This window comes from Dendrobates tinctorius, unplaced genomic scaffold (genome assembly GCF_039654945.1).
Source record: "Dendrobates tinctorius isolate UK_male_01 unplaced genomic scaffold, ASM3965494v1 ptg000157l, whole genome shotgun sequence".
In the NCBI taxonomy this organism is placed as follows: domain Eukaryota; kingdom Metazoa; phylum Chordata; class Amphibia; order Anura; family Dendrobatidae; genus Dendrobates; species Dendrobates tinctorius.
In genome coordinates this window covers 7971795-8043883 of record NW_027361824.1, presented here as the reverse complement: position 1 = coordinate 8043883, position 72089 = coordinate 7971795, and the positions used below count along the sequence as shown (strand labels likewise).

The window sequence follows — 72089 nt, the reverse complement described above, 5'->3', positions numbered from 1 at the left end:
TGTCCCAGGCCAAAGGTGTAAATAGAGAACAGCAGGGGCCCAAGGACTGAACCTTGTGGGACTCCGACAGATAGGGGGCGAGGTGAGGAGGTGGTGTGTGAGTGGGAGACGCTGAATGTCCGGTCTGTTAGGTATGATGAGATCCAGGATAGGGCCAAGTCTGTGATGCCGAGGGATGAGAGGGTCTATAATAATAGGGAATGGTCCACTGTGTCAAAGGCAGCCGACAGGTCCAGGAGGAGGAGGACAGAGTAGTGTCGCTTGCTCTTGGTGGTTAAGAGGTCATTGGTGACCTTAGTAAGGGCAGTTTCAGTGGAGTGGTGTGACCGGAAGCCAGATTGTAAGCGGTCGAAGAGGGAGCAAGAAGAGAGATGGGAGGACAGTTCAAGGTAGACGTGTTGTTCCAGTAGCTTGGAGGCGTAGGGGAGAAGTGATATAGGGCGATAGCTAGATACAGAGGATGGGTCAAGAGAGGGCTTTTTGAGGATAGGTGTGATGGAGGCATGTTTAAAGCTTGAGGGGAAAACACCAGTTGTTAGTGATAGGTTGAAGAGATGGGTTAGGGTTGGGATGAAGACTGTGGTGAGGTTTGGTATGAAGTGGGATGGGATCGGGTCGAGTGCACAGGTGGTGAGATGTGATCTTGAGAGTAGAGTGGAGAGTCGATCTTCTGTAATGGTGGAGAAGTTAGTTTTGAAGGTGGAGGGCTGGGAAGTCAGGAGGAAGGGCTCTGGGGGTTGTTGACCAAAACTGTCCCTGATGTTATCAATTTTCTGCTTGAAAAATGAGGCAAAGTCTTCAGCTGAGATGAGTGGGGAGGGAGGAGGTGCTGGGGGGCGGAGGAGAGAATTGAAGGTGTTGAATAACTGTTTAGGGTTGTGAGACAGGGAGGATATGAGAGATGAGAAGTAGGTTTGTTTAGCTGTGGCGAGTGTGGTCTTGAAAGTAGTGAGGGACTGTTTGAATGTGATGAAGTGCTCATTGGAGTGGGATCTTTTCCATCTGCGCTCAGCAGCCCTGGAAGCTCGCCTCAGCTCTTTGGTCAGGCTGGTGTGCCAGGGCTGTCTGTTGATTTTGCGAGTTTTGGTATGTGTAAGTGGGGCAGCAGATTCCAAAGCTACAGCTATTGTGGTGTTATATAGAGCACCAGTGTCATCTGCATTGTGCAAGGAACTTATATCTGTGAGAGAGAGGAGGGATTCAGAGAATGAGTGTAGGTCAAGGTGTTTAAGATTTCTGCGAGGGTGTGAAAGTTTGTGGGGTGGGGATTGTAGACATGGAGTGAAGAGGGAAGAGAATGTGAGCAGGTTGTGGTCAGAGAGAGGAAGAGGTGAGTTAGAGAGGTTAGATAGGGAGCAGAGGCGGGTGAAGATGAGGTCCAGTGTGTGGCCATCTTTGTGGGTGGCTGTAGAAGACCATTGAGTGAGGCCGAAGGAGGAAGTGAGAGATAGAAGTTTAGTGGCAGCTGAGAGGGAAGTGTCAATGGGGATGTTGAAGTCGCCCATGATGATAGTAGGGATGTCCGCGGAAAGGAAATGAAGTAACCAGGTGGTGAAGTGGTCAAAGGTGGTGGTGGCTGGCCCTGGGGGGCGGTAGATGACAGCCAGTTGGAGGTTGGAGGGGGAGTAGATGCGCACAGAGTGCACCTCAAAGGAAGGGAGGGTAACAGAGGGTGGCAGTGGGATTGGGGTGAAGGAGCAGGTATCTGACAGGAGAAAACCAACTCCTCCGCCATGTTTGCTGCTGGGGCGGGGGGTGTGAGAAAGGTGGAATCCACCATATGAGAGTGCAGCAGGAGAGGCTGTGTCAGAAGGGGTGAGCCAGGTTTCGGTGATGGCGAGGAAGGAAAGTTTGGTAGTAACAAAAAGATCATGGATGTAGGAAAGCTTGTTGCAGACAGAGCGAGCGTTCCACAGAGCTCCTGTTAGTGGGACTGGGGAAGCGGGGGCTGGGTGAATGGGTATAAGGTTGGAGAGGTTACGGAAGGTTGTGATAGCGCGTGGATGGGAGGTAGAAATGACTGTGGGAATGTGGTGAGGAGGACCAGGATTTGGGGAGATATCACCAGCAGTGAGAAGGAGCAGAGAAAGTGTTAGCAGGTGGGAGCAGGAGAGGGCATGAGGGGGCTGTCTGTGTTTGGAGACAGAGGATTGTATGTTAAGGAACATCATGAACAATAAAACATAACCTTTAATGATTCTTTAAAAACCATACATCAAATCAAAACAAACATGTGCCAAAGTGCAATTGTGCAGTGTTCTATTAAAAACAAACCGTTTTGTACTAAATAAGGTACCATATGGCCCTGGACATTAACGTATTTTTTGTCCAGGTGTTTCAAAACCTGGAATCTCCGACCATATGAGCCTTGTATATTTGTAATTGTGTGCCGACCAGGCCTTTATGTCATCAGAATTAATATTACTTAATAGACATATATCCAGCCCGTATATAAATTAGCACAGCATATGTACAGCATCGGTCAAATGCATAAGCATAAAATCACCTCATTAGCAAATTGTATCCATTTATGATACCACTATAGAAACTGAGACCGCTGTACTTATCTTTAAACGCTTCTATAAAGAACGGATGATCAGGTAAGGTCCATCTGAAAACCCAAAATCGTGACCCGATCTCCAGACTTGTCACCCAACGCGTTTCGTCAATGCCTGACTCATCAGGGGTATTGTGACACCTTCTTCTGGCGCATAGCACGCCCGTTGTGAGATAGCTGCCTTTTATAAATCGCGGCATACCGCGGCTTGTTGCCGTTTCCGGTTGCCCCGTACAGTACTTCCGGTTTGCGCATGACGCCGGCATCTGCTCAGGCAACTTGCCCCACTTCCTGGGTTTTCCTAAACAGGCGCCGCGCGTCATGTTGAGACAGGAACCGACCATACCCTGCCCCACTTCCTGGGCGTAACCGGGCATGTCAGTCTGCATATCAAGATATTGCGTGATTGGTCTAGGCAGTCACCTGACCATCACGTATCAATAGGAGCCGCTCACTTTATTTTATTGCATCAATCTAATAGTGCGGCTTCATTTAATCAATCATAAATGTTGAATGCGTCCCCCTATCATTATTTATACGGGACCCGAATTATTAAGTCATTTTATGATTGCATAGGTGTTATGAATCAGTACAAAACGCCAACACCCATATTATGGACATTGTCAGGGATTATCTTGTGAATGAAAACAAATTCTTTACACCCCGTCATAGGAAAAGAAGCAGAAAAAAGAGTCAGGATACCAACTGCAAAATATGTGTGATGTGGAAATTATTCAATTAATTTTGTTGCATGCATATGAAGGGGATACCACCAACCTCCATATATCTGTAGGAATTATAGAAAGGGTGCCCGCTAAATCTGGCCCTATAGGTCCCTAACTAGCTGTTCCCTACCTCACGCGGAGGTTGGCACCCTAAATTCCTGCGCAAATGGCGCCCCCACTCCTCGTCGGCTCTCCCTGAACTAAAAAGCCCTATTAAAACTCCCTACAAGAAGGAAGAAAAGGATAGTGTCTCATTCAGTCCTTTGGGATATACAGATTGTAATGAGAAAATCCAATAGGTTTCTCTTTGGAGTATGCGTTTATCCCAATCACCTCCTCTTGGATTTTGGGGGACCTTTTCTATGCCCATGAAACTGACTGCCTTCACGTCACCCTTATGTCTTTGATTGACATGGGTGGCTACCGGTGTATCACGTTTATGAATTATATCTCTATGGTGTTCGCCTACCCTAACCCTCAGCTCCCTCTTGGTCTTGCCGATGTATTCAAGGCCACATCTGCAGGTGATCTTATATACCACTCCTATTGATCTACAATTAATGAATTGACCAATAGGGTAGATCTTTCCTGTGACATTGCTCTGAAATTCTTTGCTCTGTTGAATAGAGGTACAATATTTACAGCTACCACATCTGTAACAGCCTTTCGGCTGTGTACCTAGCCATGTTGAGCTGTATGAGGTTTTCTGGGTATAATGGCTGCGGACCAACCTATCCCTTAAGGAGCGGCCCCTTCTAAATGTAATTTGTGGATTGTCCGAGATCAAGCCTCCAAGATCCTTGTCCATACATAGTATTGGCCAATGTCGGTTCATAATGGCTCTCAGCTCATTTGCCCCATTGGAAAAAGTGGTGATGAACCTTATGATATTGTCTTCATTGGTTTGCTGTTTGGGTATAAGTAGTTCTTTTCTTTCCTTCTCTACCGTAGACTTATAGGCCCCTTTAAGAATGTCATCTGGGTATCCTCGTTCATGAAAACGAGATCTAAGGTCATCTGCTTGTCTCTTAAAGTCTCTCTGATCAGTACAATTCCTTTTCATGCGTAGGCACTGGCCTTTAGGAATACCTTTTTTCAAGGGGACTGGGTGACTGGATTCCCATCTTAGAAGGGAATTCGTAGAGGTAGGTTTCCTGTATGTTTCTGTGACTATACGGTCATTTTCTCCCCTCTTAATGACTATGTCCAGGAAGGGTAGTCTGTTGGCACTAACCTCACATGTGAAGCTAAGACCAATATCATTTATATTAAGATCTTTCACAAAAGTTCTAAAACTGTTCTCATCACCTCTCCAAATAACAAATACGTCGTCGATGTAGCGGAGCCATAGCACTATTTTGTCCTCCGCCACATCGACCTGCTCACCAAAAACGACATTTTCCTCCCACCAGCCCAGGAGCAGATTTGCATACGATGGCGCACAAGGGTTGCCCATCGCAGTGCCCCTGAGCTGATGGAAGAACCTGCCATCAAAGAGAAAAATTTTTTTCGTGAGACAGAATTCCAAGGCCTGCATAACGAACAGGTTATGTCTCGTACATTGGACGCCTCTTGTCTTAAGGAAATAGTCCGCAGCCATTAGACCTTTATCATGGGGAATGGATGAATACAAGGCTTCTACATCTATTGAACCCAATATCATATCGGTGTCCAATTCGATGTGGTCAAGTTTCAATAAAAGGTCGGTGGTATCCCTTGTATAGGAACTAAGTGATATAACAAATGGTCTTAAAATTTTGTCTACATAGATACCCAGATTTTGGGTTAGACTTCCTATACCCGATATAATCGGTCGGCCTTTCAAAGGCGAAAGGCCTTTATGAACCTTAGGCAGAGCATAGAATGTTGCCACAGTCGGGTGTTGTGGAATCAAAAAATCTTTCTCATTTTTATCAATGAGTTTTGCTTGAAAGGCCCCATTCACCAACTTCTTAAGATCATTTAAAAAAGTGTTTGTGGGGTTATGTTCCATTCTTTCATACCCCATAGATCTATCTAACAGTGAGTAGCACATGGTTTTATACTGTGCTACATCCATCAACACTATATTCCCCCCTTTATCTGCGGGTTTCACTATTAGAGTATTGTCTCTCTCCAGCTCCAGAAGCCCATCCATCTCAGACTTGGTGAGGTTATGGAATCGTCTTTTTTTCCAATTACCCAGTTCCTTGATATCTCTAGATACCAAGTTGGCAAATATATCAAGGGCCCCTATATCATTGCTAATAGGTGGCATTTGTTTACTCTTATTTTTTAATTGTGTGAATGGTCCCTCACCCAAATCATTGGGATTCATATCCCCCAAATTGAACAAAAATCTCACATCATTAAGTAAATCTCCCTCTATACCCAATTCTGCGCAGCTTTTTTTATCCATATTTATAAAGTGTTTTTTCCACTTAAGTTTACGGATAAAGAGCTGTAAATCCTTAATCGTTTCAAAACATTCAAAATCAGATGTTGGGACAAAAGACATCCCCTTACTGAGAACCGCCATCTGTTCTTTACTGAGGGATTTCGAGGAAAGGTTAATTATATGATTGTCTATACGGGGTTCCTGCCGTTGAACCTGTTTCTTAATGGGTAGCTTGTGTCTAAAAAATGATCCCTCTGTGGGGAACCTCGACCAGATCCTCTCCCCGCACGTAGACCCCCCTTCCCCTTACTCTCCCTCTTCCGGGTTTGTATCTCGTTTCTGAATCAGAAAACTCAGCCTCTGAAGATGATATATCAGTCTCCTGCGGTCTATTAGTTTTTCCGTAATATACTGAATATGCTTTATTATCCCTGAATTCTTGTAAATCCCGAATAAAATATTTATGTTTCCTTTCTTTAAGATGATATTGAAATTTTTCTATAATGTTTTGTAGACTAGATTCTTTCACCGTAAACTCGGCCTCTGCAGAAAATTTCTTAGTGACCTCTATCTGATCTCTCAGACGTTCGTTAATATTACTTAACATACACTTCTCCTCCTCAAGGAGTATTTTCATAAGTTTCAACGAACTATCAGTTGCTTCTTTCTCTAATTTGGCCAATAGTGTTGTATTCTTATATCTATAACCAAAGTTAATTGATATTCTAAGATGGCGGGGAACTATTCCTGCTTTTATATAACTTTCCAAGCTCTGTACCTCCCACCACGAAGTAACTTGTTCTTTATAAACCTTGGTCAACTCTTTAAAAGCAGCACTGAAAGAGGGTATATAGTTTTTTTGTGTAAAGGTACCATCTGAAAATTCGTCTTTCGCTTCATTAATCCACTGATTGGTGTCTATTCCTGTAACAAGGAATCCTGCCATGTCCAACCAATACAAATTATATAGCGGGGGTGTCTCAAACCAATGTCAGATATTTAGAGGTAGCAAATTGGTATATCATGAACAATAAAACATAACCTTTAATGATTCTTTAAAAACCATACATCAAATCAAAACAAACATGTGCCAAAGTGCAATTGTGCAGTGTTCTATTAAAAACAAACCGTTTTGTACTAAATAAGGTACCATATGGCCCTGGACATTAACGTATTTCTTGTCCAGGTGTTTCAAAACCTGGAATCTCCGACCATATGAGCCTTGTATATTTGTAATTGTGTGCCGACCAGGCCTTTATGTCATCAGAATTAATATTACTTAATAGACATATATCCAGCCCGTATATAAATTAGCACAGCATATGTACAGCATCGGTCAAATGCATAAGCATAAAATCACCTCATTAGCAAATTGTATCCATTTATGATACCACTATAGAAACTGAGACCGCTGTACTTATCTTTAAACGCTTCTATAAAGAACGGATGATCAGGTAAGGTCCATCTGAAAACCCAAAATCGTGACCCGATCTCCAGACTTGTCACCCAACGCGTTTCGTCAATGCCTGACTCATCAGGGGTATTGTGACACCTTCTTCTGGCGCATAGCACGCCCGTTGTGAGATAGCTGCCTTTTATAAATCGCGGCATACCGCGGCTTGTTGCCGTTTCCGGTTGCCCCGTACAGTACTTCCGGTTTGCGCATGACGCCGGCATCTGCTCAGGCAACTTGCCCCACTTCCTGGGTTTTCCTAAACAGGCGCCGCGCGTCATGTTGAGACAGGAACCGACCATACCCTGCCCCACTTCCTGGGCGTAACCGGGCATGTCAGTCTGCATATCAAGATATTGCGTGATTGGTCTAGGCAGTCACCTGACCATCACGTATCAATAGGAGCCGCTCACTTTATTTCATTGCATCAATCTAATAGTGCGGCTTCATTTAATCAATCATAAATGTTGAATGCGTCCCCCTATCATCCCCCTGACATTCTTAAAGGGGCCTATAAGTCTACGGTAGAGAAGGAAAGAAAAGAACTACTTATACCCAAACAGCAAACCAATGAAGACAATATCATAAGGTTCATCACCACTTTTTCCAATGGGGCAAATGAGCTGAGAGCCATTATGAACCGACATTGGCCAATACTATGTATGGACAAGGATCTTGGAGGCTTGATCTCGGACAATCCACAAATTACATTTAGAAGGGGCCGCTCCTTAAGGGATAGGTTGGTCCGCAGCCATTATACCCAGAAAACCTCATACAGCTCAACATGGCTAGGTACACAGCCGAAAGGCTGTTACAGATGTGGTAGCTGTAAATATTGTACCTCTATTCAACAGAGTAAAGAATTTCAGAGCAATGTCACAGGAAAGATCTACCCTATTGGTCAATTCATTAATTGTAGATCAATAGGAGTGGTATATAAAATCACCTGTAGCTGTGGCCTTGAATACATCGGCAAGACCAAGAGGGAGCTGAGGGTTAGGGTAGGCGAACACCATAGAGATATAATTCATAAACGTGATACACCGGTAGCCACCCATGTCAACCAAAGACATAAGGGTGACGTGAAGGCGGTCAGTTTCATGGGCATAGAAAAGGTCCCCCAAAATCCAAGAGGAGGTGATTGGGATAAACGCATACTCCAAAGAGAAACCTATTGGATTTTCTCATTACAATCTGTATATCCCAAAGGACTGAATGAGACACTATCCTTTTCTTCCTTCTTGTAGGGAGTTTTAATAGGGCTTTTTAGTTCAGGGAGAGCCGACGAGGAGTGGGGGCGCCATTTGCGCAGGAATTTAGGGTGCCAACCTCCGCGTGAGGTAGGGAACAGCTAGTTAGGGACCTATAGGGCCAGATTTAGCGGGCACCCTTTCTATAATTCCTACAGATATATGGAGGTTGGTGGTATCCCCTTCATATGCATGCAACAAAATTAATTGAATAATTTCCACATCACACATATTTTGCAGTTGGTATCCTGACTCTTTTTTCTGCTTCTTTTCCTATGACGGGGTGTAAAGAATTTGTTTTCATTCACAAGATAATCCCTGACAATGTCCATAATATGGGTGTTGGCGTTTTGTACTGATTCATAACACCTATGCAATCATAAAATGACTTAATAATTTGGGTCCCGTATAAATAATGATAGGGGGACGCATTCAACATTTATGATTAAGTAAATGAAGCCGCACTATTAGATTGATGCAATAAAATAAAGTGAGCGGCTCCTACTGATACGTGATGGTCAGGTGACTGCCTAGACCAATCACGCAATATCTTGATATGCAGACTGACATGCCCGGTTACGCCCAGGAAGTGGGGCAGGGTATGGTCGGTTCCTGTCTCAACATGACGCGCGGCGCCTGTTTAGGAAAACCCAGGAAGTGGGGCAAGTTGCCTGAGCAGATGCCGGCGTCATGCGCAAACCGGAAGTACTGTACGGGGCAACCGGAAACGGCAACAAGCCGCGGTATGCCGCGATTTATAAAAGGCAGCTATCTCACAACGGGCGTGCTATGCGCCAGAAGAAGGTGTCACAATACCCCTGATGAGTCAGGCATTGACGAAACGCGTTGGGTGACAAGTCTGGAGATCGGGTCACGATTTTGGGTTTTCAGATGGACCTTACCTGATCATCCGTTCTTTATAGAAGCGTTTAAAGATAAGTACAGCGGTCTCAGTTTCTATAGTGGTATCATAAATGGATACAATTTGCTGATGAGGTGATTTTATGCTTATGCATTTGACCGATGCTGTACATATGCTGTGCTAATTTATATACGGGCTGGATATATGTCTATTAAGTAATATTAATTCTGATGACATAAAGGCCTGGTCGGCACACAATTACAAATATACAAGGCTCATATGGTCGGAGATTCCAGGTTTTGAAACACCTGGACAAGAAATACGTTAATGTCTAGGGCCATATGGTACCTTATTTAGTACAAAACGGTTTGTTTTTAATAGAACACTGCACAATTGCACTTTGGCACATGTTTGTTTTGATTTGATGTATGGTTTTTAAAGAATCATTAAAGGTTATGTTTTATTGTTCATGATATACCAATTTGCTACCTCTAAATATCTGACATTGGTTTGAGACACCCCCGCTATATAAAATGTTAAGGAACAGTTTTGAGGCGGAGGTGAGGTGGATGGGGAGGACTGAAGAAGAGACGAACAGTTCCTTACTAGGAGTAGGGATTAGGGGAATTAGCAGAAAGTGAAGGATTATTGGGGTGAAAATGAAAACAAACAGAAACATTGTTACAGTGACTGTACAGTTACCTTCTGGTTCAATTCTGGTTTTAATTCCTAAATTAATCTTCACACTTCTAGAACACACTTATAGGAAATCACACTGCAGACTGGTCTTTATGTATGGCTGTATTATACGGATGCTGTGTGGCTGTATTATACGGATGCTGTGTGGCTGTATTATACAGATGCTGTATGGCTGTATTATACGGATGCTGTATGGCTGTATTATACGGATGCTGTGTGGCTGTATTATACGGATGCTGTGTGGCTGTATTATACGGATGCTGTGTGGCTGTATTATACGGATGCTGTGTGGCTGTATTATACGGATGCTGTATGGCTGTATTATACAGATGCTGTGTGGCTGTATTATACGGATACTGTATGGCTGTATTATACGGATACTGTGTGGCTGTATTATACGGATGCTGTGTGGCTGTATTATACGGATGCTGTGTGGCTGTATTATACGGATGCTGTGTGGCTGTATTATACGGATGCTGTGTGGCTGTATTATACGGATGCTGTATGGCTGTATTATACAGATGCTGTGTGGCTGTATTATACGGATACTGTATGGCTGTATTATACGGGTACTGTATGGCTGTATTATACGGATGCTGTATGGCTGTATTATACGGATTCTGTATGGCTGTATTATACAGATGCTGTATGGATGTATTATATGGATACTGTGTGGCTGTATTATACAGATACTGTATGGCTGTATTATACGGATACTGTATGTCTCTATTATACGGATGCTGTATTATACGGATGATGTATGGCTGTATTATACGGATACTGTATGGCTGTATTATATGGGTACTGTGTGGCTGTATTATACGGATGCTGTGTGGCTGTATTATACGGATGCTGTGTGGCTGTATTATATGGATACTGTATGGCTGTATTATACGGATTCTGTATGGCTGTATTATACGGATACTGTATGGCTGTATTATACGGGTACTGTATGGCTGTATTATACGGATGCTGTATGGCTGTATTATACGGATTCTGTATGGCTGTATTATACGGATGCTGTATGGATGTATTATATGGATGCTGTATGGCTTTATTATACGGATACTGTATGGCTGTATTATACGGATACTGTATGTCTCTATTATACGGATGCTGTATTATACGGATGATGTATGGCTGTATTATACGGATACTGTATGGCTGTATTATACGGGTACTGTGTGGCTGTATTATACGGATGCTGTGTGGCTGTATTATACGGATGCTGTGCGGCTGTATTATACGGATGCTGTGCAGCTGTATTATACGGATGCTGTGTGGCTGTATTATACGGGTGCTGTGTGGCTGTATTATACAGATGCTGTGTGGCTGTATTATACGGATACTGTGTGGCTGTATTATACAGGTACTGTGTGGCTGTATTATACGGATGCTGTGTGGCTGTATTATACGGATGCTGTGTGGCTGTATTATACGGATACTGTGTGGCTGTATTATACGGATGCTGTGTGGCTGTATTATACGGATGCTGTGTGGCTGTATTATACGGATGCTGTGTGGCTGCATTATACGGATGCTGTGTGGCTGCATTATACGGATGCTGTGTGGCTGTATTATACGGATGCTGTGTGGCTGTATTATACGGATACTGTGTGGCTGTATTATACGGATGCTGTGTGGCTGTATTATACGGATGCTGTGTGGCTGTATTATACGGATGCTGTGTGGCTGTATTATACGGATGCTGTGTGGCTGTATTATACGGATGCTGTGTGGCTGTATTATACGGATGCTGTGTGGCTGTATTATACGGATGCTGTATGGCTGTATTATACGGATACTGTGTGGCTGTATTATACGGATACTGTGTGGCTGTATTATACGGATGCTGTGTGGCTGTATTATACGGATGCTGTGTGGCTGTATAATACGGATGCTGTGTGGCTGTATTATACGGATGCTGTGTGGCTGTATTATACGGATACTGTGTGGCTGTATTATACGGATGCTGTGTGGCTGTATTATACGGATGCTGTGTGGCTGTATTATACGGATGCTGTGTGGCTGTATTATACGGATACTGTGTGGCTGTATTATACGGATACTGTGTGGCTGTATTATACGGATACTGTGTGGCTGTATTATACGGATACTGTGTGGCTGTATTATACGGATACTGTGTGGCTGTATTATACGGATGCTGTGTGGCTGTATTATACGGATGCTGTGTGGCTGTATTATACGGATGCTGTGTGGCTGTATTATACGGATGCTGTGTGGCTGTATTATACGGATACTGTGTGGCTGTATTATACGGATGCTGTGTGGCTGTATTATACGGATGCTGTGTGGCTGTATTATACGGATGCTGTGTGGCTGTATTATACGGATGCTGTGTGGCTGTATTATACGGATACTGTGTGGCTGTATTATACGGATGCTGTGTGGCTGTATTATACGGATGCTGTGTGGCTGTATTATACGGATACTGTGTGGCTGTATTATACGGATACTGTATGGCTGTATTATACGGATGCTGTATAGCTGTATTATACGGATACTGTGTGGCTGTATTATACAGATGCTGTGTGGCTGTATTATACGGATGCTGTGTGGCTGTATTATACGGATGCTGTGTGGCTGTATTATACGGATACTGTGTGGCTGTATTATACGGATACTGTGTGGCTGTATTATACGGATGCTGTGTGGCTGTATTATACGGATGCTGTGTGGCTGTATTATACGGATACTGTGTGGCTGTATTATACGGATGCTGTATAGCTGTATTATACGGATACTGTGTGGCTGTATTATACGGATGCTGTGTGGCTGTATTATACGGATGCTGTATGGCTGTATTATACGGATGCTGTGTGGCTGTATTATGCGGATACTGTGTGGCTGTATTATACGGATGCTGTGTGGCTGTATTATACGGATACTGTGTGGCTGTATTATACGGATGCTGTGTGGCTGTATTATACGGATGCTGTGTGGCTGTATTATACGGATGCTGTGTGGCTGTATTATACGGATGCTGTGTGGCTGTATTATACGGATGCTGTGTGGCTGTATTATACGGATGCTGTGTGGCTGTATTATACGGATGCTGTGTGGCTGTATTATACGGATGCTGTGTGGCTGTATTATACGGATGCTGTGTGGCTGTATTATACGGATGCTGTGTGGCTGTATTATACGGATGCTGTGTGGCTGTATTATACGGATGCTGTGTGGCTGTATTATACGGATGCTGTGTGGCTGTATTATACGGATGCTGTGTGGCTGTATTATACGGATGCTGTGTGGCTGTATTATACGGATACTGTGTGGCTGTATTATACGGATGCTGTGTGGCTGTATTATACGGATACTGTGTGGCTGTATTATACGGATGCTGTGTGGCTGTATTATACGGATGCTGTGTGGCTGTATTATACGGATGCTGTGTGGCTGTATTATACGGATACTGTGTGGCTGTATTATACGGATGCTGTGTGGCTGTATTATACGGATGCTGTGTGGCTGTATTATACGGATGCTGTGTGGCTGTATTATACGGATGCTGTGTGGCTGTATTATACGGATACTGTGTGGCTGTATTATACGGATGCTGTGTGGCTGTATTATACGGATGCTGTGTGGCTGTATTATACGGATGCTGTGTGGCTGTATTATACGGATGCTGTGTGGCTGTATTATACGGATGCTGTGTGGCTGTATTATACGGATGCTGTGTGGCTGTATTATACGGATGCTGTGTGGCTGTATTATACGGATACTGTGTGGCTGTATTATACGGATACTGTGTGGCTGTATTATACGGATGCTGTGTGGCTGTATTATACGGATGCTGTGTGGCTGTATTATACGGATGCTGTGTGGCTGTATTATACGGATGCTGTGTGGCTGTATTATACGGATGCTGTGTGGCTGTATTATACGGATACTGTGTGGCTGTATTATACGGATCCTGTGTGGCTGTATTATACGGATGCTGTGTGGCTGTATTATACGGATGCTGTGTGGCTGTATTATACGGATACTGTGTGGCTGTATTATACGGATACTGTGTGGCTGTATTTTACGGATACTGTGTGGCTGTATTATACGGATGCTGTGTGGCTGTATTATACGGATGCTGTATTATACAGATGCTGTATGGCTGTATTATACGGGTGCTGTGTGGCTGTATTATACGGGTGCTGTGTGGCTGTATTATACGGGTGCTGTGTGGCTGTATTATACGGGTGCTGTGTGGCTGTATTATACGGATGCTGTGTGGCTGTATTATACGGATGCTGTGTGGCTGTATTATACGGATGCTGTGTGGCTGTATTATACGGATGCTGTGTGGCTATATTATACGGATGCTGTGTGGCTGTATTATACGGGTGCTGTATTATACGGATGCTGTGTGGCTGTATTATACGGATGCTGTATTATACGGATGCTGTGTGGCTGTATTATACGGATGCTGTGCGGCTGTATTATACGGATGCTGTGTGGCTGTATTATACGGATGCTGTATTATACAGATGCTGTATGGCTGTATTATACGGGTGCTGTGTGGCTGTATTATACGGGTGCTGTGTGGCTGTATTATACGGATACTGTGTGGCTGTATTATACGGATGCTGTATTATACAGATGCTGTATGGCTGTATTATACGGGTGCTGTGTGGCTGTATTATACGGATGCTGTATTATACAGATGCTGTATGGCTGTATTATACGGGTGCTGTGTGGCTGTATTATACGGATACTGTGTGGCTGTATTATACGGATGCTGTATTATACAGATGCTGTATGGCTGTATTATACGGGTGCTGTGTGGCTGTATTATACGGATACTGTGTGGCTGTATTATACGGATGCTGTATTATACAGATGCTGTATGGCTGTATTATACGGGTGCTGTGTGGCTGTATTATACGGGTGCTGTGTGGCTGTATTATACGGGTGCTGTGTGGCTGTATTATACGGGTGCTGTGTGGCTGTATTATACGGGTGCTGTGTGGCTGTATTATACAGATGCTGTATGGCTGTATTATACGGGTGCTGTGTGGCTGTATTATACGGACACTGTGTGGCTGTATTATACGGATGCTGTATTATACAGATGCTGTATGGCTGTATTTTACGGATACTGTGTGGCTGTATTATACGGATACTGTGTGGCTGTATTATACGGATGCTGTATTATACAGATGCTGTATGGCTGTATTATACGGGTGCTGTGTGGCTGTATTATACGGGTGCTGTGTGGCTGTATTATACGGGTGCTGTGTGGCTGTATTATACGGGTGCTGTGTGGCTGTATTATACGGATGCTGTGTGGCTGTATTATACGGATGCTGTGTGGCTGTATTATACGGATGCTGTGTGGCTGTATTATACGGATGCTGTGTGGCTATATTATACGGATGCTGTGTGGCTGTATTATACGGGTGCTGTATTATACGGATGCTGTGTGGCTGTATTATACGGATGCTGTATTATACGGATGCTGTGTGGCTGTATTATACGGATGCTGTGCGGCTGTATTATACGGATGCTGTGTGGCTGTATTATACGGATGCTGTGTGGCTGTATTATACGGATGCTGTGTGGCTGTATTATACGGATGCTGTATTATACAGATGCTGTATGGCTGTATTATACGGGTGCTGTATTATACGGATGCTGTGTGGCTGTATTATACGGATGCTGTGTGGCTGTATTATACGGATGCTGTGTGGCTGTATTATACGGATGCTGTGTGGCTGTATTATACGGATGCTGTATGGCTGTATTATACGGATGCTGTGTGGCTGTATTATACGGATGCTGTGTGGCTGTATTATACGGATGCTGTGTGGCTGTATTATACGGATGCTGTATGGCTGTATTATACGGATGCTGTATGGCTGTATTATACGGATGCTGTATGGCTGTATTATACGGATGCTGTGTGGCTGTATTATACGGATGCTGTATGGCTGTATTATACGGATGCTGTATGGCTGTATTATACGGATGCTGTGTGGCTGTATTATACGGATGCTGTGTGGCTGTATTATACGGATGCTGTATGGCTGTATTATACGGATGCTGTATGGCTGTATTATACGGATACTGTGTGGCTGTATTATACGGATGCTGTATGGCTGTATTATACGGGTGCTGTATTATACGGATGCTGTGTGGCTGTATTATACGGATGCTGTGTGGCTGTATTATACGGATGCTGTGTGGCTGTATTATACGGATGCTGTGTGGCTGTATTATACGGATGCTGTGTGGCTGTATTATACGGATGCTGTGTGGCTGTATTATACGGATGCTGTATGGCTGTATTATACGGGTGCTGTATTATACGGATGCTGTGTGGCTGTATTATACGGATGCTGTGTGGCTGTATTATACGGATGCTGTGTGGCTGTATTATACGGATGCTGTGTGGCTGTATTATACGGATGCTGTGTGGCTGTATTATACGGATGCTGTGTGGCTGTATTATACGGATGCTGTGTGGCTGTATTATACGGATGCTGTGTGGCTGTATTATACGGATGCTGTATGGCTGTATTATACGGGTGCTGTATTATACGGATGCTGTGTGGCTGTATTATACGGATGCTGTATGGCTGTATTATACGGATGCTGTATGGCTGTATTATACGGATGCTGTGTGGCTGTATTATACGGATGCTGTATGGCTGTATTATACGGATGCTGTGTGGCTGTATTATACGGGTGCTGTATTATACGGATGCTGTGTGGCTGTATTATACGGATGCTGTATGGCTGTATTATACGGGTGCTGTATTATACGGATGCTGTGTGGCTGTATTATACGGATGCTGTATGGCTGTATTATACGGATGCTGTATGGCTGTATTATACGGATGCTGTGTGGCTGTATTATACGGATGCTGTGTGGCTGTATTATACGGATGCTGTGTGGCTGTATTATACGGGTGCTGTATTATACGGATGCTGTGTGGCTGTATTATACGGATGCTGTATGGCTGTATTATACGGATGCTGTATGGCTGTATTATACGGATGCTGTGTGGCTGTATTATACGGATGCTGTATGGCTGTATTATACGGATGCTGTATGGCTGTATTATACGGATGCTGTGTGGCTGTATTATACAGATGCTGTGTGGCTGTATTATACGGATGCTGTATGGCTGTATTATACGGATGCTGTGTGGCTGTATTATACGGATGCTGTGTGGCTGTATTATACGGATACTGTGTGGCTGTATTATACGGATGCTGTGTGGCTGTATTATACGGATGCTGTGTGGCTGTATTATACGGATGCTGTGTGGCTGTATTATACGGATACTGTGTGGCTGTATTATACGGATGCTGTATTATACAGATGCTGTATGGCTGTATTATACGGATACTGTGTGGCTGTATTATACAGATGCTGTATGGCTGTATTATACGGGGGCTGTATTATACGGATGCTGTGTGGCTGTATTATACGGATGCTGTGTGGCTGTATTATACAGATGCTGTATGGCTGTATTATACGGGGGCTGTATTATACGGATGCTGTGTGGCTGTATTATACGGATGCTGTATGGCTGTATTATACGGATACTGTGTGGCTGTATTATACGGATGCTGTATTATACAGATGCTGTATGGCTGTATTATACGGATACTGTGTGGCTGTATTATACGGATGCTGTATGGCTGTATTATACGGGTGCTGTATTATACGGATGCTGTGTGGCTGTATTATACGGATGCTGTATGGCTGTATTATACGGATACTGTGTGGCTGTATTCTTTGATTGCTGTATTTCACCTTCAGTGGTCTCTTTACTGTTTGCCGCGTTATTGACCCTTTTTCCATCCATTTATTCTGCTCATTTATAGTACAGGGAACGGCACATTGTCAGCGCCGGGGTCCGCGAGTCTGGAGTCGACCCTGCTCCATGCGGGCCAGGTGGCGGCTGTGCTGTGGAGCGGGCGCCTGCCTCTAGCAGCAGGGGGACCGGCTCCGATCACGGCTGATTACATGGGGCCGTCAGTCGCTGAGAAAGACATTGATATGGGAGCCTGCCGGAGAGCGATGGCGGCCGCTCACGTCCCTGATGGAGACTTAGAGAAAACAAAAAAATATTACAGATATTAAAGGTTTAGAATCGATCATGTTTCCCCAATTTAAAATAAATAATAAAAAAAATAGAAGATGAAATCCCATCTGGTGTCGTCACATCCAGAAAAGTCCGATAAGAAAAGAGAGAAATAGAAATAACCCAGAAAGAAAATTCTCCATAAAATAAAAAAAAGGAACAGAAATAAACGCCAAACCAAAAACGGGACAAAGTGTGACAATCGCCCGTCCTGCCCCCGCACAGGGGCGCTCCGGGGTCACAAGATGGAGACGGAAGAATCAGTTTTATTTTTAAATTTTAGATTTTTTTTTTAGATGGCTCCTGGAGGAGCGGGAGCAGACAGCAGCCCCCATATAACAATCCCTCCACTGATAAAACGCAGACTCTTCTCGTTGCCTGGCAACGGCTACATCTTGGTGACAACAGGGGAAATACAGGCTCATCCTTCCTCGCCACAAGTTCCGCGCATGCGCCAAAAGCGTGGGCTCTCACGCGACGCTTGCGCACAGACAGTCCAGAAAGCGTGATCAGCTCGTGCACCGCTGTTGCTAGAGCAGATGTTCACTCGCGCATGCGTACTTGATGTGTGTTCGGGCTAGCGTGAGGATCGAGCTGAGCGCATGCTCAGTGGAGGTCGGTGGATGCGTGAGAGCCGGGCTCGGCGCATGCGCGGGGTTGCTCTCTGCCTGTGGCGCACTAGTCCGCTGCTTGCTCTGGGTTGAGCGGGAGTAGCGGGACCGAGGATGATGGAGGAGCCGAGCGGGGACGTCAACTCCAACCTGCTCATCCCCAGCTCCACCGGCGACGCCGAGCTGGACGCGGCAGTGTGGCGGTGGCTGCAGTGGGATAAGGTGACACACGGGTTTACATGAGTGGGGGGCGCGCCCGGGGGACTACAACTCCCAGCGCTCCAGCAGCCCGAGGATGGGAGGACATGCTGGGAGTTGTAGTGTGTATAGATGTGTACGTGAGAGAACCTGTGTAATGTGTCAGTGGTGTGTGTATATATATATGTGTCAGTATATAGGGAGGTGTACGTGTGTAATGTGAGTGGTGTATATATGTGTCAGGATATAGAGGTCATACATGGAGTATATAGGGAGGTGTACGTGTATATTCCTGTATACAATGTACCGTGTATATGGTGGGGTCACATGATATAGGGCTGTAATGCATGTAATATATATTAGTGTGTGTACTCAGGGGGGTGTCTTATTATACACCAGTGTGCAGGTGGTACTTGATGGCGAGGTCTTATTATACACCTGTGTGGAGGCTGGGCTCGGGGGTGGGGTCTTATTATACACCTGTGTGGAGGCTGGGCTCGGGGGTGGGGTCTTATACACCTGTGTGGAGGCTGGGCTCGGGGGTGGGGTCTTATTATACACCTGTGTGGAGGCTGGGCTCGGGGGTGGGGTCTTATACACCTGTGTGGAGGCCGTACTCAGGGTGGGGTCTTATTATACACCTGTGTGGAGGCCGTACTCAGGGTTGGGTCTTATACACCTGTGTGGAGGCTGTGCTCGGGGGGTGGGGTCTTATACACCTGTGTGGAGGCTGTGCTCGGGGGGTGGGGTCTTATACACCTGTGTGGAGGCTGTGCTCGGGGGGTGGGGTCTTATACACCTGTGTGGAGGCTGTGCTCGGGGCTCGGGTCTTATACACCTGTGTGGAGGCTGTGCTCGGGGCTTGGGTCTTATACACCTGTGTGGAGGCTGTGCTCGGGGGGTGGGGTCTTACACACCTGTGTGGAGGCTGTGCTCGGGGGGTGGGGTCTTACACACCTGTGTGGAGGCTGTGCTCGGGGGGTGGGGTCTTATTCACCTGTTTGGAGGCTGTGCTCGGGGGGTGGGGTCTTATACACCTGTGTGGAGGCTGTGCTCGGGGGGTGGGGTCTTATTCACCTGTTTGGAGGCTGTGCTCGGGGGGTGGGGTCTTATACACCTGTGTGGAGGCTGTGCTCGGGGGTGGGGTCTTATACACCTGTGTGGAGGCTGTGCTCGGGGCTCGGGTCTTATACACCTGTGTGGAGGCTGTGCTCGGGGGGTGGGGTCTTATACACCTGTGTGGAGGCTGTGCTCGGGGGGTGGGGTCTTATACACCTGTGTGGAGGCTGTGCTCGGGGCTCGGGTCTTATACACCTGTGTGGAGGCTGTGCTCAGGGGGTGGGGTCTTACACACCTGTGTGGAGGCTGTGCTCGGGGGGTGGGGTCTTATTCACCTGTTTGGAGGCTGTGCTCGGGGGGTGGGGTCTTATACACCTGTGTGGAGGCTGTGCTCGGGGGTGGGGTCTTATACACCTGTGTGGAGGCCGGACTCAGGGTTGGGTCTTATACACCTGTGTGGAGGCTGTGCTCGGGGCTCGGGTCTTATTCACCTGTTTGGAGGCTGTGCTCGGGGGGTGGGGTCTTATACACCTGTGTGGAGGCTGTGCTCGGGGGGTGGGGTCTTATACACCTGTGTGGAGGCTGTGCTCGGGGCTCGGGTCTTATACACCTGTGTGGAGGCTGTGCTCGGGGGGTGGGGTCTTACACACCTGTGTGGAGGCTGTGCTCGGGGGGTGGGGTCTTATTCACCTGTTTGGAGGCTGTGCTCGGGGGGTGGGGTCTTATACACCTGTTTGGAGGCTGTGCTCGGGGGGTGGGGTCTTATACACCTGTGTGGAGGCTGTGCTCGGGGGTGGGGTCTTATACACCTGTGTGGAGGCCGGACTCAGGGTTGGGTCTTATACACCTGTGTGGAGGCTGTGCTCGGGGGGTGGGGTCTTATACACCTGTGTGGAGGCTGGGCTCGGGGGGTGGGGTCTTATACACCTGTGTGGAGGCTGGGCTCGGGGGGTGGGGTCTTATACACCTGTGTGGAGGCTGGGCTCGGGGTGGGGTCTTATACACCTGTGTGGAGGCTGGGCTCGGGGGGTGGGGTCTTATACACCTGTGTGGAGGCTGGGCTCGGGGGGTGGGGTCTTATTCACCTGTTTGGAGGCTGTGCTCGGGGGGTGGGGTTTTATACACCTGTTTGGAGGCTGTGCTCGGGGGGTGGGGTTTTATACACCTGTTTGGAGGCTGTGCTCGGGGGGTGGGGTTTTATACACCTGTGTGGAGGCTGGGCTCGGGGGTGGGGTTTTATACACCTGTGTGGAGGCTGTGCTCGGGGGTGGGGTTTTATACACCTGTGTGGAGGCCGTACTCAGGGTTGGGTTTTATACACCTGTGTGGAGGCCGTACTCAGGGTTGGGTCTTATACACCTGTGTGGAGGCCGGACTCAGGGTTGGGTCTTATACGCCTGTGTGGAGGCTGGGCTCGGGGGTGGGGTCTTATACACCTGTGTGGAGGCTGGGCTCGGGTCTTATACACCTGTGTGGAGGCTGGGCTCGGGGGGGGTGGGGTCTTATTCACCTGTTTGGAGGCTGGGCTCGGGGGGTGGGGTCTTATTCACCTGTTTGGAGGCTGTGCTCGGGGGGTGGGGTCTTATACACCTGTGTGGAGGCTGGGCTCGGGGGGTGGGGTCTTATACACCTGTGTGGAGGCTGGGCTCGGGGTGGGGTCTTATACACCTGTGTGGAGGCTGGGCTCGGGGGGTGGGGTCTTATTCACCTGTTTGGAGGCTGGGCTCGGGGGGTGGGGTCTTATTCACCTGTTTGGAGGCTGTGCTCGGGGGGTGGGGTCTTATACACCTGTGTGGAGGCTGGGCTTGGGGGGTGGGGTCTTATAAACCTGTGTGGAAGCTGGGCTCGGGGGTGGGGTCTTATTCACCTGTGTGGAGGCTGTGCTCGGGGGGGGGGGTGGGGTCTTATTCACCTGTGGAGGCTGTGCTCAGGGGTGGGGTCATATGTTTGTATTGAGGCTATACTCTGGGTTTGTCCACCTGTATGGAGGCTGAAATTGGGGTTGTCATCTTCTTATACATCTGTCCTGACGCTCTAGTGTTTTTTTTTTTTTTTTGTATGTCTGGCGGCTGTCCTCATGGGTGAGGTCTTGTTATATACATGTACGGAGGGGGGTCCTGTTGTTAATCTGGGTGTATTCTGTACTCGGAGGAAGGGTCTACATAGAATCCTAGACTGTTAGGATTGGAAGGGACCTCCTGGGTCATCTGGAGTCAATAAACTATCTAAGACAGATGTCTGTCCAGCCTCTGTTTGAAGACTTCCATTGAAGGAGAACTCACCACTTCTCGTGGCCGCCTGTTCCACTCATTGATCACTCTAACTGTCAAAAAGTTTTTTCTAATATCTAATCTGTGTCTCCTCCGCTTCAGTTTCATCCCATTGCTTCTAGTCTTTCCTTGTGCAAATGAGAATAAAGATGATCCTTCTACAATGTGACAGCACTTTAGATATTTGTAGACAGTTGCAACCCCTGGTGGAAGTTGTAGAAAATGGTCCATGACAAGGCTCCAACCTGCAAAGCGGATCTGGCAACAGCAGAGACGGTTGGAGTCAGATTGATGATGAGCGCTGTGTGACACTCATTACGTCCACGCCTCGGAGCCTGCAAGCTGTTAGAAAGGACAGAGGTGCTGCAACAAAGTACTAGTGATGTGTTGGAGGGTTTTTTGTTGGTTTGTTTTTTATGATTCCATTATTTTTTTTCCTACAGAATTGAGTGATTCCATAATTTTTCCCCTCTGCTTGGTTAAAAAAGTCACCATTACTGACTACCACATTTTTTGTTCTTGATTTCTTTTAGTGTTTCTTAAAGCCAGAAAGTTGCCATATGAATTGACTTTAGTTTTGTGCCATGTCTGTGATCTTCTTTTTTTTTTCTACAAAATTAAACAACTGAATGAACATCCTCCAAGGCCGGTGATTCCATAATTTTTGCCAGGGGTTGTATTAAGTCTCAGTCTTCTTTCTTACAAGCTAAACATTCCCAAATCCTGTAGCCGTTCCTCATAGGACATACTTTGCAGTCCACTCACCATTCTGGTTGCTCTTCTCTGAACTTGCTCCATTTTTTCAATGTCATTTTTTTAGACTGTGGAGCCCAAAAATGGACCCCGTAATCCAGATAGTGTGACGCTGCATGACACTGTTGACTAATGTTCAGTGTGATCTATTAGTATACCCAAGTCTTTTTCACATGTGCTGTTGCTTAGCCATGTTCCTCCCATTCTCTATATGCTTTTTTCATTTTTATTGCCCAGATGTAGTACTTTGCATTTTTCCCTGTTAAAAACCATTCTGTTAGTTGCTGCCCACTTCTCCAGTTTATTTAAATCTTTTTGAATCCTCTCTCTCTCTTCTCTAGTATTAGCTATCCCTCCTAGCTTTGTGTCATCAGCAAATTTAATCAGTTTACCCTCAATTCCTTCATCTAAATGATAAAAATGTTGAACAACACTGGGGCCAGGGCAGAGCCTTGTGGTTCCCACTTGAAAAACTCTTCCCATTGAATGTGCAACGATTTATTACCACTCTGAGTTTGATCACTGAGCCAGTTATGAATCCACATAACCGTAGCCTTGTCAGTCCCATACTTGGTCATTTTTTCAATAAAGATAGTATGAGATAATTTATCAAAGGCTTTGCTAAAGTTGCGATATACTATATCTACCGCATTTCCCTGATCCACCCAGTCTTATCTCTGTTCTCTTAAATGTAGGGTTTGCTCGGGGGTGGCATCTTGTTATACCCTTTATGGAGGGTGAGGTCATGTTAGTTCCGTATGGGGGATGTAATATGGTGTGAGGCTTTCCTATTCCTGTATTTAGTTTGTACTAAGGGGTGGGATCTTATGATACGCCTGGATGGAGGCTGTATTCGGGGGCGGGATCTTCATATGATACGTGTTGTGAGTTCATTTTCTGGTCTACCAGTTGTGAGTTCTCCTTCCAGGCTCCCTCTGGTGGTAACAGGAGGTAGTGAGGCTGATTTAATCAGTTGAGATCTGCCACCTGATAAGGAGGATGACGATTGGACCTCAGGAATCTCAGACTGGATTTAAAACAGCCGACACCCTATTCTGGTGCTGGTGATTCTTTCTGGCTTATCAGGTCTTGGTTCTCAGCTCTGTTCCAGTCAGCTCAAGCTAAGTTTTTCTGCTAATGTTCACACTTGATTTTGTTGGGCTATTCAGTTTTTTGTGTGGTCAGCCAGCCCCGGCTGGGGCTGCACTAAATTTCCACTCTTATTTATCTGTATTTGCCAATTTGCTTTTTGTCCATTATTAGATTGGCCTCTTTTTGCTCTGTCTCAGAATATTTCAGAGTGCTGATATAGTGGGAGAAGTCTAGTGACTTCAGGGTTAATTTTGTTATCAGAAGTGTTGGACATTATTTTTGTAGGGTTTTTGGCATCCTTTCTAGTTAGTTTGGGCCCCATCGTTTGCTCAGCCAATTTTCCTGCCTGTGTTTGTGTTTTCATCTTGTTTCACCGTCAATACATGTGTGGGGGCTGTCTTTCCTTTGGGGTCTGCTCTGGGGCAGTTAGTTTTCCCCTTTTCTTGCTTTAGGCTTATTTAGTCCTCTGGCCGTGACGAGGCATCTAGGTTCATCGTAGGCACGCTCCACGACTGCTGCTAGTTGTGTGGTTAGGATCAGGGATCTGCAATCTGCATAGTTACCAACCTCTCTGGTTTTCTGTGACTTAGCTTGTTTTGTTTTTTCCTCCTTGGTGACCCATTCATAACAGATACGCCTGGATGGAGGCTGTACTCGGAGGTGGGATCTTACTATGATACGCCTGGATAGAGGCTGTACTCGGGGTAGAGGGGGTGGGCTCTTCTTATGATACACCTGGATGGAGGCTGTACTCGGGGGTGGGATCTTCTTTTGATACGCATGGATGAAGGCTGTACTCGGGAGCGGGATCTTCATATACGCCTGGATGAAGGCTGTACTCGGGAGCGGGATCTTCATATACGCCTGGATGGAGGCTGTACTCGAGGGTGGGATCTTCTTATGATAGGCCTGAATGGAGGCTGTAGTTGGAGATGGGATCTTACTATGATACGCCTGGATAGAGGCTGTACTCGGGGTGGAGGGGGTGGGCTCTTCTTATGATACACCAGGGTAGAGGCTGTACTCAGGGGCGGTATCTTATGATATGTCTGGATGGAGGCTGTATTCGGGGGTGGGATCTTATTATTCACCTATATGGGAGCTGCACTTGTGAGGTCTTGTTCTATACGTGAGTATTGAGCCTGTACTCGGGGGGGGGGGGCATGTCTTTATGCTGTACCCAGGAGAGGGGACTTGTTATATACCAGGGTAGACACTTAATTCAGAATGAGATTTTAGCTTTCTCTTCCAACTTGGAGGTTATACACGGGGGGAGGATGGACGTTTTTGTTTTTTACATTTTTCTAGAGTCTTTTACATTTCTCCTCTTGGGAGACTACTAAGGGGGTGGTGGATCTTGTAAAACTTTGGGGTGGAGGCTGTATTGGGTAGTGTTTATTTTTACTCATAGTAGTTCTGCTTCAGGTTAGGGTCTTTAATACTGTTGTATAGAGGTTATGCTTGGGGTGAAATTTACTTATGCACCTGTCTGAAATCTTGGGAGTGGGATCATTGTCACTTTATGTGGAGGCTGTACTTGTGTATTTTTTTTATTTAATAATCATAAAAGTTTTGCTCGGGGTTGGAGTCTTCTAATACTCTTGTATATAGGTTGTGCTCGGTGTGGAGTCTTCTAATACTCTTGTATATAGGTTGTGCTCGGGGTTGGAGTCTTCTAATACTCTTGTATAGAGGTTGTGCTCGGTGTGGAGTCTTCTAATACTCTTGTATAGAGGTTGTGCTCGGTGTGGAGTCTTCTAATACTCTTGTATAGAGGTTGTGCTCGGTGTGGAGTCTTCTAATACTCTTGTATAGAGGTTGTGCTCGGTGTGGAGTCTTCTAATACTCTTGTATAGAGGTTGTGCTCGGGGGTGGAGTCTTCTAATACTCTTGTATAGAGGTTGTGCTCGGGGGTGGAGTCTTCTAATACTCTTGTATAGAGGTTGTGCTCGGGGGTGGAGTCTTCTAATACTCTTGTATAGAGGTTGTGCTCGGGGGTGGAGTCTTCTAATACTCTTGTATAGAGGTTGTGCTCGGGGGTGGAGTCTTCTAATACTCTTGTATAGAGGTTGTGCTCGGGGGTGGAGTCTTCTAATACTCTTGTATAGAGGTTGTGCTCAGGGTGGAGTCTTCTAATACTCTTGTATAGAGGTTATGCTGTGGGGTGGAGTCTCCTAATACTTTGTATATAGAGGTTGTGCTCGGGGGGTGGAGTCTCCTAATACTCCTTATAAAGGTTTTGCTCAGGGCGTTGCATCTTCTAATACTCTGATATAGAGGTTGTACTCGGGAGTGGACTCTTAGGCTGTGTGCACACGCTGCGGATTTTGCTGCGATGTACAGTAACATGATTCCCTATGGGAATCAAAAACCGCAATGCAGATGGTGCGGAATTTTCCGCGCGGATTATCTGCGGTTTTCAATCCGCAGAAAGAATTGACATGTCAATTCTTTCTGCGGATTCCCCTGCGGTTTGCCATCTCCTCCATTGAGGAGATGAAAAACCGCAGGGCAAAACCGCAGAGCAATCCGCAGGTATTTTGACCTGCGGATTTTACAAAATCCGTGCGGATGAATCTGCACCTAATCCGCAGCGTGTGCACACAGCCTTATACGTCTGTATGGAGGTTATATAAGGTTATGTCTGTACAGAGGTAATAAAATCCATCTAATGTGAGGGGGAGGAGGGAGGTGGGGCTTCAGTATCAGTCTTGTGCTGTGAGAGGGGAGGAGGTGCAGCACAGGACGAGGTCGCAGCGCATTGCATATCGTGTACACAATCTGGCTTTTGTGAGCTCCCCCATCAGACAGCAGGGTCTCTCTCTGTAATTTTCAGGTGCCATCTGACAGTGACCCCTTTAGTTTCTTCTCTTGACAGAACCCCAAAACCAAAGGGCAGATTGAGGCGCTGCTCCAGGATGGGAAGAACAAGGAGCTGCGGGATCGGCTGTGCTCCCGGATGTCGTTCGGCACAGCTGGGCTGCGCTCCGCCATGGGGGCCGGATTCTCCAGGATCAACGACCTGACCATCATACAGGCCACACAGGTGAGTGCGCGAGTCGGGTCAGGTGCAGAACGCTATTCACTGACAGCAAGCAGAGAGCTACAACGTTCTGTTTTTCTGAGCATGCTGAGAGTGGAGAAGTCACATGGTGCAGACACTGGGGGTTATAGTAGTAATACCAGGACCGTTTGCTCTACTGTGAGGTCACGTGTGCGTCCACGCTGCCCGACTTGTGCTGGGGAAAACACAATGTGGAGATGACGCTCTTCGCTTGGTCCGGGGCCGCTCTGTCCTTGCTCCACACGACACTGATAACACAGATTATATTTAGCATTTGACCTTCCGAGAGAAGCTGTAGAGGCAACGAGAAGGCGAGCAGGGGGCACAGTGTGCACGGGCTGAAATCACTGCTGTGTGCAGGGGAGGAGGCGAGCAGGTGGCACAGTGTGCACGGGCTGAAATCACTGCTGTGTGCAGGGGAGGAGGCGAGCAGGGCGCACAGTGTGCACGGGCTGAAATCACTGCTGTGTGCAGGGAAGGAGGCGAGCAGGGCGCAAAGTGTGCACTGGCTGAAATCACTGCTGTGTGCAGGGGAGGAGGCGAGCAGGGGGCACAGTGTGCACGGGCTGAAATCACTGCTGTGTGCAGGGGAGGAGGCGAGCAGGGGGCACAGTGTGCACGGGCTGAAATCACTGCTGTGTGCAGGGGAGGAGGCGAGCAGGGCGCACAGTGTGCACGGGCTGAAATCACTGCTGTGTGCAGGGAAGGAGGCGAGCAGGGCGCACAGTGTGCACGGGCTGAAATCACTGCTGTGTGCAGGGGAGGAGGCGAGCAGGGCGCACAGTGTGCACGGGCTGAAATCACTGCTGTGTGCAGGGGAGGAGGCGAGCAGGGCGCACAGTGTGCACGGGCTGAAATCACTGCTGTGTGCAGGGGAGGAGGCGAGCAGGGCGCACAGTGTGCACGGGCTGAAATCACTGCTGTGTGCAGGGGAGGAGGCGAGCAGGGCGCACAGTGTGCACGGGCTGAAATCACTGCTGTGTGCAGGGGAGGAGGCGAGCAGGGGGCACAGTGTGCACGGGCTGAAATCACTGCTGTGTGCAGGGAAGGAGGCGAGCAGGGCGCACAGTGTGCACGGGCTGAAATCACTGCTGTGTGCAGGGAAGGAGGCGAGCAGGGGGCACAGTGTGCAGGGGCTGAAATCACTGCTGTGTGCAGGGGAGGAGGCGAGCAGGGCGCACAGTGTGCACGGGCTGAAATCACTGCTGTGTGCAGGGGAGGAGGCGAGCAGGGCGCACAGTGTGCACGGGCTGAAATCACTGCTGTGTGCAGGGGAGGAGTCGAGCAGGAGGCACAGTGTGCAGGGGCTGAAATCAGTGCTGTGTGCAGGGGAGGAGGCGAGCAGGGGGCACTGTGTGCAGGGGCTGAAATCACTGCTATGTGCAGGGAAGGAGGTGATCAGTCATTCTGAAATCTGGATCCATTTCTTGATTTGGTTCATAAAACGTGCACCAACCTGGAGAATGCCTGCCATCTGCTCCTATCAGATACACTATAACCCCAGAGGACCTGCAGAGTAGTGGGATCCCCCAGCCTCTCCTCCAGGCCCCTCAAAAACGTTTGCCTTGCCTCTAGAGGGCGCTGCAGAAGCCCAATAGTGATGCTGGAAATCTGGGCTGCAGCTCTCCCGTGCACCATCCTGTCACTGGGGCACATCTGGAGTCCCCCTGGTATATGGGCCGACAGGTGTTGGGTGGGTGCGAGGGCCAGTAGGACTTGGGTTCTCGCAGGCTGGCAGATCTGGAGTGGGCACTCAGGCCGGCAGGTGTTGGTTGGGCGTGTATACCGAAAGGTGTTGGATGGGCGCGCGGGCTGGCAGGTGTTGGATGGGCGTGGGCCGACAGGTATTAAGGGCGTGCAGGGCAGGCAGATCATTTGGGGGCACGCTGGCCAGGATGGCTTGTGTTTGTGCGGGCCGGCAGATCTTGGTCCTGATTAGTTTCTCTTCTCACAGGGAATGTTCCACTATCTAGAACGAAGCTTCCCGGAGCTGCAGCGCCGAGGCCTCGTCATCGGTTACGACACACGGGGACAAGTCAGTAGCAACTGCAGCAGCCAGAGGTAAGGAAGGGCCCCTGGGCCATGCATGTCGTATCATGGCAAGCATCACCTGTATCCCCCCACATAAAACACAGCAGCACTGCATTACTTGTGTCATGCTCCAGTAACCACCAGAGCTGCAATCACTGTTCTGCTAGCTGAATGCAGCTCTGGATGTGAGTGGAGGAAAAAGCTGGGATTGGATTCCTGAACAGTAGAGGGTAAGAGAAAATGACCATTTGCTAGTGTGCAATCCTTAAACCTGTCTCATTAAGCTGCTGCTCTGTCCGTCCCCACATGCTTTACACTGCAGTCTATCAGGTGTGTGAGGTCTGACCTGTGCTGTGACCTCTTCTGTTTCAGACTGGCTAAGCTGGCAGCAGCCGCGCTCCTCAGCCGCGGGGTGCAGATCTACCTCTTCTCCAGATACGTCCCCACGCCTTTTGTGGTAAGTACCAAAGTCTGCGGGACATGTGAGAGATGACCGTGGCATGTACTACTACCCCCATTCTCCTCTCGCTGCCGCAATCTGTGGTTGGTTTTGGCCGGTTGTGCCGCACAGATGAGCGGCAGCGGTATAATGAGCGGCCCCTGATCTTTGCCGGGCCCCAGCACGAGTTACAGCGTCCCTGTGAGTAATGGCCACTCTCTTACCCCGCAGCCATACGCCGTCCAGAAGCTGCGGGCCGTGGCCGGAGTCATGATCACAGCGTCTCACAACCGCAAGGAGGACAACGGGTACAAGGTGAGGGCAGAATACTACCCCCAACATCTACAACTACTGTACTGGGGCATCTGCAGAAAGCTCCAGTCACATCCGGAGCTGCATGTATATTTGTCTCCTACTTAGTCACATCCAGAGCTGCTTTCACAGTCATGTCTGCTACTCCAGTTGCATCCAGAGCTGTATTCAGTCATATCTTCTACTCCAGTCACATCCGTAGCTGCTTTTGTTGAGGCAGGGCTAAATTAACCCTTCACGGTTGATCCAGTGATTTCCAAATTAGTTCACAGGATGTTGCTAGCAACTGAGAATGACCACACGGAGATGTGTCTCTGTATGGGAGGATCAAAGCAGACCACTAACCCCATTTATTGAATCTCACATTACATAGCATCCTGCTTAATTATGCAAAGTATACAGCTGCCAATAGAATCGTAATACATTTAAGCCAATAGTATTGCAAGAAAATCGGAATATGTCCCTAGCTGCGTGACGTAGGGAATAGAACAATAGCACATTCTTTTAGGGTCTCATAATCTTGTACAAGCTAGAACAGTCTAGTTTCATAACAGCTGCGAACTTTCACCTAATTACAAAATTTATCTTGTAAACAGCAAAATGGCGTCGCAAGCACAAAAATGGAGTCTGAAGAACAAGATATCCCGTACATCTGAATACTGTAGTTCACGATCCCCCCTAGATAAATTTTGTTAACACATATGCAGCATCAGAGGTGCTATCCCAAGCTATAAGCTCGAGGGGTACTGGTCTTCACATGACTGATGCCGTGTTATCAGTCATGGCTGTCGCGGCGCACCCATCCCCCCTGTATGCTACAATTTACGAATAACAATTTTTGATAACGGTGGTGAAGATCTTTTGTAGGTAGCCATGTGCTTGGCTTCAACATCTTCATCAAGTAGCCTTTTGAGATCGGTTCAGAGAAAAGCAGGGGCAACGACACCTTTGGTATCATCGTTAGCTGTCTTAGTGCAGAATTTCCTAATACATACAGAAATACACCAAAGAACAAGTTTTAGTATCACATATACAACAAGGATACAGGCAGCAATATGCAACAAGCTTTGTAAGATCCCAGTTATCCAGCCCCCAATTCCCTTAAACCAATTGGCTGGATTGAGAAAGTGTCTGACCACCAACTATCCTTAGTACGATCATTGTCTTTATTATATTAATCTGATTCTCTGAATATCTTCTAACTTTAACTTTTAACTTCTACCAATAATAATATGGAAAATGCGGAAAACCTAAACATTATGCCCCTTTATTTGCTATTGGCTTGTTGGGTGATGAGGACTTGATAGGGACCGTCATACAAGGGTTCTAGTCCGTGCTTCCTGACATGCTTCTTCACGACTACCAAATCACCAGGCTTCAGGTTATGACAGGTGTCGGTTTCTGCTGAATCTGAAAAAGAAAAGGAAACTAGAACATAGGTGTTAGCAAGATTTTTACTAAGCAGAATAACATATTGAACAGCACGGTCAGTCTCTTCTGATAACTGCTGGGGCTGGAAATTTACAACTGGGGGCCTAGCACCAAATAATATCTCATATGGGGACAGGCCATGTTTTGCAATAGGGGTAGTACGAATATGGTATAGTACAGTGGGTAGGAGCTCTGTCCATGGAGCCGTAGTCTCCTGCATCATTTTGGTCAATTGTCCCTCAGTGTGACGTTCAGCCTCTCAACTTCCCCACTGGATTGTGGGTGGTACGGAGTATGGAGGGCTACAGTGGATCCAAGCATTGTCAGAACTTCTTGGTACACATGAGAAGAAAAGGCCGGGCCTTGATCACTTTCAACAACTTCTGGAACCCCATATCTGCATATAACTTCCATCACCAGTTTCTTCGCTGTGGTCTTCGAAGTCATATTGGTAACAGGGAATGCTTCCGGCCAACTGGAGAACCGGGGCCCAGTAGAATTTTTGCACCAGTGCGAGGGCCTGATTCTTTCCTCGATGTGTAGGCCCATGTGGCAATAGCAGGGTACATCCGCTTAGGGAGACACACGAGTCAGTCCTTTTTCCAGAGACCATTATCCATTCGTGCCCCGTCAGTCTTCCATTGCTTCACCTCTTCCTTTGGAGACATTCTCTGCATCGTCATTAAGCGGTCTCGCAGGGTCCGACAGAAAACTTCAGTCTGTTGTAGATCATCAGGTTCTTGTAGGGTCAGTGCTTCTTGTAACTGTTTACGCTGAGAGCGTGTGGTCACCATAGTTGGTATGGTTGGTTCAACGGGTAAAAGAGCGGCGGCTTTTGCTTGCATATTCGCAAATACATTGCCAACAGTCTGGATTAGTCCTAGGACCGTGCGCCTTAACTTTGATAATAGCCACCTGAGTAGGTAATTTGATCGAGTCCAGTAGGGTTTTAACAGCTTCAGCATTTTTCACTGGGGTTCCGGCAGTAGTAATAAACCCTCGATTGGCCCATAAAGCCCCAAAATCGTGAGCAATACCAAATGCATACCGTGAGTCCGTGTGTATATATTAGCCCGTCTGTTCTTGGCCAAAGTACATGCAGTAGACAGAGCCTGGAGTTCTGCTTCTTGTGCTGACTGTGAGGGCGGGAGTGCAGCTGCGTGCACTACAGTGTCCTCTGTGGTAACAGCAAATCCCGTGTGGAATCTACCAAACCCGTCAGAATATCTTGAACCATCCGTGTATAACACCAGATCAGGATTTGGGAGTGGATTCTCACTGACATTTGGTGAAGTAGCTGTTTCTTCAGTCAGAAGTTGGGAACAATCATATTGGAGGTAATCCTCATCACTGCCATCTTTCCTTATAGTTCATTATGCCGTCTTTCAAGGCGTTGTAAAGGGGTTGCATTATGCGGGATGCATCCGTTATCCACTGATAACAATAAGTACATAAGAAAACGCTGGAGTTCAGCTTCATCTTTCGGGAAAGGAAGGGAGCTGACAGCTAGTTTTCTTTCTTCGAGGTGTCTGGCACCCTGAAGGAGACAGTGACCCAAGAATATCACTTGACCAAGGCAGAACTGAAGTCCCGAGGCTGAAACCCGACAGTTCAGTGCTACCAGATACTTAAGGAGGCTAACAATGGCAACAATGGCAAAAGACACCTGCTCATATTTTTTTTTTTTTGCAAACTGGTTGGGACTGTTTTGGGCCCCTTGTGGCATCTGTGGGAAAGGCATGAAAAATACAGATTTCCTCACTGTCTTCATCTACATAGGGGTTATATAACGTAAGAGCCATCTCACCATCATCTTGGAATTGTATTCTAGAGCGGAACTGTGATAATAAATCTGCCCCTAGTAAATTTACAGGACATGTGGGAGAGATTACGAACTGAACAGTAACCTCGGGGAAGGGTTTTATGGGGTTTATAAAAGTATATTAATTGGGTCTGCCATCTACCCCGATTAAAACAGCAGGGGAATGACAATCTCTCTGAAAGTGTCCGAGTCTGGCACAGTGCCAGCATTGGCAGGGAGGCGCTGGGGAGAAGGTTCCTAGTCATAGGATTAGGTTCTGAAGTCTGAGGGGGGTCCAGAGTTTGCTGTATGGGCTGAAGGGCACACTGATAAGGGACAAACTGCGTGCTCGCAGCTGTGCTGAGCACAATGGGAGGGGGCTGGAGCAGCTACGGCTGCTAGCTTGTTTTTTTTTTTTTTTTTTTCTTTTTCTCTCTCTGCTGAACAGAGAGGGTTAAATTGTTCTGAAAACTTTTTTTTTTTTTTTTTTTTTTTGCGGGGACTGAGGCTGGCAGCGGTGGCTGATAATAGATACCGTGAGCGTTAAACAAAAAAGGTGGGGGCTGCGACTCTCGGTCTTCTTGTACAATTGTCATCTAGCAGGGAGACCTCTTCTTTCAAATCATCACTTTTAACTATTTGTCTGCCTGACACATTAGTATCAATCTTAGTTCCTTCTTAATCAATCACTTCCTCACACCACAGTCATTTTCTTGAACCACAATACATCCCGTCCCTGTTATAATAGACAATTTTTTCTTCTTCAACATAGCAGTAACAGAAACAATCAGAATTCACTTCCTCTGTTCTTCCTAACACCTTCGTCACACAATTCATGTGCTAAGCCACAAAATTCTTCTTTTCCTTCCACGGATTCTCTCATTTAGAGCTAAATATCCTTATGTCGTTGTGCACAATACTGGAGCGGCCGTCTGAGTTTGTTCCACCGGGTCAACCCCCTCTGGGAAGCCCAAAATTCGCGGTACTCAGTGAAAGGAGGAGGGCGTCTCAGACTATCCCTCCGGACACCTCTGGTTATATATATCTATCTATATATACCTGAGTTACGTATCCTACCCATCTTCGATCACATCACCACTCCCAATACTAATGATCGGGAATTTCAGGATATTTTGACTATAAAGAGAGTCACAATCACTGGTCAATCCGGGGTGTCCGTCCCTTATGAGGTACGGTTCGAGCACTGGGCCCCCAACGGGACTACACCTCTATATGATTCCACCCATGAATCACCCCACCACGGGGACAAACCTCAGATCCTCTTTGCAGCAACAAGCACAGGAAAACCACACCAACGGTCAGTCTGAACAGTATAACTGCCAACTTACCGTGGTTGTCGTGGGGGGGGGGGTGATCAGTCCCAATTTTCCAGCACCCGTGTCCGGTCCGAGGGTCATTTGTCTTGTTGTCCTCCGGGGGCAGAGGCGTCCCTATTCGGGGGGCCGCACGTTGGGCGCCAAAACTGTTGAGGTAGGGCTAAATTAACCCTTCACGGTTGATCCAGTGATTTCCAAATTAGTTCACAGGATGTTGCTAGCAACTGAGAATCACCACACGGAGACAGGGGTCTCTGTACGGGAGGATCCAGGCAGATCACTAACCCCGTTTATTGAATCTCACATTACATAGCATCCTGCTTAATTATGCAAAGTATACAGCTACCAATAGAATCATAATACATTTAAGCCAATAGTATTGCAAGAAAATCGGAATATGTCCCTAGTTACGTGACGTAGAGAATAGAACAATTGCACATTCTTTTAGGGTCTCATCTCATATCCCATATCTTGTACAAGCTAGAACAGTCTAGTTTCATAACAGCTGTGAACTTTCACCTAACTACAAAATTTATCTTGTAAACAGCAAAATGGCGTCGCAAGCACAAAAATGGAGTCTGAAGAAAAAGATATCCCGTACATATGAATACTGTACTCACACTTCCAGTCATGTCTTCTACACCAGTCACATCCAGAGCTGCATTTACAGTTATGTCTCCCACTACAGTCACATCCAGAGCTGCGTTCACTGTTGTCTCCTACTCCATTCGCATCCAGTGCTGCATTTATAGTTGTATCTCCTACTCCAGTCACATCCAGAGCTGCATTACGTTTTTTATTAATCAAAATCAAAGCGATAGATATATATTTTTTTTTTTTTATTTTTTTTTTACATTTATACAGATGAAAAGCCAGATGGGATCTCCCACTTTATGGGAGTGTGATGTTTATTTCCGGAGGGTAAAGTTCTCAGCCCCCGAAGCCTCGAGCCTGTGTGGATGGATTGGATGCTGTACCTGATCACGTGGGCACAAGTACAGCTGAGAACCCACAGAATCCTGATATTAGGATGGTATCTGACCCCGGCCGCCGGCAGACCAGATCTTCAGATCGCAGGAATCAGTGCCTGTGACGTGATCGCAGGGGGCCGATGGGTTGCCATGATAGTTGGGGGTCTGCTGAAGACCCCTGTGAGATCGTGATTTTCTCTATAAATATCAGGGCGGATGTTTTATGTGTAACACGAGCGATCGGATGATCGTAGCTTCAACTCTCCTAAGGGGGCTATTAATTACAGTAAAAAATAAATAAATATGAAAAAACAAACAGAAGTGCAAATCCCCTTTTTTCCCCATGAACAATAATGCAAAAAATACACATTTAGTATCGCTGCGTTCAGAAATGTCCGATCTATCTAAATATTAAATACATTAATCTGAGCAGTAAGCGGCACAATGAAAAATATAAAATCTAAATTACATTTTTTTTTTGGGCGCCACAACATTGCAAAAAAGTACAATAACAGACTATCAAAACATATTATCTGTCCCGAAATGGTATCGATAAAAACGTCAGCTCAGGCTGCAAAACAATAAGCCATCACCCGGCCCCAGAGCCCGAAAAATGAAACCGTTACTGGGCTTGGAAAATGGCGACATCCATCATCCATGCACCACAGGATGCAGCAGAGCCTGGATGAAAGCGGAGGTAAATGGGTGCAAAATACTGGCGAAACAGCCAGAACCTACCCGCTAGAGCCGGGATGCCAAGCTCAGATACACGGGGGGTACGAATTCACAGCCAACCCCGATATTCATTACAAAAAATGTCTACAAGTGAGGAAGCTTCTCCTTATCCAATATAAAGATGGAAAAAAAAGTCGCCATTTAATGACCAGAGGTATGTTTCGGTTTTGCGTTTTCTTTTTTTCGCTCCCCTTCTTCCCCGAGCCATAACTTTTTTTATTTTCCCGTCAATATGGCCGTGTGAGGGCTTTTTTTTTTTTTTTGCGGGGCGAGTTTCCTTTTCAACAGCACAATTGGTTTTACCATGTCGTGTGCTAGAAAACGGGAAAAAATTCCAAGTTAAATTGCAAACAAAAGTTGAATCCCACACTTGTTTTTTGTTTTGTTTTTGTTTCTTGCTAGGTTCACTAAATGCTAAAACTGACCTGCCATTATGATTCTACAGGTCATTATGAGGTCATAGACACCAAACATGTCTAGGTTCTTATTTATCTTAGGCTAGTTTCACACTAGCGTTTTGGCCCGCAGCGCACGGTGCCGCTAAGCCCCCCCCCTGCCGCGCCCCCTCCGGTCACCTCCGCCTAGTATCGCACATCGCTGCATGCGATCTGCACACCCTATCTTTAGCATAGGGTGCACTGGCCGTGCGCAAGTAGGATTTTGCGTGCACTGCGCCCTTTTGACAGTGCGCCGATGTGCGCCGAACGCACCATGTTGACGGCGCACCGTCAAAAGGGCGCAGTGCACGCAAAATCCTACTAGCGTACGATCTGCGCACCCTATGGTAAAGAGAGGGTGTGCAGATCGCATGCAGCGATGTCCCCCCATAATACAGAGGTCAGCAATGTGTCCCCCCCCATAATACAGAGGTCAGCAATGTGTCCCCCCCATAATACAGAGGTCAGCAATGTGTCCCCCCCATAATACAGAGGTCAGCGATGTGTCCCCCCCATAATACAGAGGTCAGCGATGTGTCCCCCCCATAATACAGAGGTCAGCGATGTGTCCCCCCCATAATACAGAGGTCAGCGATGTGTCCCCCCCATAATACAGAGGTCAGCGATGTGTCCCCCCCATAATACAGAGGTTAGCGATGTGTCCCCCCCCATAATACAGAGGTCAGCGATGTGTCCCCCCCATAATACAGAGGTCAGCGATGTGTCCCCCCCCATAATACAGAGGTCAGCGATGTGTCCCCCCCATAATACAGAGGTCAGCGATGTGTCCCCCCCATAATACAGAGGTCAGCGATGTGTCCCCCCCATAATACAGAGGTCAGCGATGTGTCCCCCCCATAATACAGAGGTCAGCGATGTGTCCCCCCCTCACAATACAGAGGTCAGCGATGTGTCCCCCCCCCTCACAATACAGAGGTCAGCGATGTGTCCCCCCCCTCACAATACAGAGGTCAGCGATGTGTCCCCCCCCCTCACAATACAGAGGTCAGCGATGTGCCCCCCCCACAATACAGAGGTCAGCGATGTGTCCCCCCCACAATACAGAGGTCAGCGATGTGTCCCCCCCACAATACAGAGGTCAGCGATGTGTCCCCCCCACAATACAGAGGTCAGCGATGTGCCCCCCCCACAATACAGAGGTCAGCGATGTGCCCCCCCCACAATACAGAGGTCAGCGATGTGCCCCCCCCACAATACAGAGGTCAGCGATGTGCCCCCCCCACAATACAGAGGTCAGCGATGTGCCCCCCCCACAATACAGAGGTCAGCGATGTGCCCCCCCCCACAATACAGAGGTCAGCGATGTGCCCCCCCCCACAATACAGAGGTCAGCGATGTGCCCCCCCACAATACAGAGGTCAGCGATGTGTCCCCCCCACAATACAGAGGTCAGCGATGTGTCGATGACTGGAGGGGACGGGGCTTAGCGGCGCCGTGTGCTGCAGGCAAAAACGCTAGTGTGAAACTAGCCTAAATGGTGAAAAAAATTCCAATCTTTCTTAAAAAATAAAAATAAATAAAAATGTATTGCACCATTTTCCGATACCCGTGGTGTCTCCATTTTTCATGGTCTATGGTCGGGTGAGGGCTTATTTTTTTGTGCGCCGTGCTGACGTTTTTAATGACACCATTTTGGTGCAGATACGATCTTTTGCTCGCCCATTATTGCATTTTAATGCAATATCGCTGCAACTAAAAAAAACGTAATTCCGGCGTTTTGACTTTTTTCTCGTTATGCCATTTAGCGATCGGGTTAATCCTTTTTTTTTATTGATCGGGCGATTATGAACGCAGCGATACCAAATTCAGTGGGTACGGAGAGTATTCAGACCCCTTTACATTTTTCACAAAGAGTTCGTGATTTGAACTTTTTAGATTATTTTTTTTAATATTTTGAAATACTTACATGGGAGACTATAAGCTGCCATAACGTGATCGCCTCTGCTACATAGAGGCGATGATCAATCACCTGTATGTAGCAGAATACCTCACTTACTATGAGCGCCGACCACCGGGCGGCACTCATAGCAATCCGGCAGTGACAACCATAGAGGTCTCCAGGAGACCTCTGGTTGTCATGCCAACCCATCGGTGACCCGCGATCACTTGACGGGGGTCACCGATGGGCGGATTTCCGGCACAATTGCCGCTATCGCATGTTAAATGCCGCTATTGGCGTTTGACAGCGGCATTTCACGGGTTAAAAGCCAAAGGTGGATCACGATTCCACCTGCGGCTATTGCGGTCACATGTCAGCTGTTCAAAACAGCTGACGAGTATCGGGAAAGATGTGGTCTCACCGCCGGAGCCCATATCAAAGAGAGGGAGTCCGATATCGGCCTAAACTTACAATGTCAGTAAGGGGTTAAAGGGGTTGTCCCACAAACAAAATACATTTTAAGTATTAATAGACTTTAGAATAAAATATTGGGAGATTATAATGTTATGTGTAAAGCATACGGCTTTGAATAATACATTAAAAAGTATTATGCCAGCAACAGTGCCCCCAAACACCGTGTGATACCCCACAGTGAATTCCCCCACACGCACGGTATGATGCCCATCACCATATGATTCCCCAACTATAATCCCCACATAGTCCTCCATACAGTATAATGGCCACAAAAAGTGCTCCATGCAGTATAATGGACCCCACATAGTCCTCTATACAGCATAATAGGAACACAAAATGTGCTCCATACAGTATAATGGACCCCACATAGACCTCCATACAGTATAATGGACCCCACAAAGTCCTCCATACAGCATAATAGGCCCACAAAATGTGCTCCATGCAGTATAATGGACCCCACATAGACCTCCATACAGTATAATGGACCCCACATAGTCCTCCATACAGCATAATAGGCCCACAAAATGTGCTCCATGCAGTATAATGGACCCCACATAGACCTCCATACAGTATAATGGACCCCACATAGTCCTCCTTACAGCATAATAGGCCCACAAAATGTGCTCCATACAGTATAATGGACCCCACATAGTCCTCCATACAGCATAATAGGCCCACAAAACGTGCTCCATACAGTATAATGGACCCCACATAGTCCTCCATACAGCATAATAGGCCCACAAAATATGCTACATACAGTATAATGGACCCCACATAGTCCTCCATACAGCATAATAGGCCCACAAAATGTGCTCCATACAGTATAATCGACCCCACATAGTCCTCCATACAGCATAATAGGCCCACAAAATGTGCTCCATACAGTATAATGGACCCCACATAGACCTCCATACAGTATAATGGACCCCACATAGTCCTCCATACAGCATAATAGGCCCACAAAAAGTGCTCCATACAGTATAATGGACCCCACATAGACCTCCATACAGTATAATGGACCCCACATAGTCCTCCATACAGCATAATAGGCCCACAAAATGTGCTCCATACAGTATAATGGACCCCACATAGTCCTCCATACAACATAATAGGCCCACAAAATGTGCTCCATACAGTATAGTGGACCCCACATAGTCCTCCATACAGCATAATAGGCCCACAAAATGTGCTCCATACAGTATAATGGACCCCACATAGTCCTCCATATAGCATAATAGGCCCACAAAATGTGCTCCATACAGTATAATGGACCCCACATAGTCCTCCATACAACATAATAGGCCCACAAAATGTGCTCCATACAGTATAGTGGACCCCACATAGTCCTCCATACAGCATAATAGGCCCACAAAATGTGCTCCATACAGTATAGTGGACCCCACATAGTCCTCCATACAGCATAATAGGCCCACAAAATGTGCTTCATACAGTAAAATGGACCCCACATAGTCCTTCCATACAGTATAATGGACCCCACATAGACCTCCATACAGTATAATGGACCCCACATAGTCCTCCATACAGCATAATAGGCCCACAAAATGTGCTCCATACAGTATAATGGACCCCACATAGACCTCCATACAGTATAATGGACCCCACATAGTCCTCCATACAGCATAATAGGCCCACAAAAAGTGCTCCATACAGTATAATGTACCCCACATAGACCTCCATACAGTATAATGGACCCCACATAGTCCTCCATACAGCATAATAGGCCCACAAAATGTGCTCCATACAGTATAATGGACCCCACATAGTCCTCCATACAGCATAATAGGCCCACAAAATGTGCTCCATACAGTATAATGGACCCCACATAGTCCTCCATATAGCATAATAGGCCCACAAAATGTGCTCCATACAGTATAATGGACCCCACATAGTCCTCCATACAACATAATAGGCCCACAAAATGTGCTCCATACAGTATAGTGGACCCCACATAGTCCTCCATACAGCGTAATAGGCCCACAAAATGTGCTCCATACAGTATAATGGACCCCACATAGTCCTCCATACAGCATAATAGGCCCACAAAATGTGCTTCATACAGTAAAATGGACCCCACATAGTCCTTCCATACAGTATAATGGACCCCACATAGACCTCCATACAGTATAATGGACCCCACATAGTCCTCCATACAGCATAATAGGCCCACAAAATGTGCTCTATACAGTATAATGGACCCCACATAGTCCTCCATACAGCATAATAGGCCCACAAAATGTGCTCCATACAGTATAATGGACCCCACATAGTCCTCCATACAGCATAATAGGCCCACAATGTGCTCCATACAGTATAATGGACCCTACATAGTCCTCCATACAGCATAATAGGCCCACAATGTGCTCCATACAGTATAATGGACCCTACATAGTCCTCCATACAGCATAATAGGCCCACAAAATGTGCTCCATACAGTATAATGGACCCCACATAGTCTTTTCATACAGTATAATGGACCCCACATAGACCTCCATACAGCATAATGGACCCCACATAGACCTCCATACAGTATAATGGACCCCACATAGTCCTCCATACAGCATAATAGGCCCACAAAATGTGCTCCATACTGCATAATGGACCCCACATAGTCCTCCATACAGCATAATAGGCCCACAAAATGTGCTCCATACAGTATAAAGGACCCCACATAGTCCTTCCATACAGTATAATGGACCCCACATAGTCCTCCATACAGCATAATAGGCCCACAAAATGTGCTCCATACAGTATAAAGAACTGCACATAGTCCTCCATACAGCATAACAAGCCCACAAAATGTGCTCCATACAGTATAATGGACCCCACATAGTCCTCCATACAGCATAATAGGCCCACATAATTTTCCTCCTACAGTATAATGGACCCCACATAGTCCTCCATACAGTATAATGGACCCCACATAGTCCTCCATACAGTATAATGGACCCCACATAGTCCTCCATACAGTATAATGGACCCCACATAGTTCTCCATACAGTATAATGGACCCCACATAGTCCTCCATACAGTATAATGGACCCCACATAGTCCTCCATACAGTATAATGGACCCCACATAGTCCTCCATACAGTATAATGGACCCCACATAGTCCTCCATACAGTATAATGGACCCCACATAGTCCTCCATACAGTATAATGGACCCCACATAGTCCTCCGTACAGTATAATGGACCCCACATAGTCCTCCGTACAGTATAATGGACCCCACATAGTCCTCCGTACAGTATAATGGACCCCACATAGGCCTTCTATACTGTATAATTGACCGCACGTAGTTTCCCAACTATACTGTGGGCCAGAGTTTGACGTGTGTCCTAGATCCTCTCCCCTGTGGGTGTCTGATCATTTTGTTGATGATGGGGGTAATGTCGGAGTCACACCAGCGTATGGCTTGGGATGCGAGATGCTAGTGACCCTCGGCTCCTGCTCTTTTGCGATCGTGATCCGAGTGTCAGTGCTCGGCGCTCCCATCCTCTCACATCAGAGAATCGGAGCACAGGTGCAAGTACGGTAGTTTCTCCATCTCCTCTGATGTTGGCGTCGGTGGGCATCATTCTGCACTCGGGTGATATCAGATTGCAGCTCGTTGTGTCACTCACACCCATAGACTTGTATTGGTGCCAGTGAGCCGAGTGTCGCTGCAAATCGCAGCATGAGAAAATCATCGCAGATGTGAGCGGCCCCATAGAGTAACACTGAGAGCTGTGCTATGTTATACCACGCAGCATTCGGCCATGTTATTCGGCAGTGTGACCCCGGCCTAAACCTGGAGCACCCCGTAATCTAAGGTGCCACAACTCAGGGCCGGTTTTGACCTCGTGCATTTTAGCATATGATGTATTGGAAAGTGTGGAAAAAAAGCAAAAAAAATCCCAACTGCGTCGAAATAGCAAAAAATCGCAATAGTTTGGTGTATAATGACCGTCCGTTATTCTCCGGGTCGGTGCGAGCACGGATACCAAACATGGAGTTTATTGTACCTATGTGGTGAAAAAAAATCAGAAATTTAGTTAGAAAAAAGAACCTTGTCGCCCTTTCCCAAGAGCCAGAATGTCGGGTTTGGGGTCGGGTGGAGGATTATTTTTTGTGCCCGGAGTTAATTTTTATTTTTTTATACCACCTCAGGGTAGATCCAATGATTCCATCGCCTCATATTATATTTTTTTTGTGTAGCGGATGGTGAAAAAATGTAATTCTGGCGGTTTTGATCTTTATTTATTTATTTTTTTCTCATTGCACTTTATAATGATCGGATTATTTTATTTTGTATATTAATCAGACTCTTTTTTTTTTTTATTTTTTTTAATGTGTCTTAATTTTCAGTGGAGGAGAAGCAGCTGATTTGTGATTTCAACTTTTTTTTTTTAGATTTTATTTTTCATTAAAAAAAAAATAATTCCCTTTTATATTGTATTTGTTAGTCCTCACAGGGGACTTGAATTTGTGATCGTCCGATCTGTTGTGAGAACATCAGCACCCATCATTCACAGTCATGTCATCTACTCCAGTCACATCCAGAGCTGCATTCACAGTTATGTCATCTACTCCAGTCACATCCAGAGCTGCATTCATAGCTCCTCACATCTCTGCTGGTTCGGAGTTGTCTCTGATCTGACTCTCCAATCACAGCCAGAGCTGCATATATAATTCTGCTGAAATCCATTTCATATCTCCTCCCTAGCGAATAACAGAGGCCACTATCTGTATGTGCACGGCGTGTCAGATCTACATCGCACATGGTGACGCTGTGCGCCACATAGAGGCGTGAGGTCTGCAGCTTTGTGGTTGCAGCTTTGCCTGTGATTGGAGTACAAGGTGTCATTTACCCTGTGTTCTCAGGTGTACTGGGAGAACGGCGCCCAGATCACTGCGCCCCATGACCGGGAGATCCTGAAGTGTGTGGAGCAGCACCCTGAGCCCTGGGCAGACTCCTGGAGCCTGAACATGGCTGACACCAGCCCGCTCGTGCGGGACCCCCTGCGGGTGATCACCGACAGCTACATGGCGGACCTCCGGACGCTCTGCTTCCACAGGTATCTGCTGGTCGCGTGACTCGTCCCCTATAAATGAGACGGGGTCCTTAGCTCTGACCTGTGTGTGATCCGCAGGGAGCTGAACCAGAAGACGCGGCTGCGGTTCGTCCACACGTCCTTCCACGGCGTCGGCCATGATTACGTCCAGTCGGCTTTCAACGTCTTTGGCTTTAACCCTCCGATTCCCGTCCCCGAGCAGAAGGACCCAGACCCCAACTTTACAACCGTGAGATGTCCTAACCCTGAGGAAGGCGAGTGCGTGCTGGTAAATACCTTGCCTCCCACCCCCTGTGATCAGTGCCGCACCCACTGTACAGGTCGTCCACCCAGCTTTTCTAGGGACCGATATGGCGCTGTCCCATAACCAAGTAACGCCGCGCACTCTGCTCGTCCTAGGAGCTGTCTCTCAGGTTGGCCGAGAAGGAGGGCGCCCGGTTGGTGCTGGCCACAGACCCTGATGCCGACCGCTTGGCCGTGGCTGAATGTCGAGATTCGTAAGCAGCCCACCTTTATAGTGTGACCCCCTGATTCTGGTGGATCAGCTAGGTGGAAGGAACGTGTTAACCATTGACTGACCGGCACGTCTCCTCAGGGGCCGCTGGAGGGTGTTCTCCGGTAACGAGCTGGCCGCTCTCCTCGGGTGGTGGACGTTCTTCTGCTGGGACAAGTCCGGTCCGACATCCAAGGTGCAGGAGGTTCACATGCTGGCCACCACCGTCTCCTCCTCCATCCTGCGGGCTGTGGCCGCCAAAGAGGGATTCCAGTATGAGGTGCGTCCTGGTATGAAACGGGAGACCGTCAGTAGGAAGGTGTCAGGTTGTGTTGGGGGGATGGTTGAATGTGAGGGGCTTTCTGTAAGCTTCTGCAACTTTCCAATTGACTTTTCTGTTTATTTTTTTCCTTCTCAATGTTTTTATGATCTCATCCTCTTGCTCAGATGCTGCTCGCAGATGGGGGTTTGTTACAGTGGACCCCGGATTCGTTGGGAGAGATTTGTGCCGCTGATGTGTTTTTCTTCCACAGAAAATTGTACAAACTGCGTACAATTGTAACAAACCCTCAGCTGTCAATGACATATTGAGTCTATGTTAGTGGAGTGGGGTGCCCCTGTAGGTTTTGTGCCCCGGTAGGGTAGGGTTGGCGCCCCCTGTATGTTTTGTGCCCCTGTAGGGTAGGGTTGTTGCCCCTGTAGGGTTGGCACACCTGAAGGGTTGGTGTCCCTGTAGCATTGATGACCCTGTAGGGTGGGGTTGGCATCCCTGAAGAGTAGGGTTGGATTGGCGCACCTGTAGCATTGATGCCTGTGTAGGGTTGGGTTGACGCCCCTGTAGGGGGTGGGGTTGGCGCCTGTGTAGGGTGGTGTTGATGCCCCTGTAGGGGGTGGGGTTGACGCCCCTGTAGGGTTGGTGCAGGGTCCTCTAGCAATCCCTCTTCTCTTACAGGAGACGCTGCCCGGGTTTAAATGGATCGGGAACCGAGTGAAGACCCTCCTGGAGCAGAGGAAGACTGTCCTGTTCGCATTCGAGGAATCTATAGGTCAGTGACTGACCCCATATATGGGGGTCTTCGGGATTAGACCCCTTTCAGGATGTCTGGCGCAGCCGTCCTGATACCCTAGGTAATGCTAACAGCCTTGGGCATCTGGGCACAGATCGGGGGTCTGTAAGAGGTGGGAGGTGGTCTGTGATCCCCTCCGAAGATGCTGCAGCCCAAAGTGATTGCAGCACCAAAGGTTTTTGATGGAAGGGGCTTCTGTCTGTCCGTCCGTCTGTTTGTCTATTTTTCTGTCTTTTTCTCTCTTTTTAGTCCATTGGTCCCCGACACTGTCGCCCTTTGGGTTTTGCCGGTTAATTAGGGGCGAAGCGTTTTTCCATTCTCTCCTGGCTGCTGCGTCCTTGAGATGCCGCCGTGGGAGACTAAATGCAGCAATCTGCGTCCGCTGGAAATCGTTACATGGCCACAGGGGCAGCTCTGTATATAGGAACGGAGCCCTAGGATGGGCAGGAAATTGCTGCAGATCGTTTCTACCTAATTCTCCATTTTCCTTTGAGGTTTCATGTGTGGCACTGCCGTGCTGGATAAGGACGGGGTGAGCGCGGCCGCGGTTGTTGCAGAGATGGCGACGTATCTGGACAGCGTCAATCTGACCTTGGAGCGGCAGCTCATCCACATATACGAGATGTAAGCAGATGGAGCGCTGTGCAATGAAACTGCGGTCAGGGGATGGTGGGCTGCTGTGTGGTCAGGGGATGGTGGGCTGCTGTGTGGTCAGGGGATGGTGGGCTGCTGTGTGGTCAGGGGATGGTGGGCTGCTGTGCGATCAGGGGATGGTGGGCTGCTGTGCGATCAGGGGATGGTGGGCTGCTGTGCGATCAGGGGATGGTGGGCTGCTGTGCGATCAGGGGATGGTGGGCTGCTGTGCGATCAGGGGATGGTGGGCTGCTGTGCGATCAGGGGATGGTGGGCTGCTGTGCGATCAGGGGATGGTGGGCTGCTGTGCGATCAGGGGATGGTGGGCTGCTGTGCGATCAGGGGATGGTGGGCTGCTGTGCGGTCAGGGGATGGTGGGCTGCTGTGCGGTCGGGATGGTGGGCTGCTGTGCGGTCAGGGGATGGTGGGCTGCAGTGCGATCAGGGGATGGTGGGCTGCTGGGGAGTCAGGGGATGGTGGGCTGCTGTGCGATCAGGGGTTGGTGGGCTGCTGGGGAGTCGGGATGGTGGGCTACTGGGCGGTCAGGGGATGGTGGGCTACTGGGCGGTCAGGGGATGGTGGGCTGCTGTGTGGTGAGGGGATGGTGGGCTGCTGTGCGGTCAGGGGATGGTGGGCTGCTGTGCGGTCAGGGGATGGTGGGCTGCTGTGCGGTCAGGGGATGGTGGGCTGCTGTGCGGTCAGGGGATGGTGGGCTGCTGTGCGGTCAGGGGATGGTGGGCTGCTGTGCACTCGGGATGGTGGGCTGCTGTGCGGTCAGGGGATGGTGGGCTGCTGTGCGGTCAGGGGATGGTGGGCTGCTGTGCGGTCAGGGGATGGTGGGCTGCTGTGCACTCGGGATGGTGGGCTGCTGTGCGGTCAGGGGATGGTGGGCTGCTGTGCACTCGGGATGGTGGGCTGCTGCTGCGCTCAGGGGATGGTGGGCTGCTGTGCTGAAATCATTTTTTCCCTTGGATTAAATGTCGCGGCCCTTCCGCTTTTCCCCTCGCAGCCGTCGCGGCCCTTCCGCTTGCACGGTTACTAGTATTCCATTAGTGCCTATCAGCATACATCCTCACGGACACATGCTTATGCCAGCAGCGTTAGTTTTCCTCTTCTCTTCCGTCGGCCATGTTTTCTCATCGGTCTCATTGTCGCCCTTTCCCAGGTACGGCTATCACATTTCTAAGACGTCGTATTTCTTGTGCTATGATCCGTCCACCATCAAGAGGATATTCGAGCGTCTGCGGAACTACAATGGCCCCAGGCAGTACCCACAGGCGTGCGGGGCATACGGCGTCCTTCATGTGCGTGACGTGACGATGGGATATGACAGCAGTCAGCAGAACAAGAAATGTGTAAGACGCACTACAAGTCCCATAATGTCCTGCTGTTCTGTACATAGTGAGGGTCTTGGGGGGGCGGCACTGACCACACCGTCTCTTGCAGCTGCTCCCCGTCAGTAAGAACAGTCAGATGATCACCTTCACCTTCCAGAATGGCTGTGTGGCCACCATGAGAACCAGCGGCACCGAACCAAAGATCAAGTATTACGCCGAGATGTGCGGGCTCCCCGGGCAGGGGTAAGGCTGGTACCAGGCTCTTGGACCATTTTTAGCCATTTTTTTCATCCTTGCACCCTTATATGCCCTAATATACCACTTGGGCACTGTAGAGTCCTTGTCTGCCCCGTGGACCCTCGTGGGTGTTTAGGTGTCTCTCTCTAACCCTTCCGGGGGCTGTAGCTGTGGGTCTTTAGATGCCTCTCTCGGACCCTCACCAGGGCTGTAGCTGCTGCTCTGGGACGCTCACGGTGCTGTTGCCTCTCCCGGACCCTCGCGTGGGGCTGTGGCGTCTCTTGGATCTCGTGCCTCACTTTCACCTTGCGGGGACTGTAGTTGGTACTCCGGGACTCTAACATAGCTGTTGCCTTTCCCGGACTCTCTCGGGGGAGCTTTGGTTGCCTCAGCAGGGTAGTTGGGCCTCCTCACTGACTCTTCTGTGTCTTGTAGGGACCGGCCTTTCCTGGAGGACGAGCTGAAGAAGGTGATTCAGGCTCTGGTGGACGAGTTTCTGGAGCCCAGTAAGAACGGTCTGACCTGGAGGTCCCTGTGACCACGTCCGTCACCCCAGGCCCCGGTGCAGCGGCGGAGAGAGAACCTATCACTGTCCAGACCTACTCAATGCACTTACCTGTGTGTGATCTGATGCAAAGCATTGTGGGTGGTGTCTGCCGTGCACTATCCCACGAGTCTTAAGGGGATAGTCCAGTCCCCCTCCCCCTCCAGTTTAAGGTTTGTGTTCGGTTTTGTCCGCTTTCGACCAAATCACTTTTTTTATTTTTCATTGTCTTTAAGACGAGGTCGGCTCTGACCTTTGCTGAGGTTCTTAAAGGGATACGGTCACGGGAATGACTGTTCTTTCGGCCACGTGGGCCAAGAATCGCTTAAGGTCATGGTGTGGAGACGACCACTGCGAGAAGATGGAAACACTTGAGTTACTTGTTTGTCGTTTTGTTCTGTGTTAAGTTATTACTTTTTTATTTTTCCTGGCTGAAGCTCCGCGATCAGCGGCGCCGCAGCCGGACGCCCGGGATTCTCGCCGGCGAGTGTTATGTTACGTTTTTTCTTTTCTGCTGCTCACCAGATTTGCACAGTTGTAGAGATTTTCTCGCTTTTGAGCTTTGCGTTGAGAGAGCGCCGCTTTGTGGATCAATGCCACTAGTCATGGTGGTGACGTCAGCGTATGTAGGGGGGCTGGTACTTACTCTAGACCAGTGGTCTCCAGCGGCCCCCAACATGCTGGGAGCTGTAGTTCCGCCACAAGTTGAATATCGGCGCTGTAGACGTGCGGGATCGTGGCGACTTTCTAATAGACTTTTGCCTCTCAATTCCTCACCTTTTTCAAATAGCTCTGCTTGCTGTCAGTGAATGGAGACCTCTTTATTCGTATCGAGTGTCTGATCACCCGTCCTGACCTGCTCCATGGTGTGGCATCGGTCTGCAGAGTAGGTCCGTACATTGTAACACACCCTCAGCTGCGAGAAGCGTTGCTTCCGTTCACTGACTGTAAACCATGACGGATACCAAGTCTAGGACCTGGGCGGTGGTTGTCCCGTTTTTAGGCCATGGAGGACAGCATGTTGCGCTGCCAGCCGGAGGGCAAGAGGAGGATCTCGGGGCTCCAATCTGGAGGCCACAGACCACCAACATGGCCCCTGCACCAGGGTCCTGATGATAGTTTTGCTCAACTGTAGTCAGCACTGTTTTTCAGACTGACAGCAAGCAGAGATCCAGAGAGTGTCGCATACAGAGGTATATTAGTCAGTGAGATCTACAGTCAGTGTTCAGGAGCCTTGTACTCCAGTCACATCCGGAGCTGCGTCTACTGTTGTGCCACTTTCCTATTCTCGTTTCTATTAACCCCCTGCTGTTACAGAAGCTTATAGATGACATTTGGCTGCTTTGCATTGTGGGAGATGTAGTTTTTGCACTGCACACTGTTCACGGGTTGAGGTGTAGTGCATTGTGGGAGAACAGATGCAATATTTGGGTTGGGTGTATCCGCAAAATACCAAAATACTTTGTTTTCTTTGTCCCAAATACATGCATTCACCTCCTGAGCTGCGTTCACCTGTAGACCTGCACTCCCCATGCTCCGCTGCATTCACCTCCTGAGCTGCGTTCACCTGTAGAGCTGCACTCCCCATACAGCGCTGCATTTTTTTCCAGAGCTGCATTCACCGTGGTGTCTCACCACTTCACACTGTCCTGCTGCCGTCTCTTGGAGGATTACGGACATGTTGAGCTGCAGTGCATTGTGGGAGCACAGATCCACTATCCTGGTTGCGCTCATTGGCATAGTGCTTGCATATTCCTACTGGCAGCCATAGATAATATTTGCTGCAGCTCTAGGTGGAACAAGAGCACTTGGCTCGTGGTCAGTACATTAGGTGTAGACTTCACCTGGTGATGGCCCGGTGTACGGTGGGCCATGACTTCTTACCCCGATGGAGGACCCGCCAGTCGCTGGGTGTTTGGTGATCTGCGCAGTAACGTGCGCGGCCTCCACATGTCTGTACTGAAGCTTATTGCACTGAGGTTGGTGACGTCTTCCCCCACAGCTCTGACTTTCATGCTCGCTCCGGGGTTACCCTTTTTGCACTATGTCTTACTGCGCTGCTCCCGTCTGTCCTACGATGGAACACTATGATGCCGCGTCCTCTGGGGGGCGCTGCAATGTGCCTAGGTTATAGCCAGATTGAGATTTCAGCTGCTGTGGAGGAGGGAGGGGATGTGACGACGTGCCTCGGTTAGACCCCCTCCCATCAATACTATATGTGCTACCAAAGTGCCCGCATCCCTTATTGTCCTTTTAGCTTTACCCCATGTTGATGACCTCTTTTTGGAGGACGTCCTTTTTCGTACCAATCAGACAGGTAAGCAGTTGGGTCATGTATCAAGTATCGGCTGTTCGGAGCTCGACCAGTGTGGTTGTGTGTCCAGGGCTTGGATATAGGTAATCTCTCCACTGGCTAGTCAATATCTGATTAGTGGGTTTCCCCCACCGATCAGCTGTCAGTGGCTCTGGCATTGGCAGGAGGTTCACAGTGTAGAGGCAGAAGAGTTCCGCTCCCGTACACTTTGTAGTTGCCGTTAAAGAAATGATCTGTACTGTACTCTGATCAGTAACTTCAGTAGGAACTGACTTGCAGAATTGCCACTACATGGTGGACGGAGCAGGATATTCTGTACTCTGAACATCTGGCCACTGCCAGAGCTACTAACCGGTCAACATTGGGTGGTCTCAGGTGTGTGATTCAAACCGATCTGATATCGGTGACCTATCATAGGGATAGACCCGTTAATATCTAGGTAGAGGACAACCCTTTTAATTGTTGACAATCCACAAAAGACCACCATACCTTACCACACAACTACAAAAATAAGCTCTATTGTGCCCACATGGAGATGACCAACCTGAGTTCTTAGCGGTTCCCACCTGGTGTTATGAGACCGGATACCATTTATTGAGGAAGATGTCACCCAGTTGAAAAACCAAAGAATTGCTCCTCTACTGCTCGTGAACCTCATTGGCCACTCAAGACATGCTTCCCTCTGAAGGCTCTTGATGTTTTTGAAGAGGACCATGAGTAATGGGAAGCCAGCCTCCTATATTCTGCACCTTCACAGTGGTTGCCCATTCGTGTGGTCCTTCAGGGAGTGCCCACCAGAATGTCTAACCGATTCCTAAAATGACTAGTTCTGATCCACGGTTTCTCCAATCCAAGTGGGTGTCTAAACTTCCTTCGGGCTTTACCAGCAGTTGGCGGTATGTTATTCTTGACTCCGTTGACAGATTCTTCACTAATTGCTATGACCCTGCAATAAGTTGGTTGGACGAATCTATTAATGTCCTGTTTGGGTTATGAGGTGAAGACAGGACAGCGGTTGGTATATTGCACTAGCAGGGCCTACATGTACACAGACCCTGCAGTTATTGCTTGTATTGGAGAGGACTGTAGTGAAGTCCTCCATTTTCAAGGTTCTTCGGAGAACGAGGTTGAGAATCGTTCTATGCTTTACTTTATGGAAGCTCGTGATTTGGCTTTTATTTCGTTTCTATAATTTCATCTCGTTCATCGATGTGTCACAGACTGAGATGAGAACGTCTCGCAAAACCGGCTCCGTACTGAGCGTCTGCCCCCACAACAGTCTCTCTTCCCATTTGCCCCAAATTTTTTAAGACTTAGTCAACGTTCTTGTCGAAGAGTCCAGTCATCATCAAGCCCTTTGAGTTCAAGTTCTTGCCATCTTCTGGTTCCTCTGCTCATCCATTTGTTCTGACGACCTCAGATAACCAGCTATGGTTGGGCAGAGGACACTTGGACTAGTTGGGGTTCTTCTAGTCGTTGACCAATTAACTTTTCATGAACTAAAAATTCATTTTTGAAGAGAGATCTCCCTCCATCTTGTGCCCTTAGAGATGGGAAAATATGTGAGCCTGTGTCCATAGATGTACTTAGTAAAGTTTCTAATCCACCCAAATCCATTGCCTAAATACTTAAACAAGAAGACCGCCCCATCCATTGGACAAATCAGCATATGGTCGAACTGAGCTGATTGTGGGGGTAAACCCAGTGAATCACTACACACCGGTTACACGGCTGATGAGCTTTAAAAAGGGAGTCAAAACTAGAGAAACCCGACCGCTTCCTTCCAGAATCGGCGCCACCTCTGTCCACAGGTTGTGTGTGGTATTACTATTTTGACCCTTACTTGGACCCATGGACCAGTGTGGCGATGTTTTTGAAGAAAGCAGCCATGTTTGTCTAATTTTGGACTCTCATATCCTCCTATAAGAAAGTTATGGCTGTACAAACTTGCTCGTTTCTCATGTTTATTTACCTCGTTATATTGATGTTTATTGATTTTCTACAGACTTGTTGCAAGTACATTGTATTTTTTTTTTATTGTGATTGTGTAACTGGTGTTCCAATAAACTCTGGTTATTACATTTGCGTTTTGGGTGTGATTTACTTTTTGCAATTCACTTATGCAATCTTTCTTGATGTTGGAGGTCCTATTGGGGTCACTCGTGGTAGAAGATTTCTTCATCCACAATCTACTACTGTACTGTGTGGGGATAAGTCTTGGGACGCGTCTTAATAATTGAAATCCTGTTTCTCTTTTACTCCCATCACCTTTGGAGTATATCATCTGCCCCCCGCCATGCCGTCTGCCGTTACTACCATGTGATAGAGCGGCCGGTGCTGCGGAGCTCGCTGATACCAGCGCGGTCCAGTAATAGGAGCCCCCCCAGTGTATAATATCTGCCCCCCGTCATGCCGTCTGCCATTACTACCATGTGATAGAGTGGCCGGTGCTGCGGAGATCCCTGATACCAGTGTGGTCCTGTAATAGGAGCCCCCCGGTGTATAATATCTGCCTCCCGCCATGCCGTCTGCCATTACTACCATGTGACAGAGCGGCCGGTGCTGCGGAGCTCCCTGATACCAGTGTGGTCCTGTAATAGGAGCCCCGGTGTATAATATCTGCCCCCCCGCCATGCCGTCTGCCATTACTACCATGTGACAGAGCGGCCGGTGCTGCGGAGATCCCTGATACCAGTGTGGTCCTGTAATAGGAGCCCCCCGGTGTATAATATCTGCCCCCCCGCCATGCCGTCTGCCATTACTACCATGTGACAGAGCGGCCGGTGGTGCGGAGCTCCCTGATACCAGCGCGGTCCAGTAATAGGAGCCCCCCGGTATATAATATCTGCCTCCCGCCATGCCATCTGCCATTACCATGTGACAGAGCGGCCGGTGGTGCGGAGCTTCCAGATACCAGCGCGGTCCAGTAATAGGAGCCCCCGGTGTATAATATCTGCCCCCCGCCATGCCATCTGCCATTACCATGTGACAGAGCGGCCGGTGGTGCGGAGCTCCCTGATACCAGCGCGGTCCAGTAATAGGAGCCCCCCGGTATATAATATCTGCCTCCCGCAATGCCGTCTGCCATTACTACCATGTGACAGAGCGGCCGGTGGTGCGGAGCTCCCTGATACCAGTGTGGTCCCGTAATAGGAGCCCCCCGGTGTATAATATCTGCCCCCCCCGCCATGCCATCTGCCATTACCATGTGACAGAGTGGCCGGTGGTGCGGAGCTCCCTGATAGCAGCGCCTTCCAGTAATAGGAGTCACAGGGATAACAAGTGAATCCTGAATCTTCCTCCATCTCCTGTGAGTGATATTATTGAAGTGGAAGGAGCCGCAGCAACTTGGCCACGAAGTGGGGACCCCATAACATTACAGAGCTAGGGGCTGAGGAGCAGAGGGCAGAAAAGTCACCAAGCTCTCCTGACCCCATAGCAGCAGAGTCCAGACCTCCTCTGGTATCTGAACAAACACTGCCCCCCCTGCCGGGAGCTTCATGGCCAAGCATCTGCAAGGAGACATACATCACCAAGCACAATGCTGATTGTGATTGTGGACACTTCACACTAGGCCTTGGAAATCGCGGTCCCAGAGTCTGGAGGAAGAGTGGAGGCCACAATCCAAGCTGCTGGAGGTCTAGTGTGAAGTCTCCACCATCAGTGATGGTTTGGGGAGCCATGTCATCTGCTGGTGTAGGTCCACTGTGTTTTATCAAGACCAAACTCAGCGCAGCCGTCTACCAGGACATGTTGGAGCTCTTCATGCTTCCCTCTGCCGACAAGCTTTATGGAGATGGAAATGTCATTCTCCAGCAGGACTTGGCCCCTGTCCACACTGCCAAAAGTGAAGTGCGTTATTGTTGAAACTGGGGAATATATCGAGTCTCCTATCCAATCTAGAAAAGCATCCATCCTCGGAATATAAAAATCCATCTTACACTCAGGCTACAAGATCTACACTGTGTTCCAAATTATTATACAAAAAATATTTCCTCCTATTTTCTCTAAATTACCCATATGAATTGCAGTCATTGTTATTTTCCAGTCATCTAATATTCTAGTATAATTGCAATGTTTTTGAACAAACTGCCTATGAAAACAGTATACTTTTAAAAATAAGAAACACTCAAAATGCATGTTCCAAATTATTATGCACAGCAGAGTTTTCAACCTTTTTATTTTGAACAAAACAATGGTGAATTGTGAAGTTATAAGCATTATCAGCTTATTACAAAATGAAATCAAACAGTTTTCAAGTCAAAACTTTCTTCTCGGTGATGTTACATTTGCACATAGGACCCCTTGTTGGAAAGAAGCTTCTGAACTCTCTCGTCCATTGGATTTGTCAGTTTTTGGATGGTTTGTGCTTCAATTTTTTTGCATGTGGACAGAATCCCCTCCCAGAGCTGTTGCTTAGATGTGAACTGCCTCCCGCCATCATAGACGCTCCTTGTGATGATGCTCCAGAGGTTCTCAATGGGGTTGAGGTCAGGGGAAGATGGTGGCCACACCAAAAGTTTGTCCTCTTTTATGCCCCTAGCAGCCAGAGATGCAGATGTGTTATTTGCAGCAGGAGACAGTGCATTATCAGGCATGAAAATGATCTTGCTGCGGAAAGCACGGTTCTTCCTCTTGAACCATGGCTGGAAGAGCTGTTTTAGAAACTCCACATAGATTATGGAGTTCATCTTTACCCCTTCAGGGATCCTAAAGGGGCCGACAATCTCTCGCCCCATGATTCCAGCCCAAAACATTACTCCACCTCCTCCTTGTTGGTGCCTTAGCTGTGTTTTCATGGGGTATCCATCAACCAGCCATCCTCCACTCCATCCATCTGGACCATCGAGTGTTGCACGGCACTCAGTCTTCATGTATCGTTTGGATCACTGGAGCAGTTTCTGCTTGTGTGCAGTGGATAGAGGTGGTGGACAGGATGGCTTACGCACAGCTGCAAACCTCTGAAGGACCCTGCATCTTGTTGTTCGGGGGACGTTGGAGGCACCAGCAGCTTCAAAAACTTGTCTGCTGCTATGACAAGGCATTTTTGCAGCTGCTCTTTTAACCTGACGCAATTGCCTGTTGGAAAGAGTCCTCAATCTTTCCTTATCAGCATGCACACGTGTGTGCTGGGAATCAGCTACATACTTCTTGATTGTGCAATGATCACGATGAAGTGTCTTGGCAATGTTGATTGTAGTCATGCCTTCACCTAAATACTCCACAATTTGTTGCTTCTCAGCAGCCGACACATCCTTTTTCTTTCCCATTTTGGCAAAAAATGTCGGCTGCTTAATAATGTGGAACAGCCTTTTTCAGTAGTCTCGCCTTTATTTGGACACACCTGCCAAACTAATGTGCACAGGTCTCTGCAATTGCTTTCAGTGATATAAAGAGCCCTGACACACATCACCAGCAATGAGTGTAAATGACAAAAAACTCTAACCTTATCACTCCGAAACTCTTTTTTCATAATAATTTGGAACACAGTTTAGTATGTGTGCTCGCAGGTAGGCATTGGCTGGCGTAAAAGTCAAGGTCAAGATCACTAGTGCCCATTCAGAGAGGATGTTACGACTGTACCAAGAGATCTGGGCATCATATAAGTATTGGCAGGACGTATTGTACAAAAGAAAACCTGCCAATAATGAGTACACTATATGTAATCGGAAGACAAGGAACCTTCGTACTCATCAAATCAGGGACCAAGCACGGGTCTCCACTAAGTGTCTCTCCATGAGATGATGTCGTTACATCCCAATACAGCTTTTTATTATTGTTAAAAAAAAACACACGAGTGATGTGAAGGAGACGGGCATCTGTCTCTGGACATGAAGACCCCACTGTGTACTGAGGATTGGGTTCCAAGATCTAACGTAGGTGCCAGCAGGTAAATAGCTAATGGAGAAGTATAGGTCCTGATACGTCAGTGCCAGATCGATAATAAAGGAGTAACGCAGACACCAGAATTAGATCTTCCTAAAGACAACATAGGCGATAAGGTTCAATAATGTGTACACACATGTGCGAGGCCCGAATAAATAAGATGTCCGATCCATAAGTATCTAAGTATAACCTTAGCCTTATCGGGAGCCCAGTGTTACATTCTAATATATCGAGACCATGTTATTGAGCTCCTCCACTGCTCAGCCTGAACATTATGTGGTTTGCCACATGACTCGGCTTTGCATCAGGAAGTTATTTCGCAGTTTCCTCTGCACGTCCATACGTGGTGTCTTTTTCTTCTGTATGTCAAACTCCATATTTCTATGGATGTAGGATGGGAGGTCAGAAAATCTCCTGGAGGTGGGATGGTGACGGGGGCACATATAGTGCATTTGACCCCAGGAGTTTAGGACTCTGTAGTGGGCAGAGGATCAGAAGAGGTAACAGAAACTGCTCGGCAGGGCTGTGGAGTCGGTCCATATAAATTGACCTACTCTTAGTGCTGTTTCCATGATAATTTGGGAAAGTTCTGAAATGTCCTATAAATGTCTGTTCTGTCCCTGATCTCAGCTGTCAGTGGAGATGAATCTGTGCTGCACTTTATGTACATGCTCAGTAGTCACCGGGGCTGTGGAGTCTGAGTCTGTGGTTTGGCTTACCGACCCCACAGTTCTGCTGCTCGGGGGGAAGACAACGGTAACACATCTTCCTTTCAGGATACCAATAGATGGATCAATATACAAACCCCAAACTATTCTTTAATTATATAAACAGTAAAAAGATTAAAATTGATGGTGTCGGCCCTTTAAAGAACAATGAGGGTGAAATCATAGAGAGCGATGTGGGAAAAGCAAATGTTTTAAATACTTTTTTCTCAACAGTGTTCACACAGGAAAAGGATTTGCCAGGGGAAATGCAGAGTGATAATGTAAACTCTCCATTAAGTATTACCTGCCTAACCCAGGAAGAAGTGCAGAACCGCCTTAGTAAGATTAAAACTGACAAATCCCCAGGCCCTGATGGCATTCACCCTCGGGTATTAAGGGAGTTAAGTAATGTGATAGACAGGCCTCTATTCCTTATATTTAAAGACTATAGAAACGGTCTGTTCCTTTTGATTGGCGGCAAGCGAATGTGGTACCAATATTCAAAAAGGGGTGTAAAAGGGAACCTGGAAACTATAGGCCGGTAAGCTTAACATCTGTTCTGGGTAAAATTTTTGAATGGTTTCTAAGGGATACCATTATGGAATATCTCCATGTTAATAAATGTTTAACTCCATATCAACATGGATTTATGAAGGATCGCTCCTGTCAAACTAACCTGATCAGCTTCTATGAGGATGTAAGCTCTCAAATGGACCCAGGAGAATCATTGGATGTCATTTATCTCGACTTCTCTAAAGCATTTGACACTGTCCCACATAAAAGATTAGTAAGTAAGAGGAGAAAGCTTGGGCTAGGGGAAAATGTGTGTAGATGGGTAGGTAGCTGGCTTAGTGATAGAAAACAAAGAGTGGTTATTAATGGGGCATCCTCCGATTGGGCCAGGGTTACTAGTGGGGGACCACAGGGGTCTGTATTGGGCCCTCTACTATTTAATATATTTATTAATGATCTAGTGGATGGCTTACACAGTAAAATATCAGTATTTGCAGATGATACAAAGCTATGTAAGGTAGTTAACACAAACGAGGACAGTTTGCAGCTACAGACAGATTTGAGTAAACTGGAGAATTGGGCTGAAAAATGGCAAATGAGGGTTAACCCAGATAAGTGTAAGGTTATGCACATGGGAAGGAGAAACAGATGCTGCAATTACTAAATGGGAAACTGCTGGGGAAATCAGACATGGAAAAAGACTCAGGCATCTTAGTCAATAAGAAGCTAAATTGGAGTGCCCAGTGTCAGGCAGCTGCCACCAAAGCAAATAGGGTCATGGGATGCATTAGAAGAGGTCTGGGGACACGAGATGAAAACATAATTCTCCCTCTGTACAAATCACTCGTCAGACCACACTTGGAGGATTGTGTGCAATTTTGGACGCCGGTGCTCAAGAAAGACATTACTGAACTTGAAAGGGTTCAAAGGCGGGCTACTAAAATGATAAATGGAGTTGGTTCACTACAATACCCAGAAAGGTTATCAAAATTAGGTCTATTTACTCTAGAAAAGAGAAGACTTAGGGGAGACCTAATATATATGTACAAGTATATCAGAGGGCAATGCAGAGATCCCTCCAATGAACTGTTTGTACCAAGGACTTTGACAAGAACAAGGGGGCATTCTCTTCGTTTGGAGGAAAGACAATTTCTGCACCAGCATAGAAGAGGGTTCTTCACGGTAAGAGCAGTGAGGCTCTGGAATTCTCTTCCTGGAGAAGTGGTGATGGCCAACTCACTGAATGAATGTAAGAAAGGAATGGATGCTTTTCTTGTGAGTAACAGTATGGAAGGTTATGAATAACAGAATATTATAGGTAGATGGCTGACCCAGCTTAGGGGAAGGAATTTTTTTCCCTATGGAGAAAATTGGCTTCTACTCTGTGGGTTTTTTGCCTTCCCCAGGATCAACAATGCAGAACAGCTGCACTAAAAATAGGCTGAACTAGATGGACATAAGGTCTTCCTTCAGCCTCCAAAACTATGTTATGCTATGTTACTATGTTAATATGATTTGTAATGAAAATGACCAGGGCTTCTAAGATGAATGATTATATGGAGCATAATAAAAGTTCACTCCACGCAGACAGATCTGAAATCCAGAAAAGTCATCAAGGGGTTCTCGAATATTCATTAGTCTACACTAGTAATGGAGAGAATGCTCATCTATTGCTGTAGGAGTTGTTCTAAGTTGTTGTGTAAGATTCTTATGCTTACATGCCTAATAAGTGTATTGTACAAGCCAACCAGCTCCAAGAAGATCAGTACCCCAAGTAGAAATAAAAAAGGTGAAAAATATAAATGTGCAAAATCATAATAAATTCACCAAAAATTCCCTATTAAAATGGTTTTGGCGAAAATATATACAAAAGAAAAAAAAGAGTACTTCATTGGTATGTCTGAATCCTTAACAATGCATGTATGACTACTCAATAGATCACATGAAGTCATTCTCCCCCTCTACTTCTTGGTCAGACCTCATCTGGAATACTGGGTCTGGTTCTGGACGCCACATTTTAAAAAAAGACATTGGAAACCTGGAGCAAGTTCAGAGAAGAGCGACCAGGATGGTGAGCGGACTGCAAAGCATGTCCTACGAGGATGGGTTACAGGATGTAGGAATGTTTAGCTGCAAAAAAGAAGGCTAAGAGGAGACTTAATAGCTGTCTACAAATTTCTGAAGGGCTGTCACATTGTAGAAGGATCATCTTTATTCTCATTTGCACAAGGAAAGACTAGAAGCAATGGGATGAAACTGAATGGGAGGAGACACAGATTAGACATTAGAAAAAACTTTTTGACAGGGTGATCAATGAGTGGAACAGGCTGCCATGAGAGGTGGGGAGTTCTCCTTCAATGGAAGTCTTCAAACAGAGGCTGGACAGATATCTGTCTGTGATGATTTAGTGAATCCTGCATTGAGCAGGGGGTTGGACCAGATGACCCAGGAGGTCCCATCCAAATCTAACATTCTATGACTCTTTTGTTTCTAATTACTCTTCTGATGAGGCTTCTGTGACCCTGATCTAGATCCTACAGAACATGAGTGGACGGAGCTGAGACCTGCAGTCTGGAGAAGACGCCTCCACACCTGAGACACGAGAAGCCATCATCCCTGTGGTCGGAGACAGAAGTCTCACAGAGAGGCCTAGACATCGTCTGTCTGCAACGGTCACCTCCAAAGATTGTGAAACAAAAATATTAAGTTATGGGAACCATCACTTGTGTCCAGGACGCTCTCATTAGTGTTTTTTTTTTTAAATATTTTTCTGTTGAACCAAAATTCAAAATCAAAAAAGCAAAATCTGATTCTCATTATTGATATTCAGCAAATTTACATGGAATATCACTTCTGTCAGTCACCAGTTCATTGACCATGTTTTTTTCTTTTAGTTTAATAGAAAAGCAACAACAATTTTTTTCTGTGTGTGTAATGATGTCAATGGAAACAAATGGATTTGGAATGAGACGATATAAAAACGGGAAAAGAAGTTTAGTCTATAATTTTCAAATAGAGATAATGTACAAATATATAAAACATAAATGCCGGCGACATAAACGAGCAATAGAATATAAAAATAGACAAGAAATGATTGAGGCATAGCCTAAAGTTTAACAAAACCTGATCCCACAGCCGAACCAAGAAATAACATGAATACTCTACGAATCGGCCTAAATATGCATTTAGGAAGCAAAAAGATTGTGTGGCCAAAGCCTTCCGCCAGTTTCATCTAATACACATCATGAGCTGCAGGAGGTCGGAGGGGGATTTCTATTTTGGAATCTGAAGTCCATTTTGAGACCCCACTAATTGTTTCTTTGGATTCTCTACAGCCTGGGTTCACAGCCTGTGGAATGTCTACTGGAGGGTCTTACTGTGTGTAAGGGTATGGCACACAGGATATTTATTTTTTTTTTTTTAGTTGAGTCTTCTGAAAAACACCCAAAATTTCACTTAAAAATGCTTGAAAGACGCTTTTTATATTATAACTAGTTGGTGGCCCGATTATAACGCATCGGGTATTCTAGAATCTGGTCAGCGGGAGACCGACGTTCAAAAGATGGTCCAGGACGATCCACCACGATCGGCGATCTCACAGCGGGGGCCTGGTCGCTGCTGTGTGTCACACTGAGGCTAAGTTCCCACGTTGCAGATTTCCGCAGCATTTCCACAACTTCCGCCGTGGGAAAAACGCATGCGAATTTGCATGCGTTTTCCCGCGGAAAACATGCGTTTTTCACGCGATCTTCGCTTGCGGAATTCAAGTGCATTCCAAGCGATTTGAAGCATCACTTGGAATGTGATTGGACAGGTTGGTCACACTTGTCAAGCATAGTGTTTGACAATTGTGATCAACATTTTACTATTGAGGCCGCCTATGCGGCATCAACAGTAAAAGATAGAATGTAAAAAATAATGAAAAAATAAATAAAAAAAAAGGTTATTTTCACCTTCCGACGGCCCCCGATCTCCTCTCCACGTGCCCGGCATCTTCCGGTCCCAGTAATGCTTAGCGCGAAGGACTGGAGATGACGTCACTCTCGCGAGAGCACAACGTCATCAGCGGTCTTTCGCGCAAAGCATTACTGGGACCGGAAGATGCCGGGTGCGTGGTGAGAGGAGGGAAAGAGTCCGGGGGCCGTCGGAAGGTGAGTATATCACAATTTTTTTATTTTAATTATTTTAATTCTATTTTTTACAGGTTTATGGTACCCAGGGCCTGGAAGAGAGACTCCTCTTCTCCGGACCCTGGGTACCGGCTAGCGCTGGTCATCTCCCGGCTGCGTCACCGCTGACCTCCGTGCGGCAGGAGCTCACCCGTGGCAACCGTCGGGATTTCAGCGGCTAGCACCGCAGATCTCCTGACGGTGGCATGTGTCGTTCGAATTCCGCGCCAATTTGCGCCTGTCGCTCTTTGGTCGCGGACGGCCGGGTGCGACCAATCAGTGACGCAGGATTTCCGTGACAGACAGAATTAGACGATTATATAGTAGATAATACGAGATTTTTTTTTTTTTTTATGACCCTGCTTACGTTTTTGGAATAAGAAAGTGAATGTCTCTCTTCCTAATGGAAACTGCTCCAATCTAGGCACTGTCTATGGATAAGTCTTCAAGAAACACTTTCAAAATGTTTAAACATTTTTTTTTTCAAAATTTTTTCAGTAAATGGCAAAAACTCCCCAAAGAAAGTGTTTCCTGATGTGGTTTCCATTAAATCCGTGCCTAAAAAAAATCAACAACAAACCATGGTGCATACACCCCGAGAGAGTTAATTGGCATGAGAAAGTTGACAAACTCCTCAATGTCCAACTTGTTGCTACGTCCTGTCATTGCTATAGTCTATCATTTCAGCTCACTGGTTGTGATATCCTATTTGCAAAGTTTTTTTTTATATTCTGTAGCCTTGTGACACCAGGAGCAATGGTAAAAAAAAAATCCCAAATTTAGCAAAATCAAAAATGTTAAAATAGTTCTTTCTTGATACTTTGATACTGTGATACTTTTATTTTTTATATAAAAATCTCTTTATTTCTTTTAGTCTATGAATCATTTTTACCTTTAGAGCTTTCGTCCTTACTCCAAACAGCAGAGGGTTGAGAAGCGGGGGTAACACCAGGGAAGGTGTAGACAGAAGGATGTGACCACTGATGGGGAGATTTGCACTACCCACTCTGTGTCGAATGAAGACGAATATGAATCCCACCAGAAAGATGGAGAAGTTGATTAGGTGGGTGACGAGCGTGTGCATGGCCTTCCGACTGGACTCTCGTGATAACTTATGACACACAAGATAGATCCGAATGTATGAGAAAATGATGAATATGGTGGAGAAGAGGAACATGGCAACGGTCACGATTGTCCCATATATGTTGTTAATGAAAGTGTTGACGCAGGCCAAAATAAATATAGACATGTTGTCACAAAAAATATTTTTGATTTGTGTCCCACATAGAGGAACCCTCAGGGTCAGGAGCAAGGCCACTATTATGACGATGAAGGAGGACACTAGAGACCAGACTAGAAGATGAGTGGCCTTCTTGTTGGTCATCAGAGTTATGTATTGTAACGGATGATAGACGGCCAGATACTGGTCGTAGGCCATAATGGTAAAGGTCAAGACTTCATAGTAGGCAAAAATTGAGACACACAGAGATTGGACGAGACAACCATTGTAGGAGATGGTCTTGGAAGACGTCAACAGGTCTATCAAAAACTTGGGGAAGAATGAGCAGCTCCCGAAGATCCCATTGCAGATGAGGTTACATATGAGGATGTACATAGGTTTGTGGAGACTTTCCTCCGTCAGGACCAGATGCACAATGAAGGCACTCAAGCCCATGGTGGTGAAGTACACAATGAGAGAAAAGACATAGTAGAGGAATCTATGATCTTCCATCTCCACGAGACCCAAGAGCTCAAAGCTGGTTTGGAAAGAAGATCTGTTTTCCATCTTTGCAAATTAGCTTGACTCGATCTGATGAGGATGAGATTTAGAGCAGAATTACACCATGAAAACCCTTTACATACATTTTTCTCACTTTATCAAAGTTTTTTTTAAAATAGTAGATCTGAATATGTGACACTGTGAGATATATCTTATGATGGGATAGTGACTTCTTCCTCATCCACCTGCAGACTATAAATTTTCAGAAACTTAGAGTAGGATGGAGATGCAGCTGAAGTATATCTCCGTGCACACAAATCTGCATGCTGTGAGAGGGGAGGAGGAGCTGCAGTGTAGAAACCTCTGGGTCAGACAACACAGAATGGCTCTGACATCGTCCCTGGAAGAACCTAATTACTAAGCAGGTATGAAGGCAAAAAAAAATCTGCTCTTAAAGGGGTCATTGGAGATTTTTTTATGTGCTGTATATCTATAGCTACAACGTAGTTGGGGGCAATTTCCTCGTTTTGAAAAGTTTTTTTATTTGCACCATTATGAAAATGGGTTTGAAACACCACCAAAATCCTAATTCCCCAATGGTCTTTTAAAAATGTCCTCCTTTTAACTACTTGGATCAAAATAACATACAAGTTATTGTAGCCGTTCTCAGGCAATCACCACAGGTCCCCAATGGTAACTGACAGCCAAGCTCCTGCTTCAACATCAAAGATAACTTTAATCTTGGCCATTCAACCCATTGGACACTGTGATCAATAGCTGCTTCAGGATCTACACGCTTTGCGGACCTTTCCACTTTTGCCTATCAGCCTCTGCGATCGTGGGAAGCCGACAGGTTGCTGTATCATCTTCACTCCTAAAATGAAAACGCTCTCTCCCATATATCAATAGGTAACACTTCTCTGCACTAAGTGTTCCATAGCGTCCATTCATGAGAATGTATAATAAAGGAAGTCAAAGATAGGAAAATCTGGACTTCTCAAGATGCCACCAGGGCAATCCCAGAGCAAGCACAATATTGACATCCCTGCAGCAGTCAGGACAGGAGCGAGCAGATGGACCCATCTCATGGCTGCTTACTTGACTGTTTAAATGGGATTATGTGCCTATCATCTCAAATATGACAAATTTTGAATTCGACAGATCACTCAAAATTGGCCAGGAAATTCAACTAGAATTTAATGTGAATTGAATGTTCCTTTAATGCATTAGCCTCCCTCCAGACCTTAGGGTGAAAAATAAGACCTTGCCACACACATCCTGCCAATGCAGCCCCTCATATGGTCCTCTACACCGCTTCTTCTTTCCTAGTCATGTCCTAGCTTTGGGTAATGCACATTGTGACGTCAGAGGCCTACTCTCTATCAAAAGCCCTGGCACAGATACAATGTGTGAAGAAGGAATAATGAGGCCAGAGAGAGCTCCATAGAGATTCGGCGGTGGGATTGGTAAGTGGTGGAGTTGTCTTTTTTAAAAAATTAAAGCAATTCTTTTCTCTCTACATCCAAAAAATATGGCTTTCACCACTTTGCGGAATTCATCTGACGTGAAACAAAAAAATTTGGACTTAAGATAAAATGATTTATTTGTAAAATTCCAAGTAAATACAATTCACACAATCAGTTCACTCTCTGGACTCTCACTTTCTGGACTCACACTCTGGACTCTCACTCTTTTCACTCTCTGGACTAGACTCTCACTCTCTAGACTAGACTCTCACTCTCTAGGCTAGACTCACTCTAGGCTAGACTCTCACTCTCTAGGCTAGACTCACTCTCTGGCCTCTCACTCTCGACTAGACTCACTTTCTAGGCTAGACTCTCACTCTCTAGACTGGAATCTCTCTCTAGGCTAGACTCACTCTCTAGGCTAGACTCTCACTCTCTGGCCTCTCACTCTCGACTAGACTCACTTTCTAGGCTAGACTCTCACTCTCTAGACTGGAATCTCTCTAGGCTAGACTCTCACTCTCTAGACTAGACTCTCACTCTCTAGGCTAGACTCACTCTCTAGGCTAGACTCTCACTCTCTGGCCTCTCACTTTCTAGGCTAGACTCTCACTTTCTAGGTTAGACTCTCACTTTCTAGGCTAGACTCTCACTCTCTAGGCTAAACTCTCACTCTCTAGGCTAAACTCTCACTCTCTAGGCTAAACTCTCACTCTCTAGGCTAGACTCTCTCTGGCCTCTCTAGACTACACTCTCACTCTCTAGACTACACTCTCACTCTCTAGACTAGACTCTCACTCTCTAGGCTAGACTCACTCTCTGGCCTCTCGCTCTCTGGCCTCTCGCTCTCTGGCCTCTCGCTCTCTGGACTCTCGCTCTCTGGACTCTCGCTCTCTGGACTCTCACTCTCTAGGCTAAACTCTCACTCTCTAGGCTAAACTCTCACTCTCTAGGCTAGACTCTCTCTGGCCTCTCTAGACTAGACTCTCACTCTCTAGACTAGACTCTCACTCTCTAGGCTAGACTCACTCTCTGGCCTCTCGCTCTCTGGCCTCTCGCTCTCTGGCCTCTCGCTCTCTGGACTCTCGCTCTCTGGACTCTCGCTCTCTGGACTCTCACTCTCTAGATCTAGATGATCATTGCGAGCGGCTGCTCATGAGTACATTGAGATTGACGGACCCCAATTTAAAGCATCAAGCCGAAAATACCGAAAAGTTCAACATTATGAACCATCAATATTTTCATCTTTGTGACTTTTCAACCTTTTACATCCAGATTTCCAATAAGTAGTTAAAATGCAGATCCCGGTGACTACCCTCCTCCACAACTTACCAATGCTGTAGGACAGGCACGGGTCAGGAGCCACATATTATCTAGGTGAACTCGTCCTGTTATGTCCTCCATGTAACTTTCTACCTTCCCAGCTTCATCGTTCGCCTTCTTATATTTACCTTTCCATACGTTTCCACTGAGATTCATGGATTAGAAACTCCCAAAGGATCAAGTTCATCAGTATTAGGAAATGAGCAATTTGTATTACAGACAGATGAGGTCTTCTGGCTTTCATGAACCCCTCTGCGATCAGAAGTCCCTGATGATGATTTTTTTTTTATCATCTACTATTTTTGCTTGTTTTTTTTCATATATAGAAATTTTTTTTCCTCTAATGTCCTGACCCAGAGATTCCTCTTTTGAGCCCTTATCTTCTTCTGTAACTGAATCATGCAGCAAAGTACAGTATTAAGCCCCGTTTACATTTAGCAATGCACCAGCATTCCCGACCACGATACGACCCGGTCAGGATCGCTGGTGCATCGCTAAATGGTCGCTAGTGAGCTGCCACACAGGATCTCAGCAGTGATGCAGCAGCGGTCGTTCCTTACCTTTCAGACGCGGCGATCCTGATGTCCTCTCGCCCGCGTCCACGCGTCGCTCGTCGGCGCCAGCAGGAAGCCGCCGACGAGAAATGGACGTGAACGATCTCACGCGATCAGCGATAGACAGCGGGGGAGCCGGTCGGAGGTAAGTATCACACATAGCAATATCGCTGCTGCGTCACAAAATCGGTGACGCTTTAGCGATATTACTAGTGATGTCGCTATGTGTAAAACCCCCTTTAGAAACATATTGTCAGATGATATAAAAGTTGGGGTTTTTCTCAATAGTTCTTTGAAATGTTACTCTGCTTGGAAGGAAGCTGTTCAGCCATAGGCAGATATAGTTACATTCCAAAAGAACACATTTGCTGAAAAAATACCTCCCAAATTTAGCCCTAAATCCTTTATATAAAGCCTCCTCGCCAGTGGGTGTCTTTACTGCTCTCAGCCATTCAGTATCCTTTCATTTCATTAAAGAGACAGTGGACCCAAATGGCAGATTTCATATTTTATGTAAAATTTAATCCAGTAAATACATATTAGTTACTACATATGCCACCAACTCATGACAAATAAAATTCCTGAATAAATTAATGAAAAAAATAAATGTGAATACTTTTCTGCCCAATGATGACAAAAGTATTCTACCTTTCACTCCTAGAATACTTTTGTCAGCATTAGGGAGAAAAGTATTTACATCGATTTTTCTGGCTAACACGGTACCACTATATAATTTATTATACATCATGAAAAAATGTTTTAAAAAAAACAGGAAGGTACCCTTATAATTTTAGAGGACTCAACAGCTTTCTCCAGAGGTAACTGAGTGACACTTAATAATTGGTTCATGTGTGAACAGTTTGTTTCTCTAGTCACCTTCCATGACAGCCACCTTGGAGGTTGTCTCCCCACCCTAATAGGGGACAGGAACACAAAGAGGTTAAATAACCCTCCCCTTCCTGCTACCTCAGTGTTTTTCCTGTCCCCTGTCGGGGCATGAAGAGGTCACAAGGGGCTGCCGTGGCCAGCGAGCGGAGCCCCTATATACTTACAGAGCTGGGCAGCCGAGGTCGGGGGGTTCGCCTCTCCATGCGCTGCTCCCGTCTCCACCGCGGTGTGACTCGGGACATTGCCGCCCCTCCGGGGTAAAGCGGGGCGGTACGGTGCCTGCCGGGGTCCTGCATAGCTCTCCGGCTCCCTCCTTCCTCCTAGCGCCACATTGGAGCCAGGGCGTGCGCGTCAGAGGGGGCGGGCAGTCGACCGGAAGTTGCAGTGACGCGCACTTCCGGTTTGCGGCCTCCGGCGTCCTAGGAAGGGGAAACGCGCGCCGGCTCCCGGGGAGACCTGGGAAACGATCACAATGGCGGCGGGGGTCGAGCATATCCTCCCCAGGGAGGAGGGAGGAGCACCAGGAATGAACGCCCTAATCACCCTTAAAAGGGTGCAGCAGCTCCAGGTAAGCGCAGAGTGTGTGTGCAGAATGGACGGTGAGAAGCCCTCAACTGCAGCATCTGCGGAGCCCAGCGTTCCCCCTCCTACAGTGAGTAGTGGGGCCGGTCCCTTGCCTGTCAAACGAACTGGTGGCACAGGTCTGAGTAAGCTTTCTCTTCTCTTGCAGGAAGACAAAGCCTCTGCCCCCTAAAAACCCCCACAAGTGTGGTATATGTGGTGCCAGGTTTCCTTCTGATTACAGAAAGAAGTTATGCCAGCCGTGTATGCAAAATATACTGCGTACTGAGCAACCCTCCCTGTTTGACAGCATAAAGACTCATTAGACAGGAGGTTCAGACCTCCATACCAGCCCAAACCCCGGCCCAGGGCCCTGCCCCAAAGAAGAGGAAAAGGGCACCTATAGAAGCCGACTCAGACTCAGGAGAGGTCCGTTCCTCGGGGTCGGAGGAGATTTGGGAAGATGAGGGCTCCACGTCCACCTCCAGTCATGATACAAAAAAATACTATTTCTCCTCGGAGGATATGGAGGAGTTTCCATGGTAAGAAATACCATGGGATTGGAGGAGGAGGTTAGGCTCTCAGTCCAGGATGAGATGTTTGGAGGGTTGAAACTCAGAGGCAGAAAGGGTTTCCCGGTTCATGAGGTTATACAGGATGTAATAACTCAGGCGTGGTCTTTCCTCAAGAAAGCACTTACGGTGCCCTCTGAGCTAAAAAATCGGTTCCCCCTAGAAGGAGAGAGTTCCATTTGGGAGATCCCTAAGATAGACGTCCAAGTGTCTAAAGTCACTAAGAAGACATCCTTGCCCTTTGAGGATGCCTCCCAATTGAAGGATCCGATGGATCGCAAAATAGAGAGCCATCTTAAAAAGTCCTGGGAAGCCTCTATGAACCTGCTCAAAGCAAATATTGCATCCACCTGCGTAGCCAGATCGTTGTTTTTCTGGCTACGTACGTTGGAAGACCAACTGTCGGGGGGCACTCCAATGGAGGAAATCTTAGACTCCCTGTCAATCCTCCAAAAGGCAGCAGGCTATTTAGCTGACGCTTCAGGAGAAACGGTACGGGTGGCAGCAAGGTCCCTAGTCCTCTCAAACTCGGCCAGGAAAGCCTTGTGGCTGCAGTCATGGGGAGGCGACATCACTTCCAAAACGAAACTTTGTGCCATCCCCTTCCAGGGACACCACGTGTTCGGGTCAGACATCCTTGAGAAAGCTTCTGACAAGAATAGGTCACTGCCGGAACAGAAACCCATAAAAAGGCGTTTTTTTTTCATCCCTCAAGGGAACAAAGGGCGTTCAGAGGGAAGGGCAAAACAGGTCGATGGAGCTACCCAAAAGGGGGTAAAGGAAGAAACATCCTTGTGCCCCAACAGCAGCAGCCCCCCGGAAAAGCAGTGACTCCCGGGTAGACAGTTTTTTGCCCAATGGCAGGCCACGACCTTGAACCAGTGGGTCCTGCACACTATACAATTGGGCTAGAACTGGAGTTCGAGCATTCCCCCCCCCCGCATGCCCTAAGGATTACCCCAGCGCATTCCCGAAGTCTGCAAAAAGTTCTGTGGCTTCAGTTAGAAGAACTGCTACGGGAACAAGTGGTCTCGTATGTACCTCAGGAGGAGGGCAGGGGACATTATTCTCGCCTGTTCCTGATAAAGAAACCCTCAGGAAAGCACAGGCTCATTATAAATCTAAAATCCCTGAACTCCTTCATCAGGTACCGTCGATTCAAGTTGGAGTCAGTAAGATCAGCGATTCCTCTTATTGGACGAGGCTGGCAGATGGCGACAATAGACCTAAGGGATGCGTATTACCACGTACCCATTCATCCGGACCACCAGAAGTTTCTGAGGTTTGCGGTCACCCACGACCGAGGAATCAGCCACCTTCAGTTCAACGCCCTGCCGTTTGGGGTATCCCCAGCACCAATGGTGTTCACGAAAATCATGAAAGAGGCAGTCATCTTCATTCGGCTTCAGGGGATATGCATTGTACCGTATCTGGACGATCTGCTTATTGTCACCCCATCAATAAACCGGCTGAACCAGGACGTTATTAAGGACCCTACAGATTCTCAAAACTCTAGGGTGGATACCAAATCTAAAGAAGTCAGCCCTCTGTCCTTCCCCGAGGAAAAAATTCCTGGGGATCCTCTTGGATTCAGAGAACAGGACGTCCTTTCTTCCCGAAGATCGTCAAAAAGACCTTCGGCAGAAAATAATCCGGTTCAGAGACCAAAGGGCGCCGACGCTGAGGGATGCCATGTCCATCCTGGGCTCTCTGACAGTGTGCATTCAGGCGGTGTCCTGGGCACAAGCTCACACGCGAGTCCTCCAGTCGTATGTCCTGACAAATATGAAAAAATATCCAAACAACCTGTCAAAAAGGGTTCTACTTCCAGGACATGTAAAATCGACCCTCTGGTGGTGGCTGAGGCGAGGAGTAAGCTGGGATCAGCTTCCTCTAAAAATACTATGCACCAATGCCAGCCTGAGGGGCTGGGGAGCCGTAGTCGAAGATTCATACTTCCAGGGACAATGGCCCCAGAACATAAAGGCTGGATCTTCAAACCTAAGGGAGCTGACGGCAGGGGAAGAGTCACTGAAGGCCGCAGCAGCCCTTGTCAAGAACCATCATGTCCGGATATACTCCGACAACGTGACCACGGTGGCATATCTCAGGCATCAAGGGGGCACAAGCTACGCCAGACTTAAGAAAGTAGCAGCAAGGATCTTCCTCTGGGCAGAGAAGCACTTGTTATCCATTTCCGCGGTACACCTGAAGGGGTCGGAAAACATCCAGGTAGACTTCCTGAGCAGGAAAGACGTCCATCCAGGAGAATGGTGTCTGAACCAAGAGGTGTTCCAGGCTCTAGTCTCTAGATGGGGGGGATCCAGAAGTCGACCTGTTCGCGAATGCACAAAATACAAAGGCTGCGACCTATTTCTCCCTCAGTCCCACGTACGGAGCCATTTGCCCATCCATGGGTCTTCAGACTGGCCTACGCTTTTCCCCCAATCCCGATGCTGGCAAAGACCCTACAAAAGATCAGGGCAGACGGAGTCAAGACGATCCTGGTGGCTCCGATGTGGCCAGGACGAAGCTGGTACAGCGCTCTGTTGGACATGGCCCAGGAAGGTCCCTTGCTATTACCCCAGAAGACCAACCTCCTTTTTCAAGGTCCGTTGCTACACCCAGACCCAGCCAAGCTATCCCTAGCAGCCTGGTTATTGAGGCCAACATTCTGAAGGCCAAAGGGTTATCAGATGAGGTAATTCGGACCCTTCAAAAGAGTAGAAAGCTGATAACGAATGCAATCTACGGGAAAATATGGAAAAGATTTTCCTCCTGGTGCCTCCCAAAGGTCCCTGACCCCGCCCTTCCAAATATTGCCCAAATACTAGACCTCCTACAGAAAGGGTTAGATCTAGGGCTTACTCCGAGTACGTTAAAGGTACAGGTATCTGCCCTAAGTGCCTTTTTTGACCAAGACCTAGCCAAACACCGCTGGGTCAAGCGGTTCATGATAGCAGCAGGCAGAATTCGCCCTTCGCTCCCTAGCTGGGTTCCCCCCTGGGATCTTAATTTAGTGCTTAATAGCCTAACACAGGCCCCGTTTGAGCCCCGGTCAGAAGTTCCATTAAAAATGC

At 47.2% G+C, this 72089-nt stretch overlaps 2 protein-coding genes across 3 annotated transcripts; one reads left to right on the top strand and one right to left on the bottom strand.

The window, feature by feature from the left end:
• Window positions 1–18575: 18575 nt before the first annotated feature.
• On the top strand, window positions 18576–52731 carry PGM2L1 (phosphoglucomutase 2 like 1). Of its 2 annotated transcripts, XM_073548505.1 has the most exons (15): window positions 18576–18870; window positions 26899–27066; window positions 29039–29145; window positions 29488–29572; window positions 29786–29869; window positions 35300–35356; window positions 43835–44028; window positions 44104–44293; window positions 44425–44522; window positions 44621–44798; window positions 45471–45564; window positions 46080–46209; window positions 47384–47573; window positions 47665–47798; window positions 48228–52731. In XM_073548505.1, exons 1-15 carry the CDS (start codon window positions 18763–18765, stop codon window positions 48328–48330), a joined length of 1920 nt encoding a protein of 639 aa, XP_073404606.1. In that variant the 5' UTR covers window positions 18576–18762; the 3' UTR covers window positions 48331–52731. The 2 variants fall into 2 exon arrangements, with proteins under 2 accessions (XP_073404606.1, XP_073404607.1); XM_073548506.1 differs by lacking the exon at window positions 35300–35356 and having other exon boundaries at window positions 18578–18870.
• A 10032-nt stretch (window positions 52732–62763) lies between these two features.
• On the bottom strand, window positions 62764–63711 carry LOC141051462 (olfactory receptor 52E8-like). Its single transcript, XM_073548387.1, has one exon. It carries the CDS (start codon window positions 63709–63711, stop codon window positions 62764–62766), a length of 948 nt encoding a protein of 315 aa, XP_073404488.1.
• Window positions 63712–72089: the final 8378 nt, after the last annotated feature.

What these genes read in the sequence shown, in the direction of transcription:
- LOC141051462 (XM_073548387.1), bottom strand. Translation starts at nt 63,711, where the DNA reads ATGGAAAACAGATCTTCTTTCCAAACCAGCTTTGAGCTCTTGGGTCTC.
- PGM2L1 (XM_073548505.1), top strand. Translation starts at nt 18,763, where the DNA reads ATGATGGAGGAGCCGAGCGGGGACGTCAACTCCAACCTGCTCATCCCC. An exon ending in GTGATGTTTATTTCCGGAGG is followed by an intron (nt 35,357 to 43,834) that starts GTAAAGTTCTCA and finishes CTGTGTTCTCAG; the next exon opens with GTGTACTGGGAGAACGGCGC. An exon ending in GTCAGCAGAACAAGAAATGT is followed by an intron (nt 47,574 to 47,664) that starts GTAAGACGCACT and finishes CGTCTCTTGCAG; the next exon opens with CTGCTCCCCGTCAGTAAGAA.